Below are 60948 nucleotides of genomic sequence, written 5' to 3' on the forward strand. Positions count from 1 at the left end.
TCATACATTTTGAAGTGATGCTCAGAAAGTGTGTTCCATCTATTGGAATAAATTGTATCTGAAGGAGCAAGGTCTGGTGAATATAGAGAGTAGGTTAATACTTCCAAGGCAAGATCTTTTAACATGTCTTTAACTGGTGTTGCGTGTATGATGGTTCGTCATCATGAAGCAAAATTACTTTGCCGTGTTTTCTGGCCCAATCTGCTTGTTTTATAATCAAAGCATGGTTAAAATTGATTATTTGTTGTCTGTAGTGATTAGTATTAACAGTTTCACCTGGTTTTAGAAGCTTATAATACACCACACCTTCCTGATCCCACCAAACACAGAGCATTGTCTTCTTTCCAAAGTGATCTGGCCTTGCAGTCGATGCTGATGGTTGACCTGGATCAACCTATGATTTTGTGCATTTGGGATTCTCAAAATAAATCCACTTTTCATCACCAGTTACAATTTGATGCAAAGAAGACTTCCTTTCATGCCATGGAAGCAACATTTTACTGATGATTTTTCAGTTCTCCATTTGTCTTTCATTCAGTTGACATGGCACCCATTTTCCTTCTTTTAAAATATTTTCTATTGCTTGCAAATGATTGGAAATTGTTTGCTGAGCAATGTTTAATCCTTCTGCAAGTTGTTTTTGAGTTTGACATGCATCTTCATCCAATATTGCTTGTAAATTGTTGGTCTTTAAAATTTTTCAGTTGACCTGCATGTTCTTTGTCTTTCACATAGAAATCATCACCTTTAAAGTGTTTAAACCAGAGTTCAAAAGTATATTGAAATGAAGCATGTTCACCATAAGCTTTCCATAGCTTTCAGCTGCACTTTTCCTTTAAATAAAGTATTGAATTAAAACTTCCCACAAATGCTCTTTTTTTGGAACAAGATTCAATATTTTTAAGTGTAAAAATATCTATTGTATTAACACCTTCAGAAAATTCGATATATGAAGTTTTGAAGCTTGTTGTCAATACAACAAAATAGCATACATATAAAATCACATATATAAACATATGTGTAACTCTATCTATTGATATTAAAATATATCCACATTGGACCCAGACTCATATGGGGGGAGGGGGGTGTCTGGACTGTTAGGTAGAGAGAAAGGCACACAGATACTTGGAGACTTGGGGAAGCCACAGTGGGCAGGGGCCTGGAGGTGTGCGCTCAAGACTAACTGCTGAGATTGCCGCTAGCTCTCCCCAGTGAAGGGGAGTGGAAGCTCCTGACTTAACTGAACCCCAGTTCTGACTGCACTAAACCCCAGTTCCGTGAGAGCCTGGGGAAATCTGAACTGTCAAGTAGAAACTCAGGGGAGCCTCGAAAAGCAGAGGTCTGGAGGCACACGCACAAGGGCAGGGCTGATGGAAGAAGCTAAGACTATTTGCTCAGAACTGAGACTTCGCCCCATCCAAGCTGAGCACAAAGGCTTTTGCAATTTTGCAAGTCTGATCCTATAAGGCTGTCTCCAATAGATAAGGTATCCCAGAGTAGACACAGCTGATATACATACCCAATTGGCCTGGAGCCCAGTTCCTCACAGTGATACCAACAACAATCAAGACTTAACTATCTAGTAATAATTAATGTCGTTTTCTAATACCTTTTTTAAATCGAATTTATTTAAACAATACAACAAAATTTAATCAACAATATAGTTGCCTTTGTTTTCTACTACTTCTGCCCAATGCTCAGGAAGCATTTTAATCCCTCTGTTGTAAAATTCTTGTGATTTTGATGCAAAAAATTCGGTCAATGCATTTTTGAGGCATTCTTCATTATTAAATTTTTTTCCAAGAAGAAAGTTTTGCAAAGAACGAAACAAATGGTAATCGGAAGGGGCAATATCAGGAGAATATGCAGGTTGAGGGAGAACTTCCCATTCCAACTGGCACAGTTTTTCAGCAGTGATTCTTGCAGTATGCGGTCGTGCGTTATCGTGGTGAAGAATTATGCCCTTCCGATTAATCAGCGCGGGGTCTTTTTCTCTTAAAGCTTGGGCTAACCTTTTCAATTGGGCACTATACACTGCACTTGTAATGATTTGGTTAGATGGTAAAAGTTCATAATGAAGAATTTCTTTAAAATTCCACCAAACACACAACATCACTTTTTTCGCATGCAAGTCAGGTTTTGGCGTGGGCTGCGGAGCCTCATTTTTGTCCAACCATTGAGGCCGCCTTTTCAAATTAACATACAACACCCATTGTTCATCTCCGGTAACAATTTGCTCTAAAAACGGCAAACGGTTTTGACGAGAGAGAAGCGAACTGCAAATTGTGACTCTTTGATTATGGTTGTTGTCGGTCAACTCATGAAGAACCCATTTTCCAAACTTTTGGACTTTGCCAAGTGCGCGCACTTGATTGGAAATTGTTTTTTTGTGAACAATTTAAATTTGTTGCAAGCTCTTGTTGGGTAATTTGAGGATTTTGCACCAAAAGAGCTTGAAGAGCTTCTTGATCAAAATTGGACACACGGCCTCGACCACTCTTGTCATCTAACGAAAAATTTCCCTCGCGAAATTTCTCAAACCAACGCTGGCATTTTCTGGCGCTAACTGCATCTTGACCAAGAGCACTACAGATGTTTTTTGCAGCCTCACTTGCTTTTCTTCCTAATTGGAACTCATAAAGCATGCAGTGCCGAATATTCTCTTTATCCGCCATCTTCTTAGCCCTAGTTTTGCAACAAAAACCAAACCAAACACAAACTTTTTCAAGCAAAACTTGTTAATTGCACTTCACACGTTCTGTAGATACCACGTGTTTGAAGGTTATGTCAATACAAGTCAACGCCAAGCAAGATTTTAAACGAATGTTTAAAAACGACATTAATTATTACTAGAACCGATACACACAGATCACAAAGGGGTGCACCAATAGTGTCCACTCAGGTGACTGGGGAGGCTGACTCACTGGGCTATATAGGAAACATAGCACACAAAGCTACCCTACCAACTCAGGGAAGCAGCGAAAATGTGGAGACAAAGTAACAGATCATAGATGAAGAAATGGAGGAAAATAAATGACTGGATATAGAATTCAAATCCACAATTATAAGGCTTTTCAAGAATTTCTTAGAAAAGGCCGATAAATTTAAGGAGACCCTCAAGGATATCAAAAAGGACCAACTGGAAATTAAACATATACTGACTAAAATAAAAAATATTGTACAGGGATCTAACAGCAGACTAGAGGAATGCAAGAATCAAGTCAAAGATATGAAATACAAAGAAGCAAAAACACTCAACAGGAAAAGCAAAAAGAAAAAAAAAGTTGAAGAGAGTGTAAGAAGCCTCTGGGACAACTTCAAGTGTACCAACATCAGAATTATGGGGGTGCCAGAAGAAGAGAGAGAGCAAGATACTGAAAACCTATTTGAAGAAATAATGACTGAAAATTTCTCCCACCTGGTGAAAGAAATAGACTTACAAGTCCAGGAAGCGCACAGAACCCCAAACAAAAGAAATCCAAAGAGCACCACACCAAGATACATCATAATTAAAATGCCAAGGGCAAAAGACAAAGACAGAATATTAAAAGCAGCAAGAGAAAAACAGTTAATTACCTACAAGGGAGCACCCATAGGATTGTCACCCATGATTTCTCAACAGAAACTATGTAGGTCAGGAAAGAGTGGCAAGAAATATTCAAAGTTATGAATAGCAAGAACCTACAACCAAGATTACTCTATCCTGCAAAGTTATCATTCAAAATGGAAGGTCATATAAAGAGCTTCACAGATAACAAAAAGCTAAAGGAGTTCATCACCACCAAACCAGTAATATATGAAATGCTGAATGGTATTCTTTAAGAAGAGGAAGAAGAAGAAAAGGTAAAGATAGAAATTATGAACAACAAATACATATCTATCAACAAGTGAATCTAAAAATCAAGTGAATTAAGAATCTGAGGAACAGAATAAACTAGTGAATATAATAGAATCAGGGTCCAATATGTTTCACCTGGCACTGGGTTTCAGTGCAGTCAGAACGGGGGTTCAGTGCAGTCATAACTGGGTTTCAGTGCAGTCAGAACTGGGTTTCAGTGCAGTTGTGGCTTCCTTCCTTCTCCTGCCAGGCATTCAGCTGCCCTTCCTCTCTGCATGTGCATCTCTGCACCTCAGTCCTTTGCAGCTCTGATTCTCTATGTGCTTTCCTTTCCTTCTAGTTGTAGAATTTCTACTCAGCCAGCTTTCTTATGGTTCTGGATGATGTCCGTTCTGTCTTTTAATTGTAGTTTTGAAATTGTCGTGCAAGGCAGTAGTTTAGGTATTTACCTATGTTGCCATCTTGGTTTCTTCAAAAACACTTTCTTGATAAAAACTCTCACCAAAGTGGGAATAGAGGGATCATACCTCAACATAATAAAAGCCTTATATGACAAACCTACAGCCAACATCATACTCAGTGGGCAAAAACTAAAACCATTTTCCCTAAGAACAGGAACAAGTCAGGGATGCCCACTCTCAATACTTCTGTTCGACATAATACTGGAATTATTAGCTATTGCGATTAGACATGAGTAAGAAATAAAAGGCATCCAAATTGGGAAAGAAGAAGTAAAGCTGTCAGTATTTATAAATGATATAATATTGTACATAGAAAACTCTGAAGACTCCATAAAAAAACTACTAGACTTAATAAATAAATTAATTTGACAACATAGCAGGATTAAAAATTAACACTCAGAAATCTATGTTTTTTTAATACACCAACAATGAACTCACAGAAATAAAAACAAACAAACAAAAACAATCCCACTTACCATTGCACCAAAAAAATTACGATATTGTCCCAAGTAGATCCTGGGACAGAATCTCCCTCGATATCTTTAAATATTTAAATATATATCCCTAAAACTTTATCCGCGCAGGTGTGGGGCATTCAAGCATTTGCTAGTGAAGAGGCTACTCTATGCCAGCAGGACCAGAAAAAAGACCAGAAGCTTTAATTTAAATTTTAAGAGTACATAAAATAATTCAATTAACTGCTGGAGGAATGATATCACATGAAACATATGCAGCATATCCCCCTTCTTGTTTTAATAAATTTAAAAATCAATCACATTCATGTCCTTTTAAATTGCTGCCAGGTAACAAAGGAATCAGTCTGCAGTAAGTTCCTTTCTGGGCCAACAGTTCTTTGAGTCCCCTTTCCAATGTCCAACGGTTTTTTATGGGTTCTCTTCCCAATCACTATCCACAGTTTTCCATGGGTTCCCTGTGACATGATAGCAATGATACTCTAGTTCTGGATGGTGGACAAACAGTGAGCAATGTCAATGCAGGTCTGACCTTCTTTGGCCTGTTCCTGGGAAACCTTCAGCGACACACAGCTGCTGACTGCTAGCATGGCAAGGTGTCTTTCTGGACTGTTTCTCCTTTTTCATCAGCGTGCTGCTTGGAGCCACTACTGTTCTGTGGCTGGAGTAGTCTGGTTAGTTCCTCTCTCTGACCCATTTTTGCAGAAATCCTCATGGCTAGACTTGGGATCTCTTCATTTTTGCCCAAACCATTTTCCTTTGGCTTATTCTGACATCATGTGTGTTTTGCCATCAGCATTACAAGTGAAAAATAATTTTAAAGTAAAAGCTTTAAGTAATTAAGGCTGGATGTAATGTACTTACAGGATATTTTCCACTATACTCCCTTTTTTATTTAAATATTATTAAGAGGCTTTTGGAAATCTTGCCATGAAGTCTTGTTAGCTTTTTATTTAATTCTTTGCATAGTAATATGACTGCTCTGGATTCATTGTATTATAAGTAGTTTTTACCATCAGTAAAAAAATTAGTTAATGCTTAAAGTATAGTTTTCCTTCCCAGTACAATTAAGTTCCCCTGAATATTTACTTATTTCAATTTGCCAATTCAAATTATTCTGAAATAAGGCTTATTTTTTAAATAAATCTTTATTGTTCAGATTACAGTTGTTTCTCTCCCCCCTCAGTACCTCCCCTCCACCCGATTCCCACCCTACCCCATGCCCTTACCCCCTCACACATACACACACACTATCCTCATCCATAGCTGTGAGATATTTGTCCAATCTCTTCCCGCACCCCCCACCCTCTTCCCCATGAGAATTGTGAGCCCACTCCCTTTCTATGCCCCTGATTCTATTATATTCACCAGTTTATTTGTTCATTAGATTTTTTTATTTGCTTGATTTTTAGATTCACTTGTATTTGTTGTCACTTTGTTGTTCATAATTTTTATCTTTACCTTTTTCTTCCTCTTCTTAGAGAATACCCTTCAGCATCTACATTAATAAAAAAGAAATATGTAAATTGCCTGTCACTTTGTGATGCCCACAAGCCAATCAGGAGTGAGTATGCAAATTAGTGGGACAAAAATGGTGGCAGGCAAGGATCCAGACAGAGTGGGCGGGAGTTTTGGGTCACCCCTGGTGACAAAGAAAGTCAAGCTTCCTACCTGCCTGGGCCAGCCAACAAAGAAGGGGCCTGTGGGCAGCAGCTTCAGAGCAGGCCTGAGTGCGTGGGAGGCTTGGGTCACCAGGGGCAACCCAAGCTTCCCACCTGCCCTGGCCAGCCAATGAAGGAAGGGCAATTGGGTGGCAGCCATGGAGCTGGCCTGAGTGTGGGAGGCTTGCGTTGTCTGGCCTGGCGTCTGAGAGAGGGGCCTGAAGAGGTCCTCAGCCCCTCACCTATGCTGGCCACACACACACCCACAGCAGCGACCTTCACCCCACGGGAGTGTGGCTGGCCTGCAAACTGCCCCGCACCTCACCCAGGCTGGCATCGTCCCCAGTGGGAACCCCCACTCCAATGGGGGAGTGGCTGGCCTGCAAACCATCACAGGCCCCGTGGCCAGACTGCAGTTTTATGATTATCTTAAAAGATATCAATTAAATTTAAACTGGTTTTTATATTAAAAACTTAGTTCAGATCACAGAATTAATTCCCTTTTTTAATTAGACCATATAAAATATTATATCTTAGATTAAAATTTTACCCCACTTGGTACATTAATATATTTTAAATTACTAATTTCTCTAGAGAAAAATCAAGAATTATTTTCTCAAAAATAAATTTTTCTACTTTATGCATTTTGTTAACACAACTATATAATTTCTTCTAACTTAATTTGAACTTTAAACTTTCAGAAGCCTTACATTTTAGCTGGTAAATGAGAGGGCAGGGCGGGGCAAGGCTAACTGCTGACTCCATTTTGTGCTGTGGGGCAGGGCAGAGCTATCCTCCAACTGGACCCTAGCCCTCACCCAACCAATTAGGGTCAGCCAAAGCAGTTACATCACCACCCGTATAAAACCCTTTGACCTGTCGAAGTTCGCTCTCTCGTCCACCATGCTGTCCGCTTGAGTGGGACAGAGCCCATGGTATCATGGAAGAGGCTCTTTTGTTTATTGCATTGGACTCGGCTCCCTGATGGTCCTTGGGGATCATGAAATCTCAGCACAACAGTAAGATAAATACTTAGCATTTCTCAGATTAGTAATAACTTCACATTTTTTAAAGAATATATTTCAAAAATACAAGACATATTCAATTGATAGATTCAATTCTATCCTCTAGATTTTTCATGAGGCAAATTCAGATGAATATTTCAATATTTTGTCATTTAAAAATGCCTAGATATTCAACAAGTTGGTTTTTTTTTTAATTTAATTCAGTAAACTTGCAAAATTTTAAATTGCCAAAGGCTCCGGAAAAACCACCTTTTTTGGCTGGCAAAACAGATTTGGCCTAGCCTACTCCATTAAATGTAAATCACCACATTTTTCCTGCTGGGTTGCTGCCAGCAAGGAAACTACTAAGACCAGATTTTTTGTTTGTTAAAGAGTGAAGCTAGTTTCCTCCTGGGCTCCTTGGAACTTCATAATTCATATATTATTTATCTATGTTTCAGCAATTTCAAGATTCTAAAACCAATTATTACTAAGGCATTGACTTTGGCAAATTCCATAACAGAAAAAATTTACTGATTTTCTATAATAGCAATCTTAATGATAACTTTGAAATGCAGTCCATTATTATTTAAAAACTACCCTTTCTTAGGGAAATCTTTGGGTCATCTCTGCCATTTTTCTTTTGAGAAAAAAAAAAAAGTTTTATTCTGTAGCATTTGTAAAGAGAGTTAAGTTTAGCTTAAAACTACCTAAAATCTGAAACTGAATGGTGTGTGTATTTGGCTCTCTTTACACGTACAAAAATCCCAGATGCATTTTTAAATTTTGTAAAACTTTCAAATTACAAACCAGGGGAAAAACATGGTGGAGATTGAAATATAGTGGCAACCATACTTTGGTAAAAACTGCTGTTTGAATTTTAACCCTGCTAAGTCTGGCTCTTGCATCTGATTAAAACACTGGGTACTTACCTCAGCTTCCAGGTGGAAACCTGGAGGCTAAGGCAATTTTCCCTTACCTGGGACAGGACCACAGGAGATTAATTCCCAGACTCAGTAGCTTCAGGGATAGAAACTGTAGATAACCTTTAGAGACTAACCGCTGAGCTTTGCTTCTGTGTTAGTGCTATCGCAAGATAGGGCCACATCCCAATGTCCAGCAGGATGTGACTGGGAACCAACCCTGCGGGTTGTCCCCAGTCTTTAGAATTTAGTCTTTAGGATTTAGAATTTAGAACAAAAGAAAATTCCTGTAGTTTGAACCTTTAGAAGGGATTGCCTACCCCTGAAACGGTGGAGTCGTGTGAGACCACCTGCGTGTGGTGCTCTCGCAGCTGTCCTGGCCAGTTATTTCAATAAATCCTTGCCTACTTTTAAAATTAATCATCAGTCTCCAGTGGTCTTATTTTGAACCCAGGTTTCGACCCCACAACAGAGATGAGACTTTTCTTAGTATACTCAGGAGTGAGTGTCCATATTACACAATTACCATATGTCTTCCTTCTCCCACATCCTGTTTGTTTTGGGAAAATTTAGCAACTGATCTGGCCTAATTTCTTTTCTTATTAAATTAAAGGCATGTTTAATAGAAAATGACAGAGAAACAAGACTAAACAAATCAAAGTTCTTTTCCTGAATCTTTTCTTATTCTGCTCTCCACAGCATTGACTATCGTTTAGTTATTTTTGCTAAAATCTGCTTGTCCCAAGAAATCCTACTGTAATTTTTAAGCAAAGTATCAGAGAGTCTCTCAGAGAGAGAGCTGACAACTTTAATCTCTCTAGCTGCCCAGCCTTTCAATACTAGAGGCAGATTCGTCAGCAGAGATTTTTTCTTATTACAGACTTTGACCCCAAATACAAACTAGGTATGCAGTTTAAATAAGATCCTACATAGTTAAATATGACAACAGCACTCTTTTTCCTTGAACCTGATTTAAAAGAGTACCTTTTGACATTTTGATTTCTTTATCTTTGAGCATGAGAGCTAAAAATTTACGATGATATTTTTGTCTTTAAACTGAATTCTTCCCCATTATAGTTTGACTTGAAACCAGACTTTTCCTGCCCACTCTGATTCACTAAATCCAAAGGTTGGTATGAGCTTTATGTGCAGTGACCCTGTTATGGGCGACCCGCGAATGACGACCACCAGTCAGCCAAAGTGGAATTTAGGAAGCCTTTATTACGAACTCGAGTCCGGGCTCCCGTCTCAACTGACACAGCAGCGAGCAATGAGAGCCCCGACCCACTCTAAGCACACTGCTTTTATCCCCGTCTTAGGGATGCCTGGCAGATTATGATTGGCTAAAAGTTTTAACAAAGAAACGTCAGTTATAAGTTATAGAAAAATTGCACTAGTACAGTAACATTTAAAGTTTATACAACACCTGAGGTGGGGGGTTATTTTCAGCTTAAGCAGTCTCCTGGTTTGGTCTGTTTGTCCTGCCTTGTGGCTACTGGAAACAGGACGTGCCTGCCTGGGGGTAGAGCCTTGCAACAGAGCTATTTTATGACTAAATTATGCTACATTCTTTGTTGTGGGTCTTGTTGCTCATTCCTTCCCTGGCCTGGAGTCCTGCCTCAACAGGGTGTTGCTAGCCATCTGGAGCTCTGCCTCCACGGGGTCTTGCCAGCCACAACAACCCCACCTTTTACTGGTGACTGACTTCTCAGGCGAAACTTCTCCTTTCAAGGTGCCATTAATGCCAGGATGTTTCTCAGCATCTAGAAGGGTTCAGGAACCTGGAGAAGGGCTGCAAGTAAATTAATAAAGAGACTAGACATGAAATATAAATTTGGAATACATGGGAAGCCAGGGAAGGCTTAGCTTTAGTAACTAAGTTCCCTGAATCTCTGCACACAGGGCTATTTATTTACACATCTTGCCTTCTAGCAAAGCAGGTATACCTATTAAAGGTAAAGTATGGTAAACAATAAAAAGATTATTAGGTTGAGGGAACTGCCTTCGGCTGTTCCAGCAGCAGGCAATAATATATGCAGATTTTCAGCCTTGATGAAAGAGTTCATTCAACCTTTTGAGAACTTCTCGAATTTATTATGATGTGCTGGAATTAGCCTCCAGCACTCAGTCTTTTTAAAAATATATATTTTATTGATTTTTTACAGAGAGTAAGGGAGAAGGATAGACAGTTAGAAACATCGATGAGAGAGAAACATTGATGAGCTGCCTTCTTCACACCCCCTCTGGGGATGTGCCCACAACCAAGGTACAAGTTCTTGACCGAAATCGAACCTGTGACCCTTCCGTTCGCAGGCTGATGCTCTATCCATTGAGCCAATCGGGCCAGGGCTGCACTCAATTTTTTAATGGCCCTCAGAAACTCCACAGGGTGGGACAATGTGTTTTCCAATAGGGTGGAGAAACGGTCTTCTCCTCATGCAAAAGCACCTAAATAGCAAAGGTCTGCCTAAGAAAGCTATTCTCTGCAGTGTGAAGGAATGACTCAGCACAGGAATCTGGAGTTTCTACCTTCCACATGTGTCAAACACAAGGCCCGCGGGCCAAATCCATCCCGCCAGGCCTTGCAATGTGGCCCGCACCGCGCTGTCATCACTGCACTCCGCTGCGTTTCCATCACAATGACAGTTTATGACTGTTCAGTAAACCATTCGGCCTGCGATTTAGGCTGGATTTTAGATTTTGGCCCCTTCTCTGATTGAGTTCAACACCCCTATCTAAGCTCTAACTCCATAGCTCCCAAACCTGGCTTCTGCTCACACATTTCCAGTGCACTCAGCCTTCCCTCTGCCAGTGTCCAAGGTGAGTGGCTGCACTTGAAATTATGTGTGTTAGCCCTATAAATGGATTGCAGCATTTCTACTCATCATTCCCTGGAAGACCACAACCCTACTGCTTTTCATAGTCAGATGTTATGTGGGCTCCTTTTTTAGTTCTGGTGCTCTCTGCTGGGAGGCCCAGATTGGGGATTAGATCCCAAAGTTCTCAGTGGCAATCCCTCACAGTTGAGATATCTGTCCAGCTCTTCAGCTGTTCTCTGTGGGAGCTGGCTAGCCCTTTCTGGTCTCCGCCCTTCCAACCAGTTTCTATGTGATCTCCACTTTCTGTTCTTGGTTATCAGGGTTCTCTTCAGCTGATTACAACTGATTTTAGTTGTAATTAAAGTTTGGTCCTGGAAGTGTATATGTGTAGCCTCAACTTTCTCCACTACCATTTTCAATCCTCACTTTGAATATATAATAGTAGAGGACTTTAATACCCCATTGATATCACTGGATAAATCTTTTAAACAATAGACAAACAAACAAACAAACAGGAAAAAGCAATCCTAAATGACTCACTAGATTAGATGGAACTAATTGACATATTTATAACATTTTACCCCAAAGTTATGGACTATACATTCTTCTCAAGTGCACATTGGAAATTTTTAAAGATTGACCACATATTAAGACACAAGCTAAGTCTCTACAAATTTGAGAAGATTAAAATCATATCAAGCATCTTCTCAGATAACAATGATATAAAATTAGAAATCAACTTCAATAAAAACACTCAAAAACAACCAAACACATGGAGGCTAAATAGCATGTTATTAAACAATGATTGGGTTACCAAGGAGATAAAAGAAGAAATAAACAGCCTGAGAACCAATGACAATGAAAACACTACAATCCAAAATCTAATAGGAAAAAACAACAACACAAACACAAAAAACAAAGTATAGGAGGGAAGTGCATAGCATTACATGCTTACCTTAACTAATAAGAAAAATCTCTAATCTAACCCTACAACTTAAAGAATTAGAAAGAGAACAACATCAAAATCACTAATCATCTGAGATATGCAAATCAAAACAGGTACCGTCTCATACCTGTCAGAATGGCTGTCATCAACAGAACAACAAATGACAAGTGCTGGTGAGGATGCAGAGAAAAAGGAACCCTTCTGCACTGCTGGTGGGAATGCAGCCTCTGTGGAGAACAGTATGGAGTTTCCTCAAAAAATTAAAAATGGAACTCCCATTTGACCCAGTAATTCCACTTCTAGGAATATATCCCAAGAAACTAAAAACACCAATCAGAAAGGATATATGCACCCCTACGTTCATAACAGCACAATTTACAATAGCTAAGATTTGGAAACAGCTTAAGTGCCCATCAGCAGATAAATGGATTAGAAAACTATGGAACATCTACACAATGGAATACTATGCTGTTATAAAAAATAAGGAATTCTTGCCATTTGCAACAGCATGAATGGAACTGGAGTGCATTAGACTAAGCAAAATAATCCAGTCAGAGAAAGGGCTGGTCTGGACAGCTTCACAGGGGAATTTTATCAAACATTCAAAGAAGAACTAACACCTCTTTTCCTCAAATTATGGCAAAAATTCAAAAGGATGGAACACTTCCATGCTGTTTCCATTAGACCAGTACCCAAAACCAGATAAAGGCACTCCAAAGAAAGAGAAATAGAGGCAATATCTCTGATTAACATAGATCCTAAAAGCATCCACAAAAATTTTAGCAAATCAGACAAGCATTACAGAAAAAGATACACCATGACCAAGTGGAATTTATTTCAGGGATGCAAGACGGATACAATACCCAAAAATCAATAAATGCGATAAAGCACATTAACAGACTGCAAGATAAAAATCACATGATTATATTAATAGGTGCAGAAAAAGCTTTTGAAAAAAATCCAATTCCTGGTACTCAAAGTGCTAGCCATAGTGATCAGACAAGAATAAATAAAAGGCAGCCAAATTGGAAAAGAGGAAATAAAACTGCCATTATTCATAGACAACATGATATTGTACATAGAAAACCCTAAAGACTCCATAAAAAAAACTACTAGATTTAATGAATGAATTCGACAACTTAGCAGGATACAAAATTAACACCCAGAAATCAATGCCATTTTTATACACCAATAATGAAATTACAGAGAAACTTAAAAAAATAAAAACCCCAGCCCAGCCAGTGTGGCTCAGTGGTTGAGCATTGACCTTGGAACTAGGAGATCATGGTTCAATACCCAGTCAGAGCACATGCTCAGGTTGCAGCTTAATCCCCAGTGTGGGACATGCAGGAGGGAGCTGGTAAATGATTCTCTCTCATCATTGGTATTTCTATCTCTCTCTTTCTCTTCCTTTTTCTCTGAAATCAATAAAAATATTTTAAACAAACAAATAACCCAGTTGCATTAAGCACTGCAACAACAATAAAAATTTAAAATACCTAGGAATAAGCTTAACCAGGAGGTAAAACACCTATACCCAGAAAACTACAGGATATTAAAAATATATAAAGAAAAATATAACAAGTAGAAAAATATTCCGTGGTCATGGATTGTAGAATTAACATCATTAAAATGTCTATACTATCCAAAGCATTCTATAGATTTGATGTGATCCTGATTGAAATACCAAAGGCATATTTCAGACCTAGAACAAACTCTCCCAAAATGTATATGGACTCAAAAAAGACCCCCAATAGCCACAGCATTCTCGTGAAAGAAGAACAAAGTTGGAGGGATCACAATGTCAGATATCAAGTTATACTATAAAGCCACTATACTCAAACAGCCTGGTACTGGCACAGGTAAAGGCATGTAGACCAATGGAACAGAACAGAGAGCCCAGAAATTGATCCAAGTCATTATACTCAATTAATATTTGACAAAGGAGGCAAGAGCATACAATGGAGTAAAGATAGTCTCTTCAAAAACTGATATTGGGAAAATTGGACAAATACATGCAAAGAAATGCAACTAAACCACCAACTTACAGTATACACAAGAATATACTCAAAATGGTTAAAAAATTTTAAATGTAAGTTGTGAAAATATAAAATCCTAGAAGAAACCATAGGCAGCAAAGTCTCAGACATCTTTGTAGCAATATGTTTACAGCTATATCTCCTAGAGTTACTTGGAATCCATTGGTGATAGATTAGGGAGACAGAAGGAAAGCAAAGCAAGGAAACCTCTGGGACTGGATAAAAAATAAAATGATGACACCTGCTTCCTTTACACAGGTGGATATAGGATAGTTAACAGTCAACAATTAACATGATAACAATAACAGCCGAGACCGGTTTAGCTCAATGGATAGAGCGTCTGCTTGGGGACTGAAGGGACCCAGGTTCGATTCCGGTCAAGGGCATGTACCTTGGTTGTGGGCATATCCCCAGTAGGGGGTGTGCAAGAGGCAACTGATCGATGACTCTCTCTCATCGATGTTTCTAACTCTCTCTCTCCCTTCCTCTCTGTACAAAATCAATAAAATATATTTTTAAAAAAACAAAACATGATAACAATAACAATGAGGGAATTTGTGGTCTGCTTATAACACCAGGTCTGTGCCCTGAGGGGTCCAGAAAAGGGAAGTTACAAGTTACTCTGAAATTTCACAAATATGTTATCTTAGATACAAAAAGACAATAAACTCAGTTAAAAAAAAAAGTTGATCTTTATCAGGGAAGATACTATCCTAGGACCTGACTACCCACTATTAACTGCTTTTTAATTAAAGGTTTTAATTTCAGACCATCCTTGTGGTTACTTTAGTCTCTTGAATTTGCAAGGCTACCACGAAGGCCTTTCCTGTGTTAGTCAGGTTAGCATGTCCCTTTACTTGTCCCTTATCATCCACAACTGTTAACTCTCCTGCACTGTAGTTAGCAAACTTTCCCCCTTTTGCCTCTGCTCAAGGATTCCTGGTGGCAGGTCTTCTCTGAAGATGAATCCCCAGGGAGAAGCGGTGCAGTAACTGAGGCTGAAGTTGGGAAATACTGTCTCACAGGTGACCTTTATAATTGTTTGTTTGAAATCTGTGATTAATGCCTGTGTCCAGCATACCCAGAGGAAACATTAGAACACTGGTGAACAGTCTGGGCCAGGTGTTGGCAACCTACGGCTCCAGAGCCTCATGCTTCTCTTTTGAAGCTTTACCACGGCTCCGACAACTTGCAAGCCTGTGTGAAAATGAAGGTAAAGCCTTACAGCCCTGATGTGCTGACATTGTGCACTGAGGTTCAGGAGCAAAAATCCCATTAACCAGGTAAATTAAATATTTTAATTAGCTACTAATTTGCAAAAATATATTTTACATTGTTAAGTGAAAAAGTCCTTTTTTTCTTCAGATTGACAGCTAACTGCACTATCCGGTATATAGCATTAAGGTAAGAAACAATATATGCAGCGTTATATTTGTTTTAAATGTCGCAATGGTTTTGCGGCTCCCAGGTTTTTTTTTTCCTTCGGAAACTGGTCCAAGTGGCTCTTTATATCTTAAAGGTTGCAGACCCCTGGTCTGGGCTCTAAAATCCCTTCATGGTGACAGAGAGAAGACACCCCCCTCCTAAGGCTGAGAGAAATTCTGGCAGAGATAACACTTGAAGTCTGACTCTTCAACTTAGTACCCAAAGTGACACAAGGACAATCCTGGATTCACTCCACAACGAGTGAAACTTACAGTGCTACCAGACAGCAACTAAATGAGGTAAATATAAGACTGCCATTCCTCCACTCTACCTGAGTGAAAGAATCTCAAAATTAAGGAAAGTAGACAGTCATTCACACAGGTGGCCATGTGGCTCTTTCGATGTCATTAAACTGTGTCCTTATCTATGTACTGGATAGATAACAGGCAGTTTCTACTCAAGTTAATCATATCTATGACACAGCAGTTAGAATCCTAGGCACACACCCAAGATAAATTAATGCTTGTGTCTACACACAAAAAGGAAGTATTAAAGTATCATACAAACTTTATTCATAATTATTCAAAATTGGAATCAACCTCTATGTCATCAAATGAGTAGTAATTAAACAAATTATAATATATTCAGTTATATGTAGTATAGTAATAGAATAAAACTATTGACTGTTGCAACTCTATCAATAATGTTAAAAACACTATTTTGAAAAAATAAAGCCAGACAGGAAGGGGTACATAATGGTATGATGCCATTATAAAAGGTTTAAGATTAGGCAATACTTATTTATGGCAATAAAAGTCAAAACATTGCTTGCCTGGGCATGGGTTAATAGTGCGGAATTAACTGGAAAGAGGCAGGATGGAACTTTCTGAAGGAAATAGTCTCTATTTTGATCTGGGTGGCAGTTATATGGATGTATATATGAGTAAAAAATCATTAAGATGTAAAGTTAAGATTTGTGCATTTTACTGTATGTTAATTATGCCTTGATTTAAGAAAAAAACACCTCTATCTGGTAATACCCATTAAATGTAATATTACAGTCTAACTTTACACTTAAAAAAAAAAAACAACAACAATCATACACAGAGCCCTGAAAATTCAATTACTCTTGAATTCAGACTTGGATTTTGGGATGGAATTTCAAGGTGAACTGTCCAAACTGATGACATCAACATGTACATCTCTAACAGGTGGCATGTTTACAGAAGCTCAGTTCTCATTTCTGGAAAGGTATTCCTATAAATGTCATGGATGACAAGCTCAGAACACAGAAACACTAACTTTGAATGAAGAGAGAAGGGTGGTTCCTGGTGACTTGCCCAGGTTTTCCCTCAGTGGCACCTCTCAATTTCCTATCTTTGTTGGCACCCACAGGACCAGGAAGTGACCTCCCTGAACTGGGGAGGCCCCTTGGCTGAGCTGCCTTCTCACTATTCTTCCTTCTGGCAATATCAAGGTGGAGCCCTGCCAGAACCTGGCCACAAGGAAAGCATATATTTGGCACAATGCTAGCATTTTTTGTTGAGTCCCACTCAGGATATAGAGAGCAATACAAATAAGGCCTCTTTTTTGCCTAAACATACATACCTATAATAAATGACTAGAGATCTGTTCCAAAGCACTGAGTATATAAAACCTGTGTTCGCCCTTTCATTTACTTGTCATGTTCCTCTGCTGGAGCCCAAAACAAGATAGAAAGAATGGCTAATGATAAGGTGGAGGAAAAAAAGGAGTTAGAATGGGCCTTGATACCCCCAGGAGAAGTTTCCCAAGTAGATGGGATTGTTCTAGAGAAGAATCTATGCAACAGTTGGGATAAAGTCTGGAATTTTGAAGCCAAGCCTGATGACCTGCTCATTGCTTCCTATCCCAAAGCAGGTATGTTAAGGCATGTAGGATGCGGTTAAATTCAAGGGTGGAGTGAAGCAGCGTACTTGCCTATAAATCAGATAGAAAGGCAAAGGAACTGAAATTTTTCTACAAAACTATGAGTATTTTGTAAAAGATAGAGTACTCTATTTATTAAAAATATATAACTAGCCAAATCAGATTCTGCAGGTCAATACATGTATACTAGTAATTTTCCCCCATTCAATTATAATTTTTCATGGATCTTCTTTTTTTTAAAATATATTTTATTGATTTTTTATAGAGAGGAAGAGAGAGGGATAGAGAGTCAGAAACATCGATGAGAGAGAATCATTGATCAGCTGCCTCTTGCACACCCCCTACTGGGGATGTGCCCGCAACCAAGTACATGCCCTTGACCGGAATGGAACCTGGGACCTTTCAGTCTGCAGGCCGACGCTCTATCCACTGAGCCAAACCGGTTTCAGCTTTCATGGATCTTCTAAACACCAGAGACTAACCTGTTTCCCTGAAAATAAGACAGTGTCTTATATTAATTTTTGCTCCCAAAGATGCAGTAGGTCTTATTTTCAGGGGATGTCTTATTTTTCCATGAAGAAGAATACGGTACACATTTATTGTTAAATGAAAATAAAGGAAATTTATTACCTGTATACGGTACAGTAGTACGGTAGTTGTCAACACAAACCAGACAAACTGTGAATCCTACAGTATCAAGAATTTACTCATTTATCCAATGACAATCATGTCATCATCTTCTGGAACATCATTATAACAATCCAATTCCTGAATTTCATGGTGAATTTTTTGTGACTCCATTTCTTTCAGAATCAGCGGACCAAATCTCTCATGTTTAGCAATAGCACTGTCTTTAAATGAGTACTTCTTGTCAAGGTAGCCTGCTCGCAGTGCATTTGCAATGCAACTGTCAGTGATTTTCTCCCATGAATTCTTCACCCAAGTCACAACTTCTTGCAGTTTAGGTTTCACAAAGTTTCTGAGACAAAGCTTAGGGGGGCCTTATTTTTGGGGGATGCCTTATATTTCACTCAGAAGGAAGCCTCTAAGTAGGTCTTATTTTTGGAGGATGTCTTATTTTCAGGGAAACACAGTAGCACCAGGCATAGTGATAGACAAAATGTTCTATATTTGCCCTGCTGACATTTACAATCCAATTTGGAGGACATTAAAGCATTAAACAAATTATAGGCATAGGTCTTTGGTTACAATATGTGCTAAAGGCACATAAACATGGAAGGGTTGATGAGATAATATTGGCAGGACCTAATTCAGATTTAAAAAAGTATCTTAAAGAAACTCTGAACTACTGTGATTGTTACTTAGGTAGTGATTAGTTTGATAGGGCAACTACAACCCAGTACCTGGGTGGCTTAACCAACAGAACTTTAATGTCTCACAGTGCTGGAGGTTGCAGGTTATCACTGTTGGTTCCTTCTGAGAGCTATGAGGAAAAAGATCTGTTCTAGGCTTCTTTCCTCAGTTTCATGTTCACACGGTATTCTCTTGATATGCATATCTATCCCCCAATTTTCCCATTTTGTAAGGACACCGGCCTTATTATATGAGGGCCTACCCTAATGACATCTTTTTAACTATATTTCTTCTATAAGACCCTAACTCCATATAAGGTCATGTAAGATTCTAGGATCCCATCTGCTGCTATCTAGTTCAGCATGATATAATGTTAAGTCATGAACTTTACTCTCAAATCAGCCCCTTTTCTATCTATGTCAAAGGTTGGGTTCCCCAGAAGTCAGATTCTGAGTGAGAAATAGTATGTAGGATGTTTACTAGGGAGTGCTCTTGGGATCATTTCCTCTAGAAGAAAGCAGGATTGAGCAGAGGGAGAAGTTGAGCTTTAACTCAGTCTCAGCAAAGCCTTTCCATCCCCATGGGTCGCTCTTCAGAGCTAGGGCCATAGTATAATAGTTGAGGTGAGAGGACCAGGTGTCAGCCCATCACTGAATGTAAGCTGCCTCAGGAAAGGGGCAAGACCTTGGTCCTGAAGAGAGATGAAAAGCTAGGGGCTATCTGCCAGCAGCTGGGATAATGAACCCTTCCATTCAGAAGGAAAATCTGGGCAGCAAATCCTGCACATTTTATAATCTTCCATATATTTCTGTAGGGCATAACTTGAGGCATAGCTTGCTTGGACTAGGTCATAACTTATTGAGATTCCATTCTGGTAAACATCCATATCTGGGAATTTGCCAGCTAGCAGGTAGAGTCCATGAAAGGGCAAAGATCAGATTGCCATGGAAGTTAGGCAGGAGCATGGAGTAGTGGGATTTAGCTCTCCTGGAGAGCTAAATAGTTAGTGGTGAGTGTGAATCATGATGTGTACCCCTTATAAACAGGATTAATTGCAAGGCAAGTCTTCAGTATGAGGCAAGGAAGTCTGTCAGAAGCCCTTGGATGGTCTGGACCAGTGGACGGCAAACTCATTAGTCAACAGAACCAAATATCAACAGTACAATGATTGAAATTTCTTTTGAGAGCCAATTTTTTAAAACTTAAACTATATAGCTAGGTACATTGTTATTAACTTAATTAGGGTACTCCTAATTTTGTGGAAGAGCCACCACACTCAAGGGGCCAAAGAGCTGCATGTGACTCACGAGCCACAGTTTGCCGACCACTGGTCTGGACCAACCACTAAGGGAGTCTGAGTTTTCTGAGAGTCTCACAATGTTTACAACAGCAAAGCCAAGTCTAGAAACAGAGTCTGCAAAGGAGGAGGGCACTTCCTTTGAGGGGCTCAGTCACCCTCAGAATCCAGGAAAGGCAGCAGATCCAATAGCCTGTCTGTGGCAGAATCAAACATGGAGTTAGGATAATAAATTGACAAGGAGGCAACAAAATTGTCAAAAATGAAGCAAATTCTGATTCCAGGAGGGAAGGAGAAATTGGTTTTAGTGCAGAGTATAATAGAAACCAACTAGGAGCTGAGCAGATATGGCACCAGAGTAGGGTCTAGATGGGAACCATGGGACAGCACCCAGGGACTGTCATCAAGGTACTAGGGAAAGGGGAACCAGGATCTCAGGAAACCCACATGAGGGTACCATGACAAGAATAGCACCTTTCTTCCCCTTACGTTAGCTGAGCAAGATGCTCTCACATGTATTGGCTCTGGTCCTCCAGTTATACTAACACAGTAAAAAAAAAAAAAAAAATTAAGACATTTAATATTTATTTAGTGCTGACTGTAAGGGGGGCTCTGCCTATTTTCTAATTTTCAAAACACATGAGAATAATTGGTGCTCAATAAAATTTATATAATTTATCAAAACCACCTAAATCATGCATACCAGAGATAGGATTGGAGTAATCAGATTCCACAGCCTCATACACATCCAAGCCATCATGCTTTCTCCCAGAGAAATAAGACCAGGCCACCCACACGTCCCAGAAGCCAATCAAAGGGAAACATCCTGGGAGGCTGAGCACTGTAGAGGCCAAGGAGGCTGGAGTGTGAGAGGAACCACCCTCTCTACTCCAAATCATTAAGGAGCTAGTAGATGAGTCTGCAGAGAGAAATAAATATTAACCCCAAATGTAACAAAGGTTATTTTTCATTTAAAACCAATTCAACTTTCTTGGTAGTTGTTTAATATTACATTGAGTCTTTCTTTTCCTTTTAAAGAGAAATTAATTCAATCTATATTCCTCCAGTTTGTGGATTATTTGTAATTCTTATTTTCCCTTTTAAAATTTCTTTCACATTGGGTCAATTTCATGTATCTAAAAAGAAAAAATAACCAGAAGGGGAAACAAAATTATTTATTAGCAGCAAAGGTTTAATTGTAAAAGTGAGTGGTTGTGAATTTCTGTGATTTTTCTCAAATGAAATATTTTAAAAATAACCCCCTATTATTACATATAATAATTATTTATATGATTGTTTTCTAAAAATACCAATGCATATTTAGATTTTTAAAAACACATCACTGGAAAGTAAAAATGAATGTCACATTTCTTCCCTTTTTTTTGTGAGAAGATAATCTTAATAATTGGTTTCAATTCAATATAGTAAAGTAACATAAGACAAATTAATTCTTGATGTAGACAAGATGTTTCTAAATTGTAAATTGTAGAAAATTAATAATCAGTTACTTGGTTCTTTATTCTACTTTTAGGAACTACTTGGACACAGGAAATTGTAGATTTGATACAGAACAATGGAGACATTGAGAAGAGCAGACAGGCTCCCATTTATCTTCGACAACCTTTCTTGGAGTGGATAAGAATAATAAACTCTGGTAAGTCTCTAAGATAAAAAATCATAAACTTTACATAAAATTGGGAATTTCAGAGTAGAGACTCTGAAACTCTACTATACTAAAAAAATGAAAAACTTCCTTTGGTCCCCAATTCTGAATACTGAATGAAAGTTATATTTTCTTGGGCAAATCTAGATAGGCCCCTTCACTTAACTTATTTAGCATTAATACTTAGTAGAGAGGTACCATCTCCCTATTAAATGATGTGTCAATAAGTTATAAGTGCCAAGGAATGTCTACTTAGTTCACCCCCAACAGAGCTCCTGCTTTTACATGTGGGATCTCAGTGACAAGGCCAAGGTCAAGGAAGCCTGGCACCAAGGACACCAGTGTTCAAAATAAGAATTCACAATGTACTTTAAAAAAAAAAAATTACTCTATTTTTGAGATATAATTCACATTCCATAAAATTCAGCCTTTTAAAATTATAATTTTTAGTAGTTTTTAGTATATTCACATGATTGTGCAACCATCACCCCTATCTTATTCCAGAACATTAAAACAAAACCCTGTATCTTTTAGCAATCATTCTCTACTAGAGGCCTGATGCATGAAGATTCGTGTAAGAATAGTCCTTCCTTCCCACTGGCTTCCCTCTGGTACCTGGGACCTGGTCCTTCACTCCAGCCAGTTAACTTCTGCCTTTACTCTGGCCCTGCCACCTTCCTGTAGCTTCCTCCAAACCCGCCCCCCCCCCCCACTGCCTCCCCTCATAGCAGGTGTCCAGCTCCACCCTGGCCGCTCCATGCCTGCACACGTGCAAGCTGCCCAGAGGCCTGGAGCAGCCAGGATGGGGCAGAACGCCTGTGAGCTCAGCTGCCGCCATCTTTGTCGGATCAATTTGTATATTACCTCCTTATTGGCTGTGGGTGCTGCCATCTTTTGTCACCAAGTAGTGGTCAATTTGCATATTCTGTCTTTATTAGATAGGATTTCCCTGTTCCCACCACCTGGTTGCCTCTTACTAAACCCCCTGCTGGCCTGGTCATCCCAACTCCCCCCTGCTGGCCTGGTCACTCCACACAGCCTGCTGTTCATTCATTTGGTCATCCCTCACTAACTTACTTACCAGCCTGATTGCCCCACACAGCCTGCTTGTTCAGTCATTTGGTCATTCCTCACTAACCCCCCTGCTATCCTGGTTGTAGGCAGCCATCTTATGAGGGCGTGAGGGTTAATTTGCATATTACCTGTTTATTATATAGGATAATGCTGCTATGAACATTCAGGTACAAGTTTTTTTTGGGTAGGACATATGTTTTCAATTATCATGAATTGATTTGCTGGTTTATACAGTAACTCTATTTCACTTTTTGAGGAATTGCCTAAATGTTCCCCACAAGCAACTTTTTTTTTTTTTTTCCATTTCCATTTGCCTGGAAAACCTTTTTCCATCCCTTCACCCTCATCTGTGTGCATCTTTTTTTTTTTTTTTTAATGGGTTTCTTGTAGACAGCAGATATATGGGTCTTATTTTCTTATCCAATCCATTACTCTATGCCTTTTTATTGGAGCATTTAATCCATTTACATTTAAAGTTATTATTGATAGGTACTTACTTGTCACCATTTTTATTCTGTACCCCTGTGTTTCTTCTTCACTTCCTATTTCTTTATTTTTACAGTAGACCCTTTAGCATTTCTTGCATTGCTGGTTTGGTGGTGATAAATTCCTTTAGTCTGTTTTTGTCTGTAAAGCTCCTGATTTCACCTTCAATTTTGATTGATAGCCTTGCTGGGTACAGTATTCTTGGATTCTTTGTATGGCTTTGTATATTTTATTCCATTCCCTTCTGGCCTTATGAGTTTCTGTGGAGAAATCATTTGCTCGTCTGATGGGGGTTCCTTTATATGTAACTTTCAGTCTCTCTCTGGCTGCTTTTAAGATTCTTACTTTGTCTTTGGTGTTTGCCAGATTAACTATAATGTGCCTTGGCTTCGGTCTTTTGGGATTCATTTTGCTTGGGACTCTGAGAGCAACTTGGATTTGTGTGGTTTTTTTCTTCTCAATCTTTGGAAAGTTTTCTGTCATTATTTCTTGAAATACATTTTCCATGTGTTCCTCAGTTTCCTTTCCTTCTAGAACCCCTATTATTCTAATATTGTTTTGTTTTGCATTGTTCCAAAGTTCCCTTAGGCTCTCCTCCTGCTTTTTAATTTTTTCCCCCAGAAGCTGCTCTAATTGGGTATTTTTTTTTCCATCTTGTCTTCTAGCTCACTGATACGGTCCTCTGCTTCTTCTAGTCTACTCTTGATGCTTTCTATTGAGTTCTTTACAGTAGTGATGTCATTTTTCATTTCTTCTTGGTTCTTCATTTCCTCTTGGTTCTTACTCATATTGTCAAATTTGTCTTCCATTCTTTTTAGCCATCTTATGATCATTACTCTGAATTCTTGGTCTGGTAGGTTGCTTGCCTCTAACTCCTTTACTTCCTTTTCTGGTGATGCCTGCTTTTCTTTCATATGTGGGCTGTTTCTTTGTCTCCCCATGATCTCTCTTTTCAGGATGTCTGGTTATGTAGTTCTCTCTCTCCTGCTTTGATTTAAAGGCACAAAATACAACACAACCAGGTACAACACACAAGGCATTGAACAGAAATGTGTTTGCAATATTAATAACCGCCAATAAAGGTTGTTAGAACCCAGCTAACAAAAACATACAATCAAACAAAAAGAATAAGCAAACCAATCTTACAAAAAAGCAAAAAAACTTCGATATAGTTAACATTCAACATACAACTACAAAGGGATAGAGAGAAAGACTGTTTTTGTTTGTTTGTTTGTTTGTTTGTTTGTTTTGTGTGTGTGTGGTTTTGTTTTGTTTTGTTTTGTTTTTTTAGGTCAGCGACAAGGGAGGTGTGAATGGGCTTGGAGCAGGGGGTTGGAAATTAGATATACACACGTAGGGTGAAATTTTAGGATGGGGTAAACAGAAAGAATAGGGAAAATCTATTGTAGAGCACGAAAGGGTTAAGATAAACAGGACACCAAAGGGAAATGGTTAAAAAGAGAGTAATGGCATAAAGGTAGGGTTGAGATAGAATAAAGCATTGGAGAAGGAAAGATAAAAATAGACTGTATAACACTAATCCCAAAGTAAAATAAAAAAGCAAATAATATGACTTAAAAAAATAATAAAAATAATCAAAAGAAAATAATATAAAAAAAGGTAAAATAGTAGTAGTAATAATGTTGATTACATATAAAAATGTGATAATTAAAAAGGTAAAATCAAGTGAGGAAAAAAGAAAAAATAGTTTCTTGAGTAAACGTTGCAAATAATGAAAATAAAAAACAAAAATTAAAAAAATTTTAAAAATTAAATAAAATTTGCAGGTCATTCACTTCCTCTATTCTTCTGTTTGGCACACCTGTTTCCCAGTCTGAACAGTATTGCAGTTTTCTGCATTTCACTGCTCCTCAGTATTGTAATCCAGTCCTGTTTTTTAAGCAGGCCATGCTTTGATTTTTTTTTATTACACTAGGGTCAATTTGTGATTTAGCCTCTGGGTGGCAGTGTTTCTGGGTTGACTTCCAGGGCTCTAAAGCCTCTCTAGCTTTTTTTTTTTCTTTTTTTCCTCTCTGTAACACTGATATGGAGGGGGGTGGGGGGGAGGGAGGGCTAGAGTTCTAGCCTACTGCACTCCCCTGTAATTCTCTGATATCCCTCTGAATCAGATTCAAACTTGTTGCTCTTTAGATATCTCCCCTATTAGGAGCCCCATCCACATTCACAATGACACTAGCCCAACAGCCAGGGCCTTCTACTTGTAAATACCACCCCAGTCCTCCAGCTTCTGTGTGCCCAGAGCATGCAAGCGGACTTCTGTCTTCCACCGCGGGGACTCATCCTATCTTCACGAAATCTGACCTTTTCGCTGTGCGGTGGTGCGCTCCTTTGAGTCCAAGTGTTCATGCCGCCTGGGATCAGCGTTCTGGGGTTCACAGCTGCTTGGTGGTCACTGCGGCTGTGGATATTCAGGCCTCTGACAAGATCCACTTTTCCTTTAAAGATGGTAAGATTTCCCTGTCCAAGCCCGTAGGTAGCTCCGGAAAGGGACCCAGCCCCGCCGTGGGTGCTTCCCTGTTAGGGGCACCCTGTTCAGCAGACGCCCAGTTTCTCCTGGAGTTCACCTGTCTCTTGGCTTGCTAATAAACACTCCCAGCGTGACCCTCAGCTGCTCTCTTTCTGCTTTGAGACAAGGCTCAGAACCCGCCTATCTATTCTCCCACCATTTGTCTCCACCTCCTTTAGATTCACTTGTTGATAGATATGTATTTGTTGTTCATAATTTTTATCTTTACTTTCTTTCTTCTTCCTCTTCTTAAAGAATACCTTTCAGCATTTAATATAATACTGGTTTGGTGGTGATGTACTCCTTTAGCTTTTTCTGATCTGTGAAGCTCTTTATCTGACCTTCCATTCGGAATGATTGCTTTGCTGGGTAGAGTAATCTTAGTTGTAGGTTCTTGCTGTTCATCACTTTGAATATTTCTTGCCACTCCTTCCTGACCTACATAGTTTCTGTTGAGAAATCAGCTGACAGTCATGTGAGTACTCCCTTATAGGTAACTGTTTTTATCTTTCTGCTTTCAAGATTTTGTCTTTGTCTTTTGCCCTTGGCATTTTAATTTTCATGTGTTTTGATGTGGTCCTCTTTGAATTTCTCTTGTTTGGGGTTCTGTGTGCTTCCTGGACTTGTAAGTCTATTTCTTTCATCAGGTAGGGAAAGTTTTCTGTCATTATTTCTTCAAATAGGTTTTCAGTGTCTTGTTCTCTCTCTTCTTCTGGCACCCTGATAATTCAGATATTGGTATGCTTGAAGTTGTCCCAGAGGCTCCTCATACTATGTTCACATTTTTTTATTCTTTTTTCTTTTTGTTTTTCTGGTTGGGTGTTTTTTGCTTCCTCATATTTCAAATATTTTGTTTGATTTTTGGGATCCTCTAGTTTACTGTTGAATTTCTGTATATTATTCTTTATTTCAGACAGTGTATGCTTAATTTCTTACTGATTCTTTTCCATTTATTTATTTATTATTATTATTATTATTATTATTATTATTACTATTATTATTTTGGCATTCTTACTTAGATCCTTGAAGGTCTCACAAGTTCCTTGGAGGTTTCTAAAAGATTCTTGGAGTAACCTTATAACTGTGATTTTGAACTCTATATCCAGTAGTTTGCTTTCCTCTTTTTCTTTCATTCATGACATATTTCTTTGTCTCCGCATTTTGGCTGCTTCCATGTATTGATGAAGTGGCTTTGTGTGGTAGGTGACCTATAGGGTGTAGTGGCTCAGTCTGTTCAATCATCTGGGGTGGACATTCTTGGTGCACCCTTTCGTGGGCTGGGTGCACAATCTTGATGTAGTTAAGCCTTGATTGCTGTTGGTACACTGGGAGGAATTGACCTCCATGCCAATTGGCTGTGAGGACCCCCTGTATCTATAATGGAAGAACTGCTATGCTAGAGACACCCTTATGAGGCAGGACTTGCTTCAGTGGGGCTTTGGTGCTCACTGATTCTGCTTCTTGAGTGTGTCACTTATGGATATGAGAAGTTGAAATCTGGTATGTCTCACACTGACCACTAGATATACTGTCTCCTGGATTTCCAAGGAAGTGCAAGTCAGCTACTGCCTGAGGCCTCCCAGCAGGAGCTTCAGAGAGATCTGCAGGTTTTTTCTCTTTGCTTGGGGTTTGGCAGTTTTAGAGCTGACTGACCCAGCTGCAGTTTGTTAGCTTAAGCTGCAAAAGGGCAGGCCATTCATATGTAAAAGCTGCTGCCCGCAGATTGGGTGGTTTGTAAATTGGGTAGGGCTGGGTCTCAGGGAATCACCAGGTATATCGAACAGTGATGGCTGCCATTCAGCCATCTCTGTGTCTCCAAGTATCAGCATCCCATGCCCCAGTGTAATAAACAATGATTCTGTGAACACCTCTGCAAGAAAGCCACCCTCACTTTCTGACCTGATGCCAGACAAGCTAGCTTACCCCCATATGAGTCTGGATCCCCAGAGTCTAGTAGGAAACTGTAGTCCTGAGCGGTCCGGAGTTTGTATCTCCTTCCTTGTTGAAAAAAACAAAAACAAAAAAACAGTGCACCTAGTCACCAGCCCGATTTGCATGCCTCTGTACCTCCGCTTCTCCGTGCCTCTGCACATCCTACTTGTTCTCAATGCGATTTTTTCTTTCCTTCTAGTTGTAGAACTTCTACTCAGCCAGCTTTCCCATGGTTTTGGGTGATAGTTGTTTTGGTTTTTAATTGTATGATAGTTTTGGTGTAGTTGTGAGAGGCAGCACATATACTTTATGCAGCCATCTTGGTTTCTCCAGTATGGACATTTTAATGGTGTTGATTCTATCCATGCATGGTATGCTCTTCCATCTATTTATGTCTTCCTCTATCTTTTTTCAATGTCTTGTAGTTTTCTGAGTAGAGGTCTTTTACGTTTATTCCTTAGTTACGTTTATTCCTATGTATCTTAATATTTTTTTGTTTTGGTGTGATGGTAAATGGGATTACTTTTTTAGTCTCTCTTTCTGTAAGTTCACTGTAGGTGTATAGAAATATCATAGATTTCTTGGCATTAATTTTGTATTCTGTCACATTTCCAAATTCATTTATTAAGTCTAATCATTTTTTGATGGAGTCTTTAGGGTTTTTTATGTACAGTATCATGTCATCTGTGAATAATGACAGTTTTACCTTTTCTTTTCCAATTTGGATGCCTTTTATTTATTCTTCTTGTCTGATTCCTGTGGCTAGCACTTAAAGTACTATGTTGAACAGGAGTGGTGAAAGCAGGCATCCCAGTCTTGTTCCTGTTCTTAGGGGAAATGGATTTAGTTTTTGCCCATTGAATATAATGTTGGCTGTAGGTTGTTTTATATGGCTTTTATTATGTTGAGGTATGATCCCTCTATTCCCACTTTGCTGAGCATTTTTATCAGAAAAGGGTGTTGGATTTTGTCAAATGACTTTTATGCCTCAATTGATATGATTATGTGATTTTTGTCTCTCACTTTGTTTATGTGATGTATCACATTTATTGATTTGCAGGTATTGCACCAGCTTTGCATTCCTGAAATAAATCCCACTTGGTCATGGTCTATGATCTTTCTAATTTATGCTGGATCCGATTTGCTAGAATTTTGTTGAGGTTTTTAGCATCTATTCCCATGAGGGATATTGCCTGTAATTCTCTTTTTTTGTGGTATCTTTATTTGGTTTTGGGATTAGGGTAATGCTGGCTTCATAGAAAGAGTTTGGAAGTGTGCCTTCCTCTTAAATATTTTGGAATAATCTGAGAAGGACTGGTTTTAGTTCTTCTTTGAATGTTTGGTAAAAATCCCCTGTGAAGCCATCTGGTCCAGGGATTTGTTTGCTGAAAGCTTTTGATTACTGTTTCAATTTCATCAGTAGTTATCAGCCTATTCAGTTTTGTGTTTTTTTTTTAATCTTCCTGGTTGAGTTTTGGAAACTTGTATTTTTTAGGAATGTGTCCATTTCATCAAGGTTTTTCAGTTTGTTGGAATAGAGTTGTTCATAGTAATTTTTAAAATAATTCTTTGTATATCTGTGGGGTCAGTTGTTACATCACTTCTTTCATTTCTGATTTAATTTATTTGGGCTCTTGCTCTTTGTTTCTTGGTGAGTGTAGCTAGAGGTTCATCCATCTTGTTTATCCTTTCAAAGAATTAGCTCTTGGTTTCATTGATGTTATGTTTTTTGTTTTTTGTTTTTTTGTGGGGTTTTTTTGTTTGTTTGTTTGTTTTTTGGTCTTTATGTCATTTATTTCTGCTCTGATCTTTATTATCCCCTTCCTTCTGGCTACTATGGGCTTTTCTTGTTGCTCTCTTTTTAGTTCTTTAAGTTGCAAGGTTAGATAATTACCTTTTTTTTTTTTTTTTTTTTTTTTTTTTTTGAGATAAGCCTGTAGAGCTATCAACTTCCCTCTCAGCACTGCTTTTATTGTGTCCCATAGATTTTGGATTGTTGTGTTTTCATTGTCATTTGTACCCAGGATCCTTTTGATTTCTTCTTTGATCTCTTTGGTAACCCAATTCTTGTTTAAATAGCAGGCTATTTAGCCTCCAAGTGTTTTATTTTTTTTTCATTCTTTCTATTGTAGTTGATTTATAGTTTTATACCATTATGGTCTGAGCAGATGCTTGTTGTTTTCTATCTCCTTGAATTTGAAGAGACTTTGCCTATATCCTAATATTTGGTCTACTTTTGAAAATATTCTGTGTGCACTGGAGGAGAATGTATATTCGGTAGCTTTGGGGTGAAATGTTCTAAAGATGTCAATTAAATCCATCTGATCTAGTGTCTCATTTAGCATTGCTGTTTCTTTGCTAATTTTTTGTTTAGATGATTTAACCAGTGGTGTCAGACTGTATTGTTATTGATCTCTCCCTTCATATCTTTCAGAAGTTGTTTTATGTATTTGGGTGCTCCTTTATTGGGTGCATATATGTTTACCAGAATTATATCTTTTTGTTGAATCACTCCATTTAGTTTTATGTAGTGGCCTTAGTTATCTCTTATTATGGCCTTTACTTTGAGGTCTATTTTATCAGATGTAAGTATTGCAAGCCCAGCTCTTTTCTAATTTCCATTTGCCTTAAAAATATTTTTACAGCCGAAACCAGTTTGGCTCAATGGATAGAGCGTCGGCTTGGGGACTGAAGGGTACTGGGTTCGATTCCGGTCAAGGGCATGTACCTTGGTTGCGGGCATATCCCCAGTAGGGGGTGTGCAAGAGGCAGCTGATCGATGACTCTCTCTCATCGATGTTTCTAACTCTCTATCTCTCTCCCTTCCTCTCTGTACAAAATCAATAAAATATATTAAAAAAAATATTTTTACATCCCTTCACACTCAATCTGTGTGAATCCTTTGCTCTAAGGTAGTCTCTTGCAGACAGCAAACATATGAGTCATGTTTTCTTATCCATTCAGCTACTCTATGTCTTTTGATTGGTGTATTTAATCCATTTACATTTAAGGTTATAATTGATAAGTACTTGTTTGTTATCATACTTATCCTTAATGTTTGTGTTTCTTCTTGCCTTTCTGTTTTTTTCTTTTTACAGCAGTCCCTTTAGCATTTCTTCCATTGCTGGCTTGGTAGTGATAAACTCTCTTAGCCCTTTTTTTGTTTGTGAAGCTCCTGATTCCACCTTTAATTTTGAATGATATCCTTGCTGGGTATAGTATTCTTGGGTTGCATCCATTGCTTTGCATCACTTTGTATATTTCATTCCATTCCTTCTGGCCTGGAGTGTGTCTGTTGAGAAATCCATTGATATTCTAATAGGAGATCCCTTGTAGGTAACTTTCTGTCTCTCTCTGGCAGCCTTTAACCCTACCAGACATGAGGCCCTGAACCTAACTGTCCCTTATACCTGGGCTGCTGAGCATTAAAGAGAAAAAATCAACATAGAAAAATATTAGCTACATGAAAAAAGTGGTTAGAATAAGATGGAACTTGGAGACATTGTAGAAAATAGATCTACCTTTCATCTAGCACCAATATTCCACCTTTGTGTGCCAATCCACACTGCAAGATGAACCTTGTTTCACACAGAGGTACTTCTTGCAAAGTGAGCACCAGATGTTGCTCTTCACTTTTTGCATGAATTGTCTTTGTAAGACACTCCAGTATTTTGCTTGTTGTACCTGGAGTGCTTTTCCATGCACACAACACAGATATGATTAGACGATGTCCCAGGGGAATCTCTGGAAAATGATTGCCTGGTGTCATCCATTGAAGGCAAGGTTCCTTTTGCAATGGGCTGATGTTCTATATCCACCAATAAGTTGCAGGCCCAGTTTCTGAATATATCTGGTGAAATAAACTGGCTTTTTTGAAGCAGCTTGCTGCTTTGAAGCATACAAGATATAAGAATTATAACTGTCCACATAAAAATTTTTATGAAAAGCTGCTGGGGCCAGCGGTAATGACGATGAGACTGGTGAAGGAAGGTCATCTGGTCATTTTTGTCACAGCCACCCATATATTTATTATAGTCCTTCACCAACTGTGGCATCTGTATTTCTTGCACACTGCCATATTTATTTCTTCTGTTTATTACTACATTTTGAGCTGGATCATGGTAGTTTGTGATCGGCTTTCTATCCTACCAAACTAAACATGTTACACTTTCTTGGCATAGATAACGATTGTCACCTCTAGCAAGTTTTTTTTTTACACTTTTCAGTAACTTAGGAAACTGCTTCTTGTTTTGCTGCAGGGTTCCCACAATTCCTGTGTGTAATTCTGACAGTGCATATTTAGCAAGGGTTACAGAGTTGTAGTACCAGTCCATGACAAGCACATGACATTTATTTTCCATTGTACATGAGGTCAGGAGATGAACGACTGTATTTCCTACTGCGCACAAATCTTTTATAGGCATTGGTGCAGCACCAGTGTAGGTTTCTGCATTCAAAATGTAGCCAGTCTCACCTTCACAGAGAAGGAAAAACTTGGTGCCCCACTTTGTGGGCTTATCCTTATATATTGCTTGATGGCCAAGTATTTTTTTGTCGGGATTATCCCCTCATCTAGGCTCAAATGTTGCTTTGCAGATAGAAGTGGAAAAACTTGGGGAGCAGACTTACTAAGAAATGCCTAACTTTATATATTCTATCTTTCTTATCGATATCTGTGTCTTCCTCATCAATTATGTGTAAAAAAACTCCAAAGGGCCAAGAATCTGTCTCAAGTCATAACATTTTGAAATCTGGGAGTAAACCCAACAAAGTCAGAGCCTTCATTTGTCCAATAATCCCCATAGCTGGGTTTTATACATAAGTATTCCATACAGGTCCTCAGTCCAAGAAAAGCCTTTATTTCTTCCACTGTGGCATTCTTGAAATTTTTGGCATTGTAGGATTTGGGCTTTGCTATATGCAATTGATGGGTCCAAATATTGGTTTTCTCTGTCAAATTTTGCCAGAAAGTATCATCCAAAAACAAGGATTAAAAAGTCAATCAGTTCACTCTCCTCTGTGATGAATCCAGGAATGATCACTGGGCCTTTACCATCCTCATTGAAACTCAGATCTGTATTTGCTGATATAAAATTCTTTGTCCAACCTTCATCACTAGATCTCCCCCATCAGCTGTTTGACATGCCCCCTTCTCTTATGAGGAGACTCTTGAACTTTATAGATCTAGCTCTAGATCTATAAAGTTCAAGAGTCTCCTCATCACTCGAGTTCTCACTGTCTGTGTCACTTGAACTGGAAACATATTCTTTTTTTTTTTTTTTTTTGAATAGAGAGCTAGAAATGTCAATGAGAGAGAAACATCGACCAGCTGCCTCTTGCACACCCCCTACCAGGGATGTGCCCGCAACCAATGTACATGCCCTTGACCGGAATTGAACCTGGGACCTTTCAGTCCGCAGACCGACGCTCTACCGCTGAGCCAAACCAGTTTTGGCTGGAAACATATTCTTGATTAAATTCTGACTCCTCAGAGTCTGAATCAACCAAAGAATCGATCACGTGTTGGACTATGATAAGCCTAGACCTACTTTGCTTTCCTGTTGAAGTGCTTGGTTCATCAGCAGCTCATTTCATTGTGAATTTTCAGAAATTTTTCACGTCAAACCACACAAAATCAATTCAAACACATGGGGGCAGACATTTGCAATGGCTAACCATGAGGTTTGACCATGATTGGTTGGTTATTCTTAGTTTGTGATGCATTATTTTCCTGTACTAGGCAAAGTACCAAAAATTAGGTACAGCAGTATAGCTGCAGATTCTGAAATTACTGAAATATTGGTATGGCAGTCTGATAACATTAAGAATCTTACTTTGTCGTTGGTGTTTGCTAATGTATCTTGTCGTTGGTCTTTTGGGGTTCATCTTGTTTGGGACTCTATGTGCTTCTTAGACTTTGCATGCGGTTTTTTGTTTGTGTGTGTGTGTGTGTGTGTGTGTGTGTGTGTGTGTGTGTTTTGTTTTCTTGCCAATATTAGGGAAGTTTCCTGTCATTATTTCTTCAAATAGGTTTTCTATTTCTTGCTTCTCTTTCTCTCCTTCTGTTATCCCAATTGTTCAAATGTTGTTTCGTTTTGTGTTGTCCCAAAACTCCCTTAGGCTTTCTTCTTGCTTTTTAAGTCTTCTTTCCAGTTGCTGCTGAGTTTGTGTGTTTTTTCCTACCTTGTCTTCTAATTTGCTGATGTAGTCTCAGCCCCTTCTAGTCTACTGTTTAAGCCTTCCATTGTGTTCTTTATTGCAGCTATGTCATTCTCATCTACTCTTGGTTCCTTTTCATGTTGCTAACAGTCTCATTCAGATCCTTATAATTTTCATTGAGTGTGGGGTTTTTTGTCATTGAGTCGTGTGTACTTGTCATCCAGACATTTAAACATCCTTATAACCATTACTCTGAATTCTTTCTCTGATGAGCTGCTAGTTTCAATTTCATTTAACTCCCTTTCTGGTGATTCCTCTTTTTCTTTCATTTGGGGATTGCTTTTTTTTGTCTTCCCATGTTTTGCTGTAACATTTTAATTGTAGATCTGATTGCTTTGCTATCCAGTTTCTTTTGGTGATGGTGATCTCTCATATCTCCTGAGCTTGGTAATCTAGTGTAGTTCTGTACTTGAGCTATTTGGGTTCTCTTGATGTAGGCCTGAGAGCTGGAAAGGTGCAACTTTGGTGCTAAGAAGTCAGTATACATGGAGGGGGGTGTCCCAATTTTTGCTGTCTTGCACCCTTGATTGAAATCACATGTGTCCAGTGGGGACTCATAATGGCACCCAGGAACTGTTGGGGAGATGGGACTCAGGAAGTCTGTGCTCTGGAAAGGTATGACTGTGGTGTCCAGAGTTCTGTACTTGTGGGGTAGGCAGACTCAGCTTTTGCTGCTGCACCTGTGGTGGCAGGCATGTGCTTCCAATGGTGGCTCACAGGGGCACCCATGGTGCATTTGCCAGCAAGGGGCATTGAAGCAATCTGAAGGGCCTTGGAACTGAAGCTGTGTAATTAAGGCATCTGTGGACAGGTATCCAAGATGAGTGAATTCAGAATTTCTACTGCCAGGGGGGAGTGCGTCCCTCTTTTTCTAAGATCACACCCAGCGAGAGCTCACAGTGGCCCCCACAAGTGCCCTGTGGATATGCGCTGTTTATGGCCTGCCCTGTGGAAATGGGTGACTGTGATGGTGCATTTGCTGACACAGCGCTCTATGCACTCTGAGGGGCCCTGGCACTGAGGTTGAGCAGATGGGGTGTCTATGAGCAGTTATTCAGGAAGAAGGAATTCACAATTTCTACTGACAGGGGGGAGTGCATAGCTGTTTGTCCAAGATGGCACTCAGAAGGGGCTCACAGCAGCTCCCCAGAGCACCCTGTGGATAAATGGGCTCAGGGGACCTTCTCCTTGAAAATGCACGACTTTGGCAGTCCCTTTGCTAGCGCAGAGCTCTGATGCTCTCTGAGGGGCCCTTGCACTGAAGCTGCACAGCTGGCAGTTATTTAGGAAAATGAAATTCAGAATTTCTACTGTGGGACAGTGCCCCTTGTCTCTACAAAATTACACCCAGCAGGGCTCACAGTGGCTCCCAGGCACTGCCTATGAAGTGATGTGCCCTGGATGCCTGCGCTGGAAATGCAGGAATGTGGTGTCCAGAGTTCTACCACTGGGGGAGGGGGAAGTTGCACTAACTGCTGCCAGAATGGTGCACCTTTGAAGGTGGAGGTCTCAGAGTCTGCTGGTCTGTGGGTGGGGCAGCAGGATTTTGACTAGAGTGGCTGCTGGGTCGTGGGCAGTTCCAAGGCCTGTCTGGGTGGTGGTGCTAATGAGTTCCTCAAAAAAGGCTGTTCTCCCCTTCAAGATGGCATGGGTTCCGTGCCTGAGTCCCACATTCCTACAGTGGTGATAGTCTCTTCCGACCCGAGAGAGCCTGGACGGCCAGCCCTCACTGTTCCTGTGGGAGCTTAACTGTCCCTCACGTACACACACCCAAACATCCTCCTTTCATCCCTCACTCACTCACTTCCTCTCCCTCACCTCCGTCCTGCCAGCTGTCATCTTATCTGTCCCAGAGTCTATTATTATTTAATCTAAAACAACTGACTAATGAATTCATCTTTGAAAAGTGAATTAACAAATTAATGATCATCTTTTTTTATTATCTTTTATAATGATTATCTTTTTTGTTTTTTGAATTAGCCTAACATGTGCTATGTTTTCAAAAGAGCTTGGTCAGTGTCAAACCAGGGTCATTGAGGAAAAGTGGCAAAAGTGAGGGTTATAAATACCTGGGGACCAATTTTGAAAACTATTCTAGGTCACACTAAGTAATTTGGGTTTGATCTTAGAGGCCATCTGTGGACATATCTTTGGAAGTCCTTAACAACTCTACAATAATTTCTTGATTCTTTTATTTGAATAGCAACTTTAAAATATAATGTAGGCATGCTTTGGATGATCTATGACCAATGTCCTAATTTGTATTTGTATCAACAACCCTTACTGCTGAGAAATACTGCTGTAGTTAGTGAAGGTTAATGAGATGAGAAATAGATAGGGGGACTCAATCTATATCTATATCTATATCTATATCTATATCTATATCTATATCTGTATCTGTATCTATATCTATATCTATATCTATATCTATATCTATATCTATCTATATGCCTAAGCAACCATTATGACCGAATAACTGGAACAACCAGTCGCTATGATGTGTACTGATCATTAGGGGCCAGATACTCAATGTAGAGGCTGCTCCCTGGTGGTCAGTGTGCTCCCAGAGCCAACCCCGGGCCAGTTGGTCCTCATTGGTCCCTGGTGCTAAACCATTCATACAGACCTGCTTCTGGGCCAGGATTGCATACATAGCAGAGCAGCTCCCTCGCTGCCATTTATTGAAAGTCAGCCCTTGATATTAGGGTTTGTCTTGCTCCTGTCCTCTCCCATCCCTGGAGGCCACCTTCCCACCACAATAGTAGTGAGAGGAGGCAGGAAACTGTGTGGTGCTCAGGACAGTGATTTCAATGTCCAGCATTCTTTCCTTCCGCACCCAGCCCAGTGACTGTCACTTCCTTTCCATACCCTGCCAGGGCCTTTGGGCCCGGACTCAGAGGGGACCCAGGGGTGGGTGGTGATGGATATGGCCTCTTTCCCCTGGGGGCCAAGGGCCAACTTCCCTTGTTCTTTCCTCCATCTACAACCCCACCACCATGCATGAATTCATGCACCAGGCCTCTCATAGTAAATAAGACACCAAGTGAAGGCCAATGTATCAAAGATTTTAACATGAAAAGTGGAACACAATGTACTAACTACTAAAAGAAAACAGGGAAGAATGCTATTATCATTTAATAATGGTGAAAGGCTAAACATGACATCAAACCCAAAAGTCACAATTGAAAAACATGACACGATCAATTGCATAACAAATAACAACTTCTAAAAAAGTAAATAATAAGCCAGTATAATTTTTCAGGAATTGACCAGGCTAATGCAATGCCTTCCCCGAGGACACTGAAAACTCATCTTCCTGTACAACTATTACCTCCATCCTTCTGGGAGAAAAACTGTAAGGTAAGTTTGAAACAGGAAATAGTCCTAAGAATATTGTGTTAGAACAATGGTACAGTCATCCCCATGTTGTGTATATGAGGAGCACCAAGGAATCAATCATAAGACCTGCAATTATCTTCCATGTTCTTCATCTCTCATTGATAAGGATGGGCTTAGTTTACACCTACATGAAGAAGAGGGAGAGGACCAACATCTATTAGCCTTTGTTCTGAACATCCTCAGCTCCTCAATAATGCCATAAAGGGGAGTAAAGATGACCACATTACAGCTCAGAGATGTCACACAACTTGTCCAATGATAAACACCTGGAAAATAGAAGTGATGGGCTGCAAATACAGTTCTTTCTGACCTGACAACCCATGATCTTTTCACTACTCTATGCTGCCTACTCTATGCCTCCTACAACCACAACATGCTTCTTAAACTTATACTCTGTTGGCCTGATCCTAGCCTTGAGGTAATGAGTATTTATTTAAGTTATCAGATTTCATTGGTGGAATCTTACAAACCAAGGGATCCACTATCTTCTCACTTTATTTCACTTGTAGCTAAATTGCCTCTTTCAAGCTTCTAAGGGTGCTTACAACTTCTAAACATTCTGAGACCTGATATAAAAACCAAATAATTTTACCAAATTTTTGTCAGCATAAAAATTATTTTATATATTGAAGTCTATAGGAGTACAAATTGGTTTTTATATACATCTTATTTTTCAATTACAGTTTACATATAATATTATATTAGTTTCAGGTGTGTAACATATCGGGTCTAGTAATAATTAATGTCGTTTTTAAACATTCGTTTAAAATCTTGCTTGGCGTTGACTTGTATTGACATAACCTTCAAACACGTGGTATCTACAGAACGTGTGAAGTGCAATTAACAAGTTTTGCTTGAAAAAGTTTGTGTTTGGTTTGGTTTTTGTTGCAAAACTAGGGCTAAGAAGATGGCGAATGAAGAGCATATTCGGCACTGCATGCTTTACGAGTTCCAATTAGGAAGAAAAGCAAGTGAGGCTGCAAAAAACATCTGTAGTGCTCTTGGTCAAGATGCAGTTAGCGCCAGAAAATGCCAGTGTTGGTTTGAGAAATTTCGCGAGGGAAATTTTTCGTTAGATGACAAGAGTGGTCGAGGCCGTGTGTCCAATTTTGATCAAGAAGCTCTTCAAGCTCTTTTGGTGCAAAATCCTCAAATTACCCAACAAGAGCTTGTGACAACTTTAAATTGTTCACAAAAAACAATTTCTAATCAATTGCGTGCACTTGGCAAAGTCCAAAAGTTTGGAAAATGGGTTCCTCATGAATTGACCGACAACAACCATAATCAAAGAGTCACAATTTGCAGTTCGCTCCTCTCTCGTCAAAACCGTTTGCCGTTTTTAGAGCAAATTGTTACCAGAGATGAACAATGGGTGCTGTATGTTAATTTGAAAAGGCGGCCTCAATGGTTGGACAAAAATGAGGCTCCACAGCCCACGCCAAAACCTGACTTGCATGTGAAAAAAGTGATGTTGTGTGTTTGGTGGAATTTTAAAGGAATTCTTCATTATGAACTTTTACCATCTAACCAAACCATTACAAGTGCAGTGTATGGTGCCCAATTGGAAAGGTTAGCCCAAGCTTTAAGAGAAAAAGAACCCGCGCTGATTAATCGGAAGGGCGTAATTCTTCACCACGATAACGCACGACCGCATACTGCAAGAATCACTGCTGAAAAACTGCGCCAGTTGGAATGGGAAGTTCTCCCTCAACCTGCATATTCTCCTGATATTGCCTCTTCCGATTACCATTTGTTTCGTTCTTTGCAAAACTTTCTTCTTGGAAAAAAATTTAATAATGAAGAATGCCTCAAAAATGCATTGACCGAATTTTTTGCATCAAAATCACAAGAATTTTACAACAGAGGGATTAAAATGCTTCCTGAGCGTTGGGCACAAGTAGTAGAAAACAACGGCAACTATATTGTTGATTAAATTTTGTTGTATTGTTTAAATAAATTCGATTTAAAAAAGTATTAGAAAACGACATTAATTATTACTAGACCTAATAGTAATTAGACATTTATGTTACTTACAAAGTCGTCAGATAAGTCTAGTACCCATCTAACATCACATAATTGTTATGATATTATTGATTATAATCCCTAAGCTATACTTTATATCCCCACTAGAGACCCGGTGAATGAAAATTTTTGCACTGGAGCGGGGGTGTCCCTCAGCCTGGCCTGCCCCTTCTCACATTCCTGGAGCCTTCAGGGGTAGGAGGCCACCTGGTGATCAGGGAAAAGTGATGCCCCATTACACCTCTGCTGTGCCAATGCTGACAGTACAAGTCTCAGCTGGCCCTCGTTACCTGAGCCTCATACAACTCTGGGTAGCTAGGCAGCCACCATCTGAGGCTTGCCTGTACCTCGGGCCAGCACTGGGTAGCTGGGGGGCTTAGGGCAAGGCCAGCCGCACCATGTGCCAGCCGCCCCCTGGATGGGCTGAAAGGACTGTGGGACTTTGGCAGGGCTGAGGAGACTGGGTGTCGCCATCTGTGGCTATGGGCACCACCACCTTTGTGATGGTGTATGGTCAATTTACATATTTCCTCTTTATTATATAAGATTTCTTCTTCTTCTTCTTCTTCTTCTTCTTCTTCTTCTTCTTCCTCTTCTTCTTTAAAGTAGGCTAAGGATATGATCTATTTTAGGTTTCTCAGAGATTTGGCTAGCAGCTGTGACAGAGCAGACAGCAGTGGGACAAGCAGAGGAATGGATGGACTCTCCATATATGTTGAAAGTGGGGTTGAAGTTGCTGTCATACAAGCTATGGGGTGTGAGAGTATGAAAAAAGTCTGGGATGAGTTGAAGGATTTTGGCTGAAGTGCTGAATGGATTGGGGTGAACTGAAGTGGGAAGAGCACAGAACAGCAGATCTTCTGGCCTAGTTGCTCAGCGGAGTCCTGGGCCTAAGCCATGTCTGGGGATGAGAAGATTGACTCACAGGAAATACACTGTAATCAAGGTCGGTATGATTTTTGTGGTGAAGGATATTAGTAAAAGATCTTTGAGATGTTTATTTTGCTTTCTTTCCACTGCTCATCCTGTTATTTGGATCCCACAACCACTTCTCCTAATGAGAAAAGTCCTGTGCCTCCTCATCTCCATTCCCAGAGCTGCAGCCCATCCCCATCTTGCCTGTCTTCTCTGTAACAGTGGACAATGCACTTAGAGGGGGCATGGGGGAGAGCCCATGTCTGTTTTTATAACTGGCAATTTGTCATATCATGAGTTGGTCCCTAAAGATCTCATTATAACTCTTTCAGAGCCCCAAGAAACCATTTGCTGACTTGTAGTCTAAAGAAGTGCTCACCTACAGAGAATCTGTAGAAGTGCTCTTGGCAATTAGCCAAAGGAGACATTGACTTTCCCTCTCCATGCAATAGTTCTGTGCCTTTTAACAGTCTTGTCAAGAGCCATACCTTATACCATCCCTGGGTGTATCTAGAGCCTTAATCACTCTACCTTGCACATATTTTTCTGTAGTTCTAGGTCCGGGGGGGAAAATGACTAAAGACCAATGTCAATATATTGGTAGTGTAGACAGAACCAGAACTGAGTTGGGGTAACAGTAAAACACCATAAGATCTAGGTAAGGTGTTCTGAGGACAGAAAGGTGAGAGTACTTCATTCCTTGACAAGGAGGGTTGGCAAGGGTGACAGAGGAGATGATCATGAGAAGTAAATAGGAAATTGCCAAGAGATGAGAGATGGGAGAGCATTCCAATCTACCAGATGGGTAAGAGCCATGACTCCTTTACTTAAAAGGTAGATTTAAGATGAGAAATGAAGCCTGAAAGGCTGCCATGCTAAATGTTTGGACTTGAGTCACATAGAAGAATTTGAACAATAAAATGAATGAGCCCATTTACATTTTAGAAAGATCCCATGGGAACATGCTAAAGGAGGGGCAAAAAGAACTGGATTCCCTAGCCAGTTTGGCTCAATGGATAGAACATCAGACTGTGGACCAAAGGGTCCTAGGTTCAATTCCGATCAAGGACATGTACTTAGTTGCAGGCTCCTTCTTGGCCCTGGCTTTGGTTGGGGTGCATGCAGGAGGCAACCAATCAATGTGTTTCTCTCTGTATTGCCTTCTTCTTTTCACTCTCTCTAAAACTTAATGGGGAAATATCCTCTGGTGAGAAGGAAGGAAGGAATGAAAAAAGGAAGAAATGAAGGAGAGAGGGAGAGAAAGAGCAAAGAAGGAAGGAAGGAAGGAAGGAAGGAAGGAAGGAAGGAAGGAAGGAAGGAAGGAAGGAAAGGGGAGGGGAGGGGAGGGGAAGGGGAGGGGAGGGGAGGGGAAGGGGAGGGGAAAGGAAGAACACTCACACACTCCCAGCAACACCCGCCTACAGAAAGCCACTACGCATCCCTAAAGAACACTCCCCCAAAAGAAATCCCCCCACACCAACTTGCTCAAGACTAATGAATGTCAATGAGGAGATGGTGGCAATAGTTCAGAAAAAGAATTAGGAAGACTTAAATTAGGATAGAGAGGTTAAAGGAAGTCAAATACATGATGACGGAGACTAGACTTTGGGTGATGAGCACACAATGGAGTATACAGATGATGTATTATAGAGCTGTATACCTGGAATTTATATAATGTTATTAACCAATGTAATCCTAATAAATTTAATTTTAAAAATAAAATTTAAAAATTAAATATGGGCAGTAAGGAGATGAATTGCAAATGTAAAGAAAAGACAGAATCTATGTACTTGGTCAAGGATTGGCTTGGAAGAGTTTAAAAAAGAATCATCATGATTTTGTGATTTTAATTGTTTGGTAGTGGTACCATTAATGAAAAAAGTGAATGAAGGAGAAAAGTAAGTTTATCTGAATATGAATTTAATCTTGAGCCCATTAAGTCTGAAATGCCTGAAAGGCATTCAAGTATAGATATAAAAGCATGTAGCTTAAAAGAGTGGTATGTGTTGGGAACAAATCTGTCATAAATATGTGAAATTTAGAGCAACAGAAGAAGGTGGCAAAAGGGGTGAACAAAATGAGAATAAACATAGGCCTCAAACAGAGCTCTAAAACCCCCCAACATTTAAATTAAAGGTTTTAAAGTTTCAGTGATCACAGACCCTGCTGAGAATCAGAAATAAGTCATGTCTTCACTTCTGTCAAACTACATACCTATACAACATTTTGCTTGCTACTTAAAGGAGAGGCACAGTCCTATTGATGTCCATCATTGTAAAAAGAGAGGAATGGCAGAATAAGACCCTGAAAACAATGGCCACAAGATTAGAGAACTGAAAAGTAGTGCTACTGTGGAATAAGTGACCAAAATGAAATTAGAAGCTGGCTTAGAGACAGATTACCCAGGGCCTTACACATCAGGTTGAGAATTTTTACTTAATTTTAAGAGCAATGAACAGATATTGAAGTTTTACCCAAGGGAGCTACTTGATCAGATTTTCATATTTACAAGTTTTTACTGGCTGATATAAGATGAGTGGAAGAGAACAAAAACGTATTTTTGGCCTTTAAAACTTGGTCTGTGGCCAAAATCGGTTTGGCTCAGTGGTAGAGTGTCGGTCTGCGGACTGAAAGGTCCCAGGTTCGATTCCGGTCAAAGGCATGTACATTGGTTGCGGGCACATCCCCAGTAGGGGGTGCGCAAGAGGCAGCTGGTCGATGTTTCTCTCTCATCGACGTTTCTAGCTCTCTATCTCTCTCCCTTCCTCTCTGTAAAATATCAATAAAATATATTTTAAAAAAATAAAATAAAACTTGGTCTGTGAACACAGACAGGTGCTATTATGCACGTTAAATGCTCAATTTATAATTTTTTTTCATTTACATTTTGTTTCTTCCATGTCTTCTGACCACTTTAGATAATTTATGTGGCAAGGAATGTCAAGGACAACATGGTGTCCTACTACTATTTTCAAAAGATGAACAAAGCACTCCCAGACCCAGGAAGCTGGGATCAGTACTTTGAAACATTCCTGTCAGGCAAAGGTAAGCCAAATGGAAGGAACCAGTCTTACCCATGTCTGCGGAGGATAAATTTTCCTCATAAAATTCTTCTTTCTATAAAATTCTCTCCATGAAATTCACTCACAGAAGAAACTCTGATTATAGGGGGTGGAAGGTAAGAGGCAACATTCCTGAGAGTTGTGGCATAGCTCTGGTTACTTGTCACTGGTGGTCAGTGTATCTGTGCCCAATGACAATATGTCCCATTAATAAAGCCAAAACTGTACTGTAGGGAAAGCAGATATAATAAAAGTTGGTTCCAACTCTAAACCTATACTAAATGCTTTAAATGCATTTGCTTATTTAATCTTTACAGTAATAATATCCATAATTCACAGCTGGTGAAATTGAGACTGAGTTTACAGAACTGATGATTACCCTGTTAGCAAGAGTAGGGAATAGAATTTGAACATAGGCAAGCCTCATTAAGCTCAAATCCTGTGTATTTGGCTGCCATGTCTTCCCAATTACCTACATGTTCTACTGGAGAGAAAGGTTTTATGCATGATCAAGTTTTCTAACCATGACCATCATGAATTGGTAACATGGTGGCCCATGGTGCTTTGAAGTAACAAACTACAATCATGCTTCCAGTGTCAAAAGTAAGTTACCACAAGATTCTTGATTTTTTCTAAATCTCAAATACTATTAGACCATTTAATGCATCAGTCCAGCCCCAACTGGTTTGGCTCAATGGATAGAGCATTGGTCTATGAACTGAAGAGTCTCAGGTTTGCCGAAACCGGTTTGGCTCAGTGGATAGAGTGTCGGCCTGCAGACTGAAAAGTCCCAGGTTCAATTCTGGTCAAGGGCATGTACCTTGGTTGCGGGCATATCCCCAGTAGGAGGTGTGCAAGAGGCAGCTGATCGATGATTCTCTCTCATTGATGTTTCTAACTCTCTATCCCTCTCTCTTCCTCTCTGTGAAAAAAAACAATAAAATATATTTTAAAAAATACATCAGTCCTTCTCCTGAAGAACATTAAAAAGTGATTAAATTGTCCTAGCTGGTTTAGCTCAGTAGATAAAACAGTAAGCCTGCGGACTGAAGGGTCCCAGGTTCAGTTCTAGTCAAGGGCACATGCCCAGGTTGCAGGCTTGATCCTCACTCAGTAGGGGGTGTGCAAGAGGCAGCCAATCGATGATTCTCTCTCATCATTGATGTTTCTATCTCTAACTCTCCCTTACTCTCTGGAATCAATAATATATTTTTTAAAAGTGATTAAGTTATTGAAACTGGGTAATGGGTCATGGGCAGTTATACTATCGCCTCTACTCTTGCGTCTATCTGAATACTTCATAGGAACAAGATTTTTCAAACATTAAAAAACTAATTTAAGCAAACTTTTTCAAGTTTATACCTTTTGGGAGGTATAATATAAATATAAGAGCAGATTGTTTTCTACTCTGCAGTTCAATTGGCAGCTTCACATGATTAAAACCTAAGCATTTGCACTACATTACTTGATTATTTAAGCTCAAAGTTAATGTCTGAAATCCTTTTGCTAATTATTTATATTGATCTATGAAGAAATAATTGCCCTTTACAGTTCTCCTATAGTTGAATCTTATACCTCTAAAATAATTATGAATAAATTTGATAAAATATTATTTTACATGCCCGGCCAGTGTAGTTCATAGGTTGGGCGTGACCTATGAATTAGAAGGTCATGATTCAGATTCTGGGTCAGGTCACAAGCCTGAATTGTGGAGACATGTAGGAGGCAGCTGATAACGATTGTCTCTCATCATTAATGTTTCTACTTTTCTCCCTCTCCCTTTCTCAATAATCAATACAAATACTTTTAAAAGTATTATTTTCCATGAGTCCACAGTAAAGTGTAGAAATATGCCTTTAATTGCCATTTGATTTCTATAATCCTAAATGGCAAAAACTATTATTGCTATAATTTGCTCCTTATAAGATATCTAGAGGCCCTTGCATGATATTAGTGCAAAAATTAGGCCTTCCTTCCCTGGCTTTGCTCCTGGCCACACAGAAGCTGCAAGTCCTCACTTCCGGCCGTAGCACCACTCCTGTAGCTCCCTCAGCACCCTCTCCCTCTCATAGCAGGCATCCCACCCCACTTACCCGCTCCACGCCTGCATATACAAACTAACTTTCCATATTTGTTGGGTTAATTTGCAAACTCACTCCTTATGGGCTGTGAGCATAGTGGAGGTAAGGTCAATTTATATGTTTGTCTATTATTAGGTAAGATTTTGAGAATGATTCATTTATACCCTAAGATTCTTTTGCTGATTTAATGTCTTCAGCAAATTTCACAGTGGATGTTCTAACAGTGATGTCAGATGCTTTTTACAAAGAAGTGACCTAATTGAAGAATTTGAGAGCATGGGACTGGGCTGAGGTATAGATGGATCTTTCTAAATTAGAGCTTAATCTTGTCCTGTGTGAGGTTAAGTTGTACACCATGCTGAAAGCTTGGAAATCAAAACCTTGGAGGGTCCTCCTCCACAAAGAGAGAGAGAGAAAGAGAGAGGGAGAGAGAGAGAGAGAGAGAGAGAGAGAGAGAGAGAGAGAGAGAGAGAGGGAGAGAGAGAGAGAGAGAGATTTGGGGTTTTCCCAATCATCTCCTAGTATCAAATGTCCATCTGCTGATGACCCACAGATTTGCACTTCTATTCCTGGCTTCTGTCCTGTGTTGGATACATAGACCCAGCTGCTTCCTTGGCCTCTCCATTTGGATGACTATGAGGCATTTCAGACTTCACACGTCCAAATCCAAACTTTTATCTTTCCTTCTGGAGGCTTCCACGTCTTAGTTAATTGTGACTGTGCTTAAGTTGCTTATGCCTAAAATCTTGAACTTATCTTGGGTCTCTTTTCTTTTTACTCACCACATCCAATCCAACAGCAAATCTGTTAACCCTACCTTCAAACTATATCCAGAATCTTACCTATCCTGAGCACTTCTCCAACCACTTTGGTCCAATCTACCATCAGACCTTCCTTCCCTGAAAAAATTAATAGCCCCTGTCCCATCTCTCAGCTTCTGACCTTGCCAAGCTAAAATCTATTTTCCACATAGAAACCAAGGGGATTCAGTTAAAAGGGAAGTCAGACCACCTCACTCCTCTGCTCAAAGCCCACCAATGCTATTCCATTTCACTCAGAGTGAAAGCCTAAGCCTGAACTGTGACCCATAAGGCCCATAGGGTTAGGCCTCTTTTCCACTCACATTTTTTCTCCTGTTCCTTTGCTCCTCTCTTACTCTGTCCTAGTCCCATTGCCTGCCTTTCTATACCTCAAACACCAGGCAGTTCCTGCTTCAGCACTTTACCTTGCTGTCCTGCTGCCCAGAAAGCACTTTCCTTCTTCAGGTTTTTACTCAATGTTGCTTTCTCAAAGAATCCTTCTCTGGCAAGACTATGAACATTTAAACCTTCTATGTAAACCCAACATTTTCCCTCTCCTTTTCTGTTTTTTTTCTCCTAAACATGCACTATATCATATACTATGTATTTCACATTTAACTCATTTGTCTCCCCTACAAGATGCATTTTCAGAATAGGACTTTCTATTAATACCTGTCCACCTGTCTTGTCCACTGCTCTATCCCCATTACCTAGGATGGTGCTGAGCACACAGTAGGCTCTGCAGAATAAATTAACACATCATAATATTATCTTATGATGTAGGTACTATTATTGATTTTAAGAGATGATTTCAGAGATGAGAATTAAAATAACTGGGGCAAAGAGAGGTTAAGTAAGTGGCCCAGGGTCATACAACTATGTCAGAACTGAGATTCAAACCCAATAGGCTCTAGAGCCTGATTGTAATCTTGCCAGCTTCCAAAAGGAAGAAAAGTAATGCATAATATGGATATAGGATGTATAAAAAGTAAGTTCTTCTGCTCTTGTATTGATCAACCACACTTTCCATTTGTATTTTGAGGAAACAACTAATTTTCTCTTTTGTCTTTTCCCACTCTCACTTATGTGTCTTCCTTCCAGTGGTATGGGGTTCCTGGTTTGATCACGTGAAAGGCTGGTGGAAGAAGAAAGAGAGTCACCCCATTCTCTATCTCTTCTATGAAGAAATGATGAAAGTAAGAAATATACTTGAATTTTTTTTCCTGAGTTACAGATCCTGACAGCAATGAAGGAAAGTAACGTATAAAAGCTTATCTATGCAAAATATTTTGCATGCCACCTTCAACTTTTCCAACCACCTTGCCATGTGACAGACACACAAAGCTCCAAACATGGTACCAGTACAGTACCTGCCTTACTCCACAGCCTGCTTCTTGCTGCTGGCCTCTCTGTACTCTAGGGGCAATTCCCACCTCATTCAGAAGCATGGAAGAGATCTTCTGTTTTAGCCACAAGTTTTTCCCTCTTTAGCTCTCCAGGTTCCTCCTTCCAAGATCTCTATCTCCCCCATCATTTGTTCTGACTTTTAAAGAAAAGAATTAGGATTCTTAATAGGAAAGAACTATTAAGACTAGAGCTGTTTTAATTTGTTCACTTTTTAAACAAGTATATATTGAAATTTTGTCACTCTAGCCTGTTTGGTTCAGTGAATAGAGCATCGAACTGTGGACCAAAGGGTCCCTGGTTTGATTCCAGTCAAGGACACATATGTGGGTTGAAGGCTCCTTCCTGGCCCAGGCCCTGGTCGGGGTGCATGCAGGATACTACCACTTGATGTGTTTCTCTCACATCGATATTTCTCTCTGTCTTTCCCTCTCTCTTCCACTCTCTCTAAAAAATCAATGAAAAAATATCCTCAGGTGAGGATTAAAGATAACAATAATAATAAATATTTTTTTAAGTTTTGTCATTTTAAATAAGTTTCCCATTAGCAACATGTGTAATCTTTGGTTCAAAGTCTGTCATAAATTTATATGTAAAATAAATGCCTGGCAAATGTAGCCCTTGACTGGTCCATGGTTCTCAAAGCTTCGGTTTATGACATGGATTACAAACTCATTTCCTTCATTAACCATGGCCTCTCTTCTTCTTCTACTCTGGGTAGAAATAATGTATTGCTTCTTTCCTTCCAAATGTTTGGCTGGGGCCATACTTGCTCTCTGCAGCTTTCCTAAGTTTCAGCATCGCCCTCCGCTTCCCCAGCATAGCCCTCTGTCTATTTGAAAGAGCCACAGCGAATGGGGGCCGGACCCCTTTTCTTCACTTTTGGATGAAGCAGGAACCCATTACAGAATATAAGGGACTCTCAAGAGGTCCATCTATAAACAGGTATACCCAACATGTCCAGAGTCAGGAATAAGCAATGATCCAGAGTCATCAGACATCAAAGCCCAAGAAATGTGGGCTCTGTGTGTGTGTTTCTCCAGTCACAAAGAGGAGACCTGTCTTGTTTATTTTGAATGACTGTTACCTATTCTCTCAAATAGCTTCTTATCTGCTACCTGTAAAATAATAACCTTCCCAAATAAAACAATTTTCTGTTTGTTCGCTTAGCATCGGCTATAACACAGTATGAAACACAATGGGCTTTAATACAATTACACTTTATATGTACATGCTTATTGATTTTACATTCATAAATTTAAATATAGAATTATATTTGTTAGAATTACTTTTAAACATAAACTAATATGATTTTAAATGGTTTAACCAGCCGAAACCGGTTTGGCTCAGTGGATAGAGCGTTGGTCTGCGGACTGAAGGGTCCCGGGTTCGATTCCAGTCAAGGGCATGTACATAGGTTGCAGACACATCCCTGGTGGGGGGTGTGCTAGTCGATGTTTCTCTCTCATTAATGTTTATAGCTCTCTCTCTTCCTTCCTCTCTGTGGAAAAATCAATAAAATATATATTTTTTTAAATTTTAAAAATGGTTTAACCATTATCCCAATGCTTAATTCTTTAAGATTTGTTCATTGTTACATTTTTTCCTTATATATATATAAAAAAATCTACTACATTTCTTCTACTCTCCCCTATAGGATCCAAAACGTGAAATTAGGAAAGTTATGAAATTCCTGGGGAAGGACCTAAAAGAAGAGGTTTTAGACAAAATTGTCTATAACACTTCATTTGATGTAATGAAAAGGAACCCCATGACCAACTACATAAATGATGTTCAAATGAATCATCGTCTTTCTCCATTCATGAGAAAAGGTAATGTATATATGCACTTTGTATTTTCTCTGGTAATAGGAAAAACATTATCAATTCATAAAATCGTTTCCTAACATTCAAGCTCAGTGAATCCACTATGTCCAGTGTTTTCTTAAGTGAGTTCTTTAAAGCCTTATTAAGGGACCTAGACCATGTAGCGTGTTTCACAGAGAAATGTGGGAAACTACAAACTTAAACATGCACTGCCCCCCCTTTAAAGCACATGAGCATATTAGATTTTCTGAGAAGAAATTTGTTTGATTTTGTTAACTCAGAGCTTCAAAAATGTATTTGACCCAAAACTATTTCTCAAGTAAAGTCTTTAATCTCTGGGAGGCTATTATTCCTCTCAAGCTAGTATTCAATTAGGTCACATACTTGATATCTTTCTGTTTCCTAATGTAGGCATTTATCACACTGTACACTTCCTTCTTAGAAGTGTTTTTGAAGTATCCTGTAAGTTTTGGTATGTTCCACTTTCGTTTGTTTAAAGACTTTTTATGTCCTTTCGATTTCTTCTTTGACCCATCAGTTGTGCAAAAGTATGCTTTAAATTTCAAATATTTGTGAAATATCCATAAATTATTTTCTAGTTTCATACAATTGTGGTTGGAAAAAATACTTGATATGATGTCTACCTTCTTTTTTTAAAAATTTTTTGACGATAAGCTACCTTCATCCTAATACTAATACTCGTGTAAACCAGATGAAGCTGGGACCTCTCCACCCTTCAGAGATTTAGGGAAACATGGTGCCAGCACCTATTTATTTTAGGGACTAGGAGAGTTCAGATCCCTCTGAGAATTCCTTGAGGTTAGTTTCCGCAGGATGTCCTGATTTTCTGCCTTAGGCTAAGACGGACATCAGATGCACAAGAGCTCTTCACTACTTTCCATGGAATTCTGTGCCTGCCAAGCACTTTGTGATATTAATACTTTCACCAAGGACTCGTGGGATTATGGGATGATAGACAGCAAGCTAGCTTTTTATCATCCCAGAGGCTGTCCCTCCACCTTCTGCCTCCCCAGTGCATTCAACACATACCTCCCTTTACTCTGGGCAGTCCTTCACACTTAGGTGCCTGCTTCCAAGCAGCCTAATTATGGCATTTCCCCAGCAAAGGTGGGTCTCATTCCTGGGTTAATGGAGCTCTGTCTAGCTGTCATCCCACTGATCAGAAAGGTTGTTGGACGGTGCTGAGAGTCTCCGTTTTCTATCTCTTTATGTGGTCCATTTGGGAAATGTGAGCTTCAAAGCCAAGCTGAGGAGTTACTACTCAAAGGGTGTGAGGAATGACATCATCTGAGCTCTGCTTTAGGAAGATTAACCTGGCAGGGAGGTATAAAAGCAGTTGTAACCAGGATCAGCATTAAATATATAGTTACAGGTCTAATGCAGTAATATTCTTCAAGATTTCTTCTTTGCTCAAGAGTAGTTGTGGAGCAGCAAAAGGAGTAAAGCTGGTGTCCAGAAATGAACCTGGTGAATACAATGTCAGGTCCTTCTGAGTGCAGCTTAGAAGGCAGGTTAGGGAAAATTTGGGGGATCAGGGAGGGCAAGAACATAGAGAGCTCCAGAGACAGGTTTGGCTGGTGTGGGCCCAGGGCAGTGGTCCTCATTGACTATAAATACCTGGCCCCCTCTATGTTCTTAATGTTGTAAGACTTGTTTTGTGACCTAACAAATGATCTATACTGTAGAGTGTTCTGTACTGCTGCTTTTGATGGAATGACATATATATAAAGTCCATCTTATCTAATAAAAGAGCAATATGCAAATTGACCATTACATCAAGACACAAGATGGCTGCCCTTGTGTGGTCAAATATGGCTGCCCCATGTGGACATAAGATGGCCTGCAGGGGAGGGCAGTTGTAGGAAGTTAGGGGTGACAAGGCCAGCAGAAAAGGGAAGTTGGCGGAAACCAGGCCAATAAGGGAGGGCAGTTGGTGGGTCCCAGGCCTCCAGGAGAAAACAGTTACGGGAGACCAGGCCTGCAATGGAAAGCAGTTTTGGGGAGAACCAGGCTAGCAAGGGAGGGCAGTTGGGGGGATCAGGCTTGCAGGGGAGGGCAATTGGGGTGGACTAGGCCTGAGGGGAGGGCAGTTGGGAGCCACCAGTCCTGGATTGTGAGAGGGATGTCCAACTGCCTATTTAGGGCAGACATTCCTCAAGGGGTCCCAGATTGGAGAGGGTGCAGGCTGGGCTAAGGCCTCTGGTTTGATATAAAGTTCAATGTCTTCTTATTTATTTTCTGCCTGTATGACCTATCCATTGTTGAAAGTGAGGTATTGCTGTCTATGTCTCACGTTGGATCAGTTTGTATGTGCCTTATATATTGAAAAGCTCTGATGTTGGGTGAATATCTATCTATATATAAAAGCCTAAGCAACCATTATGACCAAATGACTAGAATGATTGGTCGACCAGTTGTTATGATGCACACTGATCACCGGGGGACAGACACTCCCCTGGCTGGCTGGCCCCCACAATCGGTCCTGATCACCAGCCAGGCCAAGAGACCCCAACCATGCATGAATTAATTCACCAGGCCTCTAGTCTTACCTAATAATAGAGAAACATGTAAATTGACCATACCTCCTCTACACCCACGGCCAATCAGAGTGAGTATGCAAATTAACCCAACAAAGATAGAGGTTAATTAGCATATATACCTGGGTCCCGGGTACCCCCTTGGCACCCAGGTCACTCTCAGTGGCCATTGGAGGGGCGGGAGGAGACCCCCTTCACAAGCCTAAAGCTTGGGCATCCTGAGCTGGTGATCAGAAGGGCAGGGGACAGGGCCTGAGCCTGGGATCAGAAGGAAGGGTGGGGAAATCAATGGAAACATATCCTTAGGTGAGGATAAAAAGAAAAAGAAAGAAAGAAATGTCATATCCTATGAAAGACACATCTTGAAAATGCTTAAAGAAAGTTGTCATTTTTTCATAGTGAAGGCACTGGAGTCCATGTTGATGAAAACACCTTGGTGGCTGTGGTGACTGGCAGTGGCTGCAGCAGCGGGGTGATGGAGGAGCTGGCGCCTTCCCCTGATCAGCCCAGTCACCTCCCTCAAAGGGGGGCCAGACTGCAGCTTAGGTCCGCTCCCAATAGAAAGCAGGCCTAAGCCATCAGTAGGACATCCCCTGAGGACTCCCAGTAGGTTGGGCTGAGGGACCTCTCCCCAGTGCACAAATTTTGTGAGCCGAGCCTCTAGTATATTTATAATTGTTATGTACTCTTTATAAATTGATTTCTTTATTTTCTTAGTCTCTTGGGACAGTTTTTGACTTAAAATTTATCTTGTCTAAGTACTTCTATTCTCTTTTGGTTTTTATATTCGTGGAATTTTCAACCTTCATTTTCAACCTATTCCTTAAAGCTGAAATTGTTTTTTATTTATTCAGCCACTCTATTTATTTTGATTGGAGAACTTAAACCATTTACATTATTAAAAGTTATTGGTACATAAAGACTTATTATTGCCATTTTGTTCATTATTTTCTGAATCTTTTATAGTTTTCTCCTTTCTTCTTCTCTTGCTATTTTAATTTGTGACTAATTATTTTTGTAGTGTTTTGCTTTGATTCCATAAAGCTAATAACAACTTAACTTTAATTGCATATAAGACTTTGCCCTTTTACTCCCTCCCCCACATTTTACATTTTTAAAAATATATTTTATTGATTGTTTTTACAGAGAGGAAGAGAGAGAGATAGAGAGTTAGAAACATCGATGAGAGAGAAACATCGATCAGCTGCCTCTTGCACACACCCCACTGGGGATGTGCCCACAGCCATGTACATGCCCCTAACTGGAATCGAACCTGGGACCCTTTAGTCCACAGGCCGATGCTCTATCCACGGTTTCAGCCATTTTACTTTTTTTTTTTTTATGAGAGGGTGAGCTTTTTTAAATATATTTTATTGATTTTTTACAGAGAGAAAGGGAGAGGGATAGAGAGTTAGAAACATCAATGAGAGAGAAACATCGATCAGCTGCCTCTTGCACAACCCTACTGGGGATGTGCCCGCAACCAACATACATGTCCTTAACTGGAATCGAACCTGGGACCCTTAAGTCCACAGGCCAATGCTCTATCCACTGAGCCAAACCAGTTACGGCTCATTTTACATTTTTTGATATCACAGTTTACATATTTTTATATTGTATCCATTAAAAAATTATTATAGCTATAGTTATTTTTAATACTTTGTTTTTAACCTTTGTGCTGGTTTAAAGATGATTTATACACCACTATTCTAGTTTTAGAGTGTAATTGACCCTTAAACAAGATGGAGATTAGGAGTGTCAACTTCCTATACAGTAAGAAATCCATATATAACTTTTGATTCCCAAAACATAAATATTAATAGCCTACTGTTGATCAGAAGCCTTACTAATAACATGTAGTGTTGATTAACATATTTTCTTTATGTACTAGAGGCCCAGTACACAAAATTCGTGCATAGGGGGTTGTCCCTCAGCCTTGCCAGTACCCTCTCCAATCTGGAACCATTCGGGGATGTCCCATAAGGATTGGGTAAATTGGCAGTCTGACATCCCTCTCACAATTTAGGACTGCTGGCTCCTAACCGCTCACCTGCCTGCCTGCCTGATCGCCCCTAACCAATCTGCCTGCCTGTCTGCCTAATGCCCCTAACTGCTTCCCTGCTGGCCTGATCGCCCTAACTGCTATCTCCTGTTGGCCTGATTGCCCCTAACTGCTTCTGCCTGGGCCCTGCCACTGGAAGACATCTGTAAGATTGTCTGGAAGACGTATGGTTTAATTAGCATATTACCCTTTTATTAGTATAGATTATATACTGCATTCTTAGTTTAAAGTAAGCTGGAAGAAATAAAATGTCATTAAGAAAATCAAAAAGGAAAAGAAAATACATTTACAGTATCCTACCTAATAAAAGAGTAATATGCAAAATAACTCCACTCAAGCCATGCCCACCAGCCATGCCCACCAGCCAATTAGAGCGAGTATTCAAATTAACCCCAACCAAGATGGCTGTAGCCACAGAGAGCAGTTGAGAGGCTTGGGTTTCCCCTAGCCTCCACTCAAGGATACAAAGTTTCAATTATAGAAGATAAATCCCAAGAAAAATGGCGGCAGCCATGAAGCTGGAAAGGGCAGGCTAGGGTTGCCCCCAGCAATGGAGGAAACAAAGCTTTCCACCTGCTCTGGCCAGTCTAGGCCTCCACTCCAGGCTACAAAGTTTCAATTGTAGAAGGTAAATAAATTCCAGATACCAGGGCTTCTGCTTGGGTCGCCGGGGGGCCGTGGCTGGCCTGCAAACCACCACAGGCCCTTCGCCCAGGCTGTCCCACACCCCAAGGGAACCCTCACCCTGATCTGGGATATCCTTCAGGGCAAACCAGCTGGCCCCCACCCATGCACCAGGCTTCTATCCTATCTAATAAAAGCATAGTATGCAGATTGACCATCACTCCAGCACAAGATGACTGCTCCTGTGTGGTCAAAGATTCTGCCCCCATGTGGACACAGATGGCCAGTAGGGGAGGGCAGTTGGGAGGCACCAGGCCTGCAAGGGAGGGCAGTTAGAGGCGATCAACCCTGCAGGGGAGGTCAGTTAGGGGTGACCAGGCTGGCAGAGAAGGGAAGTTGGGGGCAAACAGGCTGGCAGGGGAGCAGTTAGACATAAATCAGGCTGGCATGGGAGTGGTTAAGGAGTGATCAGACTGACAGGCAGAAACAGTTAGGGGCAATCAGGAAGGAAGGCAGGCAAGCAGTTGGGAGCCAGCAGTCCTGGATTGTGAGAGGAATTCCCGACCGGGATCGGGCCTACACGGGAAGTTTAACATCCCTCGAGGGGTCCCAGATTGGAAAGGGTGCAGGCTGGGCTGAGGGACACCCCTCCACCCTGTGCACAAATTTTGTGCACCAGGCCTCTAGTTTTATATATTTATTGAGTGAAAATTTTGCAAATACTGTATTTTCTGGCATATAAGACGACTTTTGAAACGAAAAAAAGTCAACCGAAAATCGGGGGCAAAAGACCAAAATTGCACAAAAATTACCTACAGATCTTGATGGCAAAGTAAGTCTTTTCTTTGAAGTGGGGAGTAGTCTTATACAGCGAATATAGGCCTAAACCTATGTTTTAACTGTAAAATTAGGGGAGTCGTTTTATATGCCGGAAAATACGTAAGTAAAACTATGCAATTCAAACCCAAGGTGTTCTAGAGTTAACTGTATTCTAAATTTGTCTATAGACTAAGTTTTACAAGTGAGTTTTTACTTTCACATGTTTTCATGTTACAAATGAACACCTTTTTGTTACAGCCTAAAAAACTCCCTTAGTAGTTCTTGTATGGAAAGTCTAGTAGTTACTGACTCTGTCAGCTCCTGTTTGCCTGGGAAAGTCTCTCCTTCACTTCTGAAGGACAGTTTTGCAGGTAAATATTCTTGGTTGACAGGTGTATGTTTTTCTTTCAGCACTTTGAATATATTATCTCACTCTCTCCTAGCCTGCAAGGTTTATGCTAAGAATCTATTGATAGTTTTATTAGGGTTCCTTGTCTGAAGAGTCTCTCTTCTCTCGTTGCCTTCAATTTTATTTATCTTTGTTTTGGAACAGTGTGATTACACTGTCTCAGTGAGGAACTCTTTGGGGATGAACCTGTTTAAGGACCTTTGAGCTTCATGTTCCTGGATGTATATATCTCTCCTCAGTTTTTAAACTTTCAGCCATGATATCCTTAAGTAAGCTCTTTGCGCTTTTCTCTCTCCTCTTTTTAGTATTTCTATGATTCATATATGAGTCCTCATGATGGTGTACCATAAATCCCATAGACTTTCTTTCTTCTTTTTAATTCTTCTTCTTTTTGCTTTTCTAACGGGTTATTTAAGTAGCTTGTCTCAGTTTTCTCAGATTTTTTTTTTCTTCTGCTTGATCAAATCTGCTATTTTATCCCCATTTCATTCATTGTATTATTCAGCTTCAGAATTTCTGTTTGATTATTTTTTTATGATTTTTATTTGTTTAAATTTTCATTTTGTTCATGTATAGTTTTCCTGATTTTCTTGAGTTGTCTATGTTCTCTTGTAGCTTGCTGAACCCCTAAAACAATTATTTTAAATTTTTTTCTTTTCTTTTTTTAATTTATTGATTAAAGTTTTACTTTTTCCCTGATTGACCCCACCCACCCCCAGCCATTCCCACCCTGGGCCCTAAGCCCCCACAGCTCCAGTGTCTGTGTCCATTGGTTATGCTAATACGCACGCATACAAGTCCTTTGGTTGCTCTCTAACCCCTATTTTGAATTCTTAATCCAGCAATTCATAGATTTCCATTCCTTTGGAGTAGGTTACAATTGTGTCTTTTTGACAATGTCATGTTTCCTTGATTTTTTTCATGTTTCTCATAGTCTTGTGTTGATTTGATGAAGTAGTCACTCTTCCAGACTTTGTGATTTGGCTTCAGTGAGGAAAGACCTTCACCTATGGGTGGTGTGGGCTCACTGACTGGGTGAGCTGCAGCAATTCTGACTCCAGGGAGAGCACAGCAGTATGGGCTCTGTGGCATTCCATCAACTGAGTCAGCATCAGTGAAGACTGCAGAGGCCCCTGCATTTCTGAGAGCAGGTGGTCACAGCAGCATGTTGGACCTCACAAAGGATGCTGAGGTCCTCCTGATTTCTTTTTCTCCTACAGGAGAGAAGCATGTGACCAGGGGTTAGAGTGTGGGACCTCACAGGATTACAATGGATCCAGGTTTTAGGGCTACTGTGATGGTGGCTCCAGAGTCTTAGGTATGGGCACTCACAGAGAATAGTTGTAGAGCCAGAGTACAGATTGCAAGTACATGCAGACAAGCTACAGCCCTGAAGTATGGGGCATGGGTGCACTTACTGCATTGGTGATTTTAGTATTTCTGGTGTTGTTGCTCATAAAGGGGTCATGGAGCCAGAGTCTGCAATCCAGGCACATATTAAGTGGTTGTGGGGTCTGGCTATGGAGAATGGGCATGCTTGGGGTGTCTTGGGCCCTGGGTCCAGTGCATGCATGGGGCTGAGGTAAGTAAAGGCCATGATCTCAGAGCAGCACAACAGTGGCTCTTTCTTGGAGAAGAGGACACATAGTAGTGTCTCCCTCTTTAGAGGGCTCTGTGGTGGTGATGGTTGTTGCCTACCTCAGTGGGAAAAATTGCCAGGTTTGTTTTTTTTTGTTTGTTTGTTTGTTTTGTGTGTGTGGGTTTTGTTTGTTTGTTTGTTTTTTGTTTTTTGTTTTGTTTGTTTTTATAGAGGAAGCCACTGGAGTCCATGCTGACAAATACTCTGGAGTCCTCTTCTGTGAAAGCCACAGGGTGGTTGTCGATGTCACAAGATTATTAAGGCTCAAGGGTGACAAAGACTACCAGGCCCTCTCCAGAGCAGGCCACTGTGAACCACAATGACACCTGCTGTGTGTTTAATACTGATAGCCTCACCCTTTTTTGCTCCTAGCATCTCCAAATATGTCAGCTATGTCAATCTCTTCAGCAATTCTTTCTGTATGGTTATGCTCTTGTTTTTCCCCCACCGAGTTGTTTCAGGTTCTTAGACACTTGAAGCCTTCCCAGGTCTATTTTTGTTCATGATCGCTGTCTAATTATTAGTTTTTCTGGGGTGATGAAGGCTGGTGTCTCCTCTACCAATTCTCTGATGCCTCTTGGACACCTAATTTTCTTGCAGGCAATTGACAAATCATATAATTTATTAAACCTAGAAAATTAAGCAAATTGACACTTCATACATGAAAATAACATTGCACAGATATAAGAGCCTAAATGAAGGCAACATAGTATAATCAAAAGAGAAATAGCTTTCTATGGTCTCTCTGACCATTTTTAGCTATTGAAAGTAAAAAAATATGAATACTCTATTGCATAAGCATGAAACAAAGTTAACCAACCCTACACTCCTTTATATTATACTAGAGTCCCAGTACACAAATTCGTGCACCAGTTTGGTCCCTCAGCCTGGCCTGCAGGATGGGGCCAAAACTGGCTCTCTGACATAGCCTGAGGGATGCTAGATTATGAGAGGGCACAGGCCAGGCTAAGGCACCCACTGGTGCACGATCGGTGCCAGGGTGGAACACAGAGGTTGATCAGCCTTTAGGGATTGCAGTAGGGCTCCAGGATATGTCTGGCCCATCTTGCTCAGTCCCAGTTGGCTGGACCCCAGCAGCAAGCTAACCTATTGGTTGGAGCGCCTGCCCCCTGGTGGTCAATGCATGACATAACAAGCAGTTGAGCAGCCTTAGCATATCATTAGCATATTGTACTTGGATTGATTGAACAGACCACTGGATGACCGGACACTTAGCATATTAGTCTTTTATTACATAGGATTGCTTTAATTTATTTATACATTAAAGCAATAATTATTTATTTTTTATTTTTTTATTTTTTATTTTGGTTTATCCTCACCCGAGAGTATTTTTTCTATTGATTTTTTTTTTTAAGAGAGTAGAAGGGAGAGGGAGAAATAGACAGAAACATCAAATGTGAGAGACACACATTAATTGGTTGCCTCACACACATGCCCCAACTGGGGTCAGGGAGCCTGCAACTAAGGTATGTGCCCTTGACCAGAATTGAATCTGGGGCACTTTTGTCCATGGGCCGACACTCTAACTACTGAACAAACACAGCTAGGGCAACAGCAATGATCATTTAGATTGGAAAGGAGAATTCTCATTTGTATTTAACTATGAATTTTGCCTGAACTAAAGCTACAGATAAGAGGAGGAGACAGCACTCCAGTAATCTGTAAAGAGAAGCTAAGAAAATTAGATCCAATTAATTTAAATAGAATGTTAGATGTACTAAGTGTTTACAAAGTACTGGTAGATTAGAGAGCTCAAGAATGCAATACAGAGAATTAGAGAACTCATGATCTAGATTTTAGCCTTCCTCAAGTGTTTCAGAACAAAGCTTTTTATTTACAAGTACCTCACTTGTGCCATGGGTAATATTATTTCTCATTCAATGTCAGGAGGACAATGAACTATGTCTATGTAAGGAATTTAAGCATTGATAGGAAAAGGATTACCTAATGCAAAATGGTCCAAGTTCATAACAGTATTATTGAATTTTACATTACTCTTTTTAGGAGTCATTGGAGATTGGAAAAATCACTTCACTGAAGCTCAGAACAAACAATTTAATGAAATCTATGAGAAAAATATGGCTGACACCTCTCTGTCATTCTGCATGTAGCTCTAGAAATCAGAGCATGGAAATAAAACCTATTCCTCGCCAGCCTGTGTGAAGTAGAAGAGAATTGTTTCCAAATACTACTAATGGTTTGCATGACCTTATGTAAGGGTTTTAAGCAATGAATTGGCATTCTTATTCTTAAATTTATGATTTACTTTTTTGGATTAACCCAAATGAAACTTCATTTATCCAGTATCAATACTCAGCATTTTCCTTCTCTCTCTGCAGATTTTTAGTGTTTAGATTAATTTCAACATACCAACATGTAATCCTATCTAATAAAAGAGTAATATTCAAATTAACCATCACTCCGCCACATCACAAACCACACCTACCAACCACACCCACAAGCCAATCAGGGGCAAATATGCAAATAAACCCAACCAAGATGGTTACAGTCACAGAGAGCAGGAGGGAGGCTTGGGTTTCCCTGGCAATGGAGGAAGCCAAGCTTTCCGCCTGCCCTTGCTGGCCTAGGCCTCCACTCAAAGCTACAAAGTTTCAATAATAGAAGATAAATAAATCCAAACAGAAATGGTGGCAGCCATGGAGCTGGAAAGACCAGGAGGCTAGGATTACCTCTATCCTATCTAATAAGAGTAATATTCAATTGACCATCATTCCAACACACAAGATGGCTACCACAAGATGGCCAGCAGGGGAGGGCAGGCTGGCAAGGGAGTGGTTAGGGTGGTGATCAGGCTGGCAGGCAGAAGTGGTTAGGGGCAATCAGGAAGGCAGGCAGATGAGCAGTTGGGAGCCAGCAGTCCTGGATTGTGAGGGAAATCTGACTGCCTGTTTAGGCCTGATCCCAGTGGGATCCCTGATTGGAGAGTGTGCAGGCTGGGCTGAGGGACAACCACCCACCGTACCCCCATGCATGAATTTCGTGCACTGAGCCTCTAGTATATAATATATGTTTAATAATTTCTGTTCTTTCTATATATCCTCTTTCCATAGTCCGTTATAATTTTATTTGAATTGAAATGTTTCTTTCAAAAGTTCTGTACAATACAATCATATCTAGAAAAAAGGCCAACTCTATTCATTTGATGACAGTCATATATTGAGTGCTACTTATTCATGCTGGAAATGGAGAGCATCAAAAAATGGAAGAAAAAAAACAACAAATTTTCTTCCGCAAGGAAGGGTGTAGCCCACATGTGTCAAACACAAGGCCCGCGGGC

The 60948-nt window shown here is 40.0% G+C and overlaps 1 protein-coding gene across 2 annotated transcripts; it reads left to right on the forward strand.

The window, feature by feature from the left end:
* The first annotated feature begins 17254 nt into the window (after nucleotides 1–17254).
* LOC118723894 (sulfotransferase 1C4-like) lies at nucleotides 17255–59899 on the forward strand. 2 transcript variants are annotated; one of them, XR_006742118.1, is made up of 8 exons: nucleotides 17255–17488; nucleotides 21640–21762; nucleotides 37272–37369; nucleotides 43264–43390; nucleotides 47390–47484; nucleotides 49350–49524; nucleotides 55840–55952; nucleotides 59655–59899. XR_006742118.1 is itself a non-coding variant. In XM_036446696.2 (7 exons), the coding sequence occupies exons 1-7, from the start codon at nucleotides 17311–17313 to the stop codon at nucleotides 59759–59761; spliced, it is 903 nt and encodes a 300-aa protein (XP_036302589.1). In that variant the 5' UTR covers nucleotides 17255–17310; the 3' UTR covers nucleotides 59762–59899. The 2 variants fall into 2 exon arrangements, 1 of the variants encoding a protein (XP_036302589.1); XM_036446696.2 differs by lacking the exon at nucleotides 55840–55952.
* The last annotated feature ends 1049 nt before the right edge of the window (nucleotides 59900–60948 follow it).

This window comes from Pipistrellus kuhlii, unplaced genomic scaffold, assembly GCF_014108245.1.
Source record: "Pipistrellus kuhlii isolate mPipKuh1 unplaced genomic scaffold, mPipKuh1.p scaffold_m20_p_2, whole genome shotgun sequence".
NCBI classification, from domain to species: domain Eukaryota; kingdom Metazoa; phylum Chordata; class Mammalia; order Chiroptera; family Vespertilionidae; genus Pipistrellus; species Pipistrellus kuhlii.

What these genes read in the sequence shown, in the direction of transcription:
- LOC118723894 (XM_036446696.2), top strand. Translation starts at nt 17,311, where the DNA reads ATGGCTAATGATAAGGTGGAGGAAAAAAAGGAGTTAGAATGGGCCTTG. An exon ending in TCTATGAAGAAATGATGAAA is followed by an intron (nt 47,485 to 49,349) that starts GTAAGAAATATA and finishes TCTCCCCTATAG; the next exon opens with GATCCAAAACGTGAAATTAG. An exon ending in TTCTCCATTCATGAGAAAAG is followed by an intron (nt 49,525 to 59,654) that starts GTAATGTATATA and finishes TACTCTTTTTAG; the next exon opens with GAGTCATTGGAGATTGGAAA.